A 72,089-nucleotide genomic window follows, 5' to 3' on the forward strand; every position below is an offset into this window, starting at 1 on the left:
ATAACATCAATCTTCAAGTATTGTAAATCCCATAAAATTTGTTCTTGTACTTGCATAGCAGAAATAGAATTGGATTTTCGACTTAACGCATCTGCAACCACATTGGCTTACCGGGATAATAATTAATAACACAATCATAATCTTTAACTAATTCCAATCAACGTCGTTGTCTCATATTCAGTTTTTTTTGCGTGAATAAATATTTCAAACTCTTGTGGTCCGTGTATATTTTACATCGCTCACCATACAGATAATGGCGCCATATTTTCAACGCAAATACCACTGCTGCCAGTTCTAAATCATGTTTAAGATAGTTTTTTTCATATTCTTTCAATTGTCTTGATGCATAAGCAATGATTTCCCATGCTGCATTAGGACTACTCCTGTAAAACCCGTAATTAGACTGCGTATAAGCCATGCATAATTCTAGTATTTTAAATTTAATTGACTTCATTGCATGAGTAATTAAGTGTTTTCTTTGAAGTTAATTATTTTATCCAGTAGCTTAGATTTTTCTCTTTTCAGTTAATTCGGTGAGGCCGGACCGGAGTTGGAGTAAAGAGATAAAATTTAGTAAGAAAACATTTTCCCAAAATTTATTTAAAGATAAATAATGAGTAAATTTATTGTAAAAGAATGTTTAAGGAATTATTTAAATAAGTTGAGATAAGTAGTAAATTGAGTTCAATAATTAATTCCTCAATTCTTTAAAATATTTAATGAGTAGATAATACACTAAAGATTTCAAGTTCAATATTTAAGAAATATTTTCCCCTCCTATTTTATTATAATTTTCGGCCCCTATGATTTGATTTAAAAGTTTATTTGACAACCCATTTAATTAATAGTCTTCCCTATCCATTTTTATTGGGAAATAGTTTTATCACAACAAATCTTCCATGATAATTAATTGAGCAAGATCCCACCCCACCTAGCTAGATAAAAATCGGCCACGCTCCTTTTTTTTTTAAGATTTAATTGTGATTTTTTTTCAACTCATTCTTTATTTATCCCCTTAACTTTTCTAGATGGATTTATCATCCCCAACTTTTAAATCACTACCAAGATTTAATAAACCAATTCTCCCTTGCACCTAGACCTTAAAATCGCCCATATACACCTCTAGTATCCCCAAGAAAAATCTTTGATATCATTCTTTTCCTTATCACTCAAACTAGTAGATAGAAAGAATATTTTTCCTTCCCTTTATCTTGTATCTTCCCATTTAATTTCCTAGACTCCCTCCCACTCCATAATCTGGAAAATTCCAGCCTCCTTCAGCACTGAAAACCGTGAGAGCCTAGGGTAAAAACAAGGAGGAAAAACTAGAAAGAAAACAAGAGAAGCAACTCCGTCTCCTCCGCGCCGAGTCGTCGTATTCTTTCGTTTTTCATTCAAACGAAATCAAAGGCATGTCTTTATTTCTTTCAAACCTCAATCAAGCCATAGTAGTATTTTTAAATACACATCAAACTCATGAATTTGCTGCATGAAAACCGAAATTTGTTCAACCCATTTTCAAAAATAGTGTGTACAGAATTTTCTGTGTTCCCTTGTGCTTCACGTTTTCTGTGGTGTTGATGATTCAGGTGGTTGGCTCGACTCCAGGGGCTCGAGGCTGCATATATACACGTACTAGGGTGTGTCAAGACCATGTTGGTCCATTCGTCCAGTCCCATACATGCTGGAAACTCACATGTGACAGCAACACCCCAAGCAGGCCCCTTCTCCATTCGATTTTTTTGTTTGCTGTCAAAAAGGGTGACGTTCTGCTTGTGGCTGCCCTAGGGGCTATAGCCATGGTTAGAACATCTCCTTGTTATGTCTAAGACGTGACCAAGTCGTCCTTTCAAGGCTTGGTCCATGGTTGCATCGGTTTTTAAACCCAAAGCAAGAACAGCCCCTTCGCCCCTTTTTAATTCTGCATGTGTCCCTCGGTTTTTTGATGGTGTGGTGTGAATCTTGGTTGGCCTATGGCCCTTAGCCATGGTTCATACCCTACCACTGGATGTCTAGATCGTCCCATGGTCAATCAAATGGCCACTGGAACGAGTCTAGACAGCAAGCAAAGCAAAACACCCCTCACGCGCGCAAAGGTGCTCTCGGGTGGAACTTTTCTGATGTTGCTGGAATAATTCGAATTGTGGCTGGCCTAGGGCCCTTAGCCATGGTTCAAATAATTCCTTGGGATGTTGGTAAGAGTCTCTGGTTGGTGGTTCACGCCCCCAATGGCCGGTAGTCTCGAAAACAACACAAGACACGCGATTGCACAGCTGCTGGAATTTGACAGCAACTTGCTGTGATGGTTCGGAGGCTCGTTCGAGTTCTTGGTTGGCTTTTATCCTATGGCCTTGGACTGGATAGTGCCTCATCAAGTTAGGAAGGCCACGTTTTTGGCCGTTTGTGATTCGGATCATTTTTGAAGTCGTATGAGAATTTACGGTGCGATGTGCTAAATTGACTCTCGAAAGAGCATTTCATGTTTTGGCCTCCATTTCACCTAAATTTCGACCCTCATCATTTTAGGAGCATAAATTCATAATTTTAAGCGTATTTTAATCATGACGTTACGTTGGTTCAGTGTTGGTTCGCGTTGGTTCGGAGTCATGATTAAATACGAAGTCGTTAGTAGTAATTGTCGCATTTTCACACTTAATTGCATAGTTTGGTCAAGAAAAATCTATTGCATATTTTTTTTCATGGCATATTTAGGTCGCAGAGAGCCTGGGGACGATCCAATCCAGTTGGTAAAATAGTACAGGATTTTTCATTATGCCATTTAATTATATTACGTGCATAAAAATAGAAAATACTTATTTTTGAGATTTATGCGATATTGCTTGTGGTCAATTCACTATTATGGGAGCATTATTTTACCCGGTCGCCAGTGACCGATCAGTTCAGTTTGGTACCACCCGGTCGCCAGTGACCGGTCAGTTCAGTTCAGTTTGATACTCCCCGGTAGCCAGTTACCGATCAGTTCAGTTCAGTGCAGGAACCACATGCGTAGACCATAATCTCAACCGAAAATTATTATCAGTCATTTCAGTACAGGGCTCCAAGGAGCAAATATTTTTACTATGATATTTAATTCAGTCATGCACGTATTATAATTGCTCAGTACAAGTTATTTTCAGAATGCCTAATGACATGATATTTTATCCATGCAAATTATATTTTACTCGTTACCTACGATATATGCATGCTGAGTCTTTAGGCTCACTAGACTTGATTGGTGTAGGTACCGATGAGGTCAGGGCCGAGGGCGGGGACCAGTGAGCCAGCTTGGGTTGGCAGTAGTGGCACCCGAGGACCTCAGTTCAGCATTTATTATTTTATTCCTCAAACAATTTTTATCAGTTGTTGGATATTCTTAAATTGGTATTTCGCAAACAAATATTTTCTTCCGCTGCCATTTTGACTATCAAACTTTGTTTATCGGTTTAATTATGAATGAGGCATTTTAATTATTTAAAAAGAAAATTTTTAATTTTCCTCAAATTTTCAAGCAAGGATTTTCGGGCCTTCACAGTTGGTATCAGAGCCTATGTTCTTGTAAAGGGTTACACTACTACTGACCACGAGAAGCTCACGAAGTCACGTCTTCGGTCTGTAAGTTTTACTTTTCAGCATTTTATCTAAAACATGAATTATTTTAACAGCATGCTTCCATGAAATAGTTTACGATAAGATTTTCAGTATTTCAGTGTTCATTTAAAATAAATTTTTGAATTATGCATGTTAGTTACGTATGGGTTATGTTTGGAACAGTATGCCTCCTAGACGTCAGGTAGGACGCCCGAGAGGGGGTGGTGTGCACCGTCATGAAAACAGGTTTGATCAGAGACAAGAGAGGCAGACATCTCCTCCTCCTCCTCCTCCACCTCCACCTGACATGAATGCCCAAATGCTAGCTGGGATGACACAGTTCTTCGCACAGTTTGCGGGGAACAATGCCGCAGCCGCAGCCGCAGCAAGGCTGATAGGGCCCGAGGCTGTTTATGAGAGGTTTATGAAGATGCGTCCGAAGGAGTTTTCTGGGACGTCTGACCCCATGATTGCCGAGGGATGGATCAAATCCCTCGAGGTTATCTTCGAGTTCATGGAGCTTGGAGATGCAGACAGAGTCCGATGTGCCACCTACTTATTCAGTGGAGATGCCCGCTTATGGTGGGAAGGAGCAGCAGTAGCCCTGAACTTGGCTACACTTACTTGGATACGCTTTACGGAGGTTTTCTACTCCAAATATTTTTCCGAGGAAGTGCGCACCAGGTTGACCACTGAGTTCATGAGCCTGAGACAGGGTGATATGACGGTTACGGAGTTCATCCGTAAGTTCGAGAGGGGCTGTCATTTTGTGCCCCTGATAGCGAATGATGCCAGAGCCAAGATGATGCATTTCCTGGTGGGTCTACGGCCGATCTTGCGCCGTGATGTTAGGGTGTCTGACCCTACTACTTATGAGATTGCAGTCTCCAAAGCCCTAGCCGCAGAGCAGGATTTGCGGGATATCGAGAGGGATCGCCAGGGCAAGCGCCCAGCCCAGGTACCACACCTCCCTCCTCCTCATCAGCATCAGCAGCAAAACAATAGGCCATTTCATGGGCCGCCTAGAAACAGAGGCCAGCAGCAGCAGCGGGGACGCCCAGCCCCGAAGACTTTTGAGCACCCAGTCTGTCCCAGGTGCTCACGCCGCCATCCTGGAGCATGTATGTCTGGCTCAGGAAAGTGTTTTAAGTGTGGCAGTCCAGACCACATGTTGCTACAGTGCCCTCAGAGGAATCTGCCTACCCAAGGCAGAGTTTTTGCTCTCCATGCCACGGAAACAAACCCGGAGACTATGTTGTTGACAGGTACCTTAAAGCTTTCAATTATTATTTGAATTTCCGTGTTTTGGGAATCGGGATTAAGATTTGAACTTAGAACCGTGATAGGATTGCATGCTCTACTCAGTATTATTTTGGAGATTTAAGTTAGAAGAACTTTGACCTTTGCATGTCTATAAGTTTAGTTCTTGTAGCTATTAGATTCAACTTAGAGTTCCGATCTTTCAGGGAGAATTTTTATATCTGGTTCCGCTACCAAGGCCTTGATATATTCAGGGGCCATTCACTCGTTTATTTCGGAGGTCTTTGCAAACTTTCTCAAGATCAAGACCATTGGGCTAGATATAGCCTTTTCAGTAGTGTTGCCGTCAGGCGAGGAGATGGCAGCTACCAATGTTATCCGAGATATAGACCTTGAGCTGCACGGTAATCTTGTTTATGCGGATCTGATTGTGCTACCGATGCCAGAATTTGACATCATCCTAGGGATGGACTGGCTATTGAGGAACAGAGTGTTGATAGACTTCCAGCGGATATCTGTTCTTGTCCGACGCCTGGAATGGAGCAGTTCTTATTTGAGCCGGACAGGTACTTTCCTTTACCGTGCATTATTCCTTATGTTCAGGCCAGGAAGCTCATGCATAGAGGGTGTCGGGCATTTCTAGCGACCTTTTTATCTGTCCCCGAGGAACCCAGCCAATCAGCCTCAGATGTTCCGATTGTCAGAGATTTCTTAGACGTTTTTCCCGAAGACGTCTCTGGTATGCCACCCGAGAGAGAGGTGGAGTTTTCCATTGAGCTTATGCCAGGTACGGCTCCGATATCCAAAGCGCCGTACCGACTAGCACCGACAGAGATGGCAGAGCTTAAGAAGCAGATTCAGGAACTTCTCGACAAGGAGTTCATTCGCCCGAGCTTTTCACCTTGGGGCACGCCAGTCTTATTTGTAAAGAAGAAGGATGGCTCTATGAGGCTTTGCATTGACTACCGGGAGTTGAACAGGGTTACAGTGAAGAACAAATACCCACTTCCGAAGATTGAGGACATGTTTGACCAGTTGCAGGAAGCTTCAATTTTCTCCAAGATAGATCTACGTTCCGGTTATCACCAGTTGAGGGTGAGAGATGCTGATGTCTCCAAGACTGCTTTTAGGACTCATTATGGCCACTACGAGTTCCTTGTGATGCCGTTCGGTCTGACGAATGCGCCAGCGATCTTCATGGATCTCATGAATCGCGTATTTCAGCCGTATCTCGATCAGTTTGTGATAGTATTCATAGACGACATTCTCGTCTACTCCAAGAATCAGGAGGATCACAGCAGACATCTGACCACAGTGCTCCAGACCTTGCAGAAGCACAAGTTATTCGCAAAGTTCAGTAAGTGCGAATTCTGGTTAGAGAAGGTGGCGTTCTTAGGCCACATCGTTTCTAGCAGTGGTATTGAGGTAGACCCAACGAAAGTTGCAGCAGTCAGAGATTGGGTTGTGCCACAGAATGCATCTGAAATCCGCAGTTTTCTTGGGCTAGCAGGATATTACAGGAAATTCATTCAGGGATTCTCCTACATTGCCGTTCCACTCACATCATTGACAAAGAAGAATGTGAAGTTTGTGTGGAGCGATGAGTGCCAGAAGAGCTTCGATACTTTGAAGCAAGCTCTTATCTCAGCACCAGTTTTGGCCATGCCGTCAGGGTCCGGTGAGTTTGTCCTTTATACCGATGCTTTAAAGCTTGGTCTTGGCGCAGTATTGATGCAGCATGGGAAGGTGATAACATATGCTTCTCGACAGCTGAAAATCCACGAGAAGAATTACCCTACCCATGATCTAGAGTTGGCCGCCGTAGTTTTTGCATTGAAGATTTGGAGGCACTATTTGTATGGAGAGAAGTGCCAGATCTTTACCGACCACAAGAGCCTCAAATATTTCTTTACGCAGAAGGAGCTGAATATGCGTCAGAGGCGTTGGTTGGAGCTTGTGAAAGACTACGACTGTGACATTAGCTACCACCCGGGTAAAGCTAATGTAGTTGCAGATGCATTGAGCAGAAAAGTCGCAGTGATGGCTCATTTGACGATTCAGAAATCTCTTCAGATTGAGATGCAGAAGTTCGATCTAGAGTCATATCCTCAAGGTAGATTTCCCCGTCTATCTACCTTGACGATTCAGTCTTCTCTTATTGACCGTATTCGCAGCAGTCAGCCAGCAGATGAGCAGTGGGCACAGTGGAAGAAGAGAGATGAAGCCAAGGGCAATGTCTTGTATTCAGTCAGCGACGGTATAGTGCGATAAGGAGACAGGATGTGGGTGCCTAACAGTGATACTATCCGAGCAGATATTCTATCAGAGGCCCACATGTCGCCGTACTCTATTCATCCAGGGAGTACGAAGATGTACAAGGATCTGCAGCTATTGTATTGGTGGCCAAGGATGAAGAAGGATATCAGACGATTTGTATCCGAGTGTCTGACTTGCCAGTTAGTGAAGGCCGAGCATCAGAGACCAGTAGGTTTGCTCAAGCCTCTCCCTATTCCCGAGTGGAAGTGGGAGAATGTTACCATGGACTTTGTGACCGGATTGCCGAGGTCAGCCAGAGGATCAAATGCTATCTGGGTGATTGTAGATCGTCTTACCAAATCAGCGCACTTCTTTCCTATTAAGACGACTTTCACCATGGTACAGTATGAGGAGTTGTATATCCGAGAGATAGTCCGACTTCATGGCATTCCAGTATCTATCGTATCTGACAGAGATCCCAGATTCACTTCCTCGTTTTGGAAGAGTTTGCATTCGACTATGGGTACGAAGTTGCTGTTTAGCACAGCTTTCCATCCGCAGACCGATGGGCAGTCAGAGCGAGTTATTCAGATTTTGGAGGATCTTCTCCGTGCTTGCGTCATTGATTTCTCTGGGAGTTGGGAGTCGAACTTGCCATTGGTAGAGTTCACCTATAACAACAGCTTCCAGTCTTCTATTGGTATGGCTCTGTATGAAGCACTGTATGGCCGCAAGTGCAGATCTCCTGTTCATTGGGATGAAGTAGGAGAGAGAGCAGAGTTGGGTCCAGAGATTGTCCAGCAGGCTGCAGATGTAGTAGTCAAGATCCGTGATAGGATGAGGACTGCTCAGAGCCGACAGAAGAGTTATGCCGATCAGCGGAGGAGAGAGTTAGAGTTTGCAGTGGGCGATCATGTTTTGTGAAAGTGGCACCTATGAAGGGTGTCATGAGATTTGGGAAGAAAGGGAAGCTCAGCCCGAGATTTATTGGACCCTTTGAGATCCTTGACAGAGTTGGGACGCTAGCTTATCGTGTTGCTCTTCCGCCGAATCTGGCCGGAGTACACAATGTGTTCCACGTCTCCATGCTGAGAAAGTACATGGCGAACCCTTCGCATGTCCTGAACTTTGAGCCGTTGCAGCTTACTCCAAACCTATCTTATGAGGAGAGGCCAGTGCAGATCCTAGACAGGCAGGAGAAGAAGCTTCGGAACAAGCTGGTTAAGCGAGTCAAAGTCAGATGCTCAACCATTCAGAGGAGGAAGCCATATGGGAGTCTGAGCCGGAGATGAGAGATCGTTACCCCGAGTTATTCGGTGTGTTCTAATTTCGAGGACGAAATTCTTTTTAAGGGGGGGAGAATTGTAGAACCCGTAATTAGACTGCGTATAAGCCATGCATAATTCTAGTATTTTAAATTTATTTGACTTCATTGCATGAGTATTTAAGTGTTTTCTTTGAAGTTAATTATTTTATCCAGTAGCTTAGATTTTTCTCTTTTCAGTTAATTCGATGAGGCCGGACCGGAGTTGGAGTAAAGAGATAAAATTTACTAGTAAGAAAACATTTTCCCAAAATTTATTTAAAGATAAATAATGAGTTAATTTATTGTAAAAGAAGGTTTAAGGAATTATTTAAATAAGTTGAGATAAGTAGTAAATTGAGTTCAATAATTAATTCCTCAATTCTTTAAAATATTTAATGAGTAGATAATACACTAAAGATTTCAAGTTCAATATTTAAGAAATATTTTCCCCTCCTCTTTTATTATAATTTTTGGCCCCTATGATTTGATTTAAAAGTTTATTTGACAACCCATTTAATTAATAGTCTTCCCTATCCATTTTTATTGGGAAATAGTTTTATCACAACAAATCTTCCATGATAATTAATTGAGCAAGATCCCACCCCACCTAGCTAGATAAAAATCGGCCACGCTCCTTTTTTTTTTAAGATTTAATTGTGATTTTTTTTCAACTCATTCTTTATTTATCCCCTTAACTTTTCTAGATGGATTTATCCTCCCCAACTTTTAAATCACTACCAAGATTTAATAAACCAATTCTCCCTTGCACCTAGACCTTAAAATCGCCCATATACACCTCTAGTATCCCCAAGAAAAATCTTTGATATCATTCTTTTCCTTATCACTCAAACTAGTAGATAGAAAGAATATTTTTCCTTCCCTTTATCTTGTATCTTCCCATTTAATTTCCTAGACTCCCTCCCACTCCATAATCTGGAAAATTCCAGCCTCCTTCAGCACTGAAAACCGTGAGAGCCTAGGGTAAAAACAAGGAGGAAAAACTAGAAAGAAAACAAGAGAAGCAACTCCGTCTCCTCCGCGCCGAGTCGTCGTATTCTTTCGTTTTTCATTCAAACGAAATCAAAGGCATGTCTTTATTTCTTTCAAACCTCAATCAAGCCATAGTAGTATTTTTAAATACACATCAAACTCATGAATTTGCTGCATGAAAACCGAAATTTGTTCAACCCATTTTCAAAAATAGTGTGTACAGAATTTTCTGTGTTCCCTTGTGCTTCACGTTTTCTGTGGTGTTGATGATTCAGGTGGTTGGCTCGACTCCAGGGGCTCGAGGCTGCATATATACACGTACTAGGGTGTGTCAAGACCATGTTGGTCCATTCGTCCAGTCCCATACATGCTGGAAACTCACATGTGACAGCAACACCCCAAGCAGGCCCCTTCTCCATTCGATTTTTTTGTTTGCTGTCAAAAAGGGTGACGTTCTGCTTGTGGCTGCCCTAGGGGCTATAGCCATGGTTAGAACATCTCCTTGTTATGTCTAAGACGTGACCAAGTCGTCCTTTCAAGGCTTGGTCCATGGTTGCATCGGTTTTTAAACCCAAAGCAAGAACAGCCCCTTCGCCCCTTTTTAATTCTGCATGTGTCCCTCGGTTTTTTGATGGTGTGGTGTGAATCTTGGTTGGCCTATGGCCCTTAGCCATGGTTCATACCCTACCACTGGATGTCTAGATCGTCCCATGGTCAATCAAATGGCCACTGGAACGAGTCTAGACAGCAAGCAAAGCAAAACACCCCTCACGCGCGCAAAGGTGCTCTCGGGTGGAACTTTTCTGATGTTGCTGGAATAATTCGAATTGTGGCTGGCCTAGGGCCCTTAGCCATGGTTCAAATAATTCCTTGGGATGTTGGTAAGAGTCTCTGGTTGGTGGTTCACGCCCCCAATGGCCGGTAGTCTCGAAAACAACACAAGACACGCGATTGCACAGCTGCTGGAATTTGACAGCAACTTGCTGTGATGGTTCGGAGGCTCGTTCGAGTTCTTGGTTGGCTTTTATCCTATGGCCTTGGACTGGATAGTGCCTCATCAAGTTAGGAAGGCCACGTTTTTGGCCGTTTGTGATTCGGATCATTTTTGAAGTCGTATGAGAATTTACGGTGCGATGTGCTAAATTGACTCTCGAAAGAGCATTTCATGTTTTGGCCTCCATTTCACCTAAATTTCGACCCTCATCATTTTAGGAGCATAAATTCATAATTTTAAGCGTATTTTAATCATGACATTACGTTGGTTCAGTGTTGGTTCGCGTTGGTTCGGAGTCATGATTAAATACGAAGTCGTTAGTAGTAATTGTCGCATTTTCACACTTAATTGCATAGTTTGGTCAAGAAAAATCTATTGCATATTTTTTTTCATGGCATATTTAGGTCGCAGCGAGCCTGGGGATGATCCAATCCAGTTGGTAAAATAGTACAGGATTTTTCATTATGCCATTTAATTATATTACGTACATAAAAATAGAAAATACTTATTTTTGAGATATATGCGATATTGCTTGTGGTCAATTCACTATTATGGGAGCATTATTTTACCCGGTCGCCAGTGACCGATCAGTTCAGTTTGGTACCACCCGGTCGCCAGTGACCGGTCAGTTCAGTTCAGTTTGATACTCCCCGGTAGCCAGTTACCGATCAGTTCAGTTCAGTGCAGGGACCACATGCGTAGACCATAATCTCAACCGAAAATTATTATCAGTCATTTCAGTACAGGGCTCCAAGGAGCAAACATTTTTACTATGATATTTAATTTAGTCATGCACGTATTATAATTGCTCAGTACAAGTTATTTTCAGAATGCCTCATGACATGATATTTTATCCATGCAAATTATATTTTACTCGTTACCTACGATATATGCATGCTGAGTCTTTAGGCTCACTAGACTTGATTGTTGTAGGTACCGATGAGGTCAGAGCCGAGGGCGGGGACCAGTGAGCCAGCTTGGGTCGGCAGTAGTGGCACCCGAGGACCTCAGTTCAGCATTTATTATTTTATTCCTCAAAAAATTTTTATCAGTTGTTGGATATTCTTAAATTGGTATTTCGCAAACAAATATTTTCTTCCGCTGCCATTTTGACTATCAAACTTTGTTTATCGGTTTAATTATGAATGAGGCATTTTAATTATTTAAAAAGAAAATTTTTAATTTTCCTCTAATTTTCAAGCAAAGATTTTCGGGCCTTCACAGTTCCTAAACCTTGTTTCGAAGTATCACTATACACCACAAAATCTCCTGGTCCTTATGGAATAGCAAGGTCCGGTGCTGATGTCAATTTTGTTTTTAACTCTTGGAAACTGCGATCACATGCTTCGTTCCATGCAAATTTCACATTCTTTCGCTTTAAATCAGTCAAAGGCAATGCTATCTTGGAAAATCCTGCTATAAAACGACGGTAATAACCAGCTAACCCAAGAAAACTAAGCATCTCGGTAACAGTAGTTGGTCGTAGCCAATTATTAACACCTTCAATTTTACTTGGATTCATTGATATGTTGTAGAGCCCAAAATCAGTACACGTAAAACTCATGCATTTATTTAAATTGTTAAATCATTTATTTAAATTAAAATGATTTTTAGTGATGCATGATTTTTTAAATTGCATTATTTTAATGTTATGTGATGCACGTTAAAATTTTTTCTCGAGTTTCATGTTTCAGGCGATCATTCGATGCGGGATCGAGAAAAAGAGACCGGTGACGATTTTGACATATTTTTATATGGTATTTTATTTTTAAGTTAAGGTTGAGGCATATTAATTAATTTAATAAGTTTCAGCATTTTAAAGCCTAAAATTATGTAATTAGTGAGTTTAAAATTTTGAAACTTTTAAAGTTGGCTTTGTGCATTTTATTTGTTAAAAAGGAGAATTTTATAAAAAATTAGGGTGTATTTATTTTTAATTGAGGAGCTGTTTAAAATTAGTGTGAGTTAACTTTTGTTAGCATTTTAATTAGTTAAGTTAGCAATAATTTCTCCTTATTAAAAACACACACACTCACACACGCTTACACATTTTTACACGCACCAAAACACACAACACACACCTGCACATTTTATTTTCAGAATTTGAGAGCATAAACCTAGGGTTCCTACACCTAAGAGCAGCCGCCCCCTTCCTCTATAATTTCCAGCAACTTTTCGTGGTTTTATTTCAAGAAAACCGTTCCACAAGCGTCCCGGATCGTCTCTCGCATCCTTCCTGCTTCAGAGTCGTAGTTTCGGTAACGTTAAAGATTTAAAGGCATGTATATTCTGTTTTTCCTGCGTCGATCTACTCATATTATGTGTTGCGATGTTTTATGCAAGAAAATACATGCGTGATGTGTAGAAGTTTGAGAAATCATGTTTGGAACACTTTTGAAACCATTTTTGGGATCTCAAATCTCGTTTTTACTGATCTTTCAAAAACTTCGATTTTTAGGTAGAGATTTTGGGAAAACTCTCAACTTAAGAAATGTAGAACTTTTTGATACCTTCGATTTGATATAAAACCCGAAATATTTGGATAAAAATTGAGTGAGATATGTTCATTTTTGTGAGACTGCTCAAACTGCGTTTTCTGAAAAATTATGTTATTGATGTGTTCTTGAAGTTTTATTGTTGCAGGCTTCGTTGGGGATCGACGGGAGATCCTTGCTGCATTTAGGTATGTTTAGTATGATATTGGGTTGGTATTTGGTATGCCGGTTAGTGTCGATAGGCACTTGAATTCATTAGATGTCGTAGGAAACGATTTGGTGTCAATTTTCGTGATTATGAGATTGTACTGTGTTAGGATGGGCGTCGTGTTTCGGGGTGTTTGTACAGGTTGTATCAATGTAGTAGCATCCTAGACAGGGTCTCAAGGTGTCGGTCCATAGTCCGTGCAACCGAGTTTAGAATGTTAAGAAATACATGTATTGAATTTTTGTGGGTTTTTAGTCAGCTCAGGTTTCCGGACCCGGACACGGACCCTTACACGGGGTCCGTGCCTTTGTTTCCTTTGAAGTGTCAAATTTACGAGCCTGCACGGACCCCCACACGGACCCTAGCACGGGGTCCATGCCTTTCATTCTTTTCGGTGTGTTTTTACAGTATCTACACGGACCCCTACACGGATCTAGGCACGGGGTCCGTGCCTTCTCTTTTCTTCACACGTATTTTACAGTACATACACGGACCCGGAGTCGGACCTGGGCACGGGGTCCGTGTACCTCCTGTTTGGGAATAGTTTTGGTTTCCCTTTGAGATTTGTTTTGGGGTTCGATTTCATGGGTTAGTACGACGATTAAACAAGATCAATTTCCGAGTGATCTAGAAAGTTATAAGCTATTTATTTACTTCGGTAGTGAGCACGAGTACCTACGTCTAAGTTATGAAAGAAGGGTTTGAACTCATGTTAATATGTGTAACAGTGACTCCAAGCGAAATCCAACGTATCCCTCAATGCCAAGTAAGTATGTTCGACGTGCAAATGAGAAAATGTTTTGTTTTTGAGGTATACTAAATGTCATGTGACCAATTTATGAATGGGTTTGGAAGTCGGTGAAAGTGGCCGAGGACCTCTCCACCCCATTAAAGCATGAACGGGTTTAGATCAGTATTGGAAAGCGGTAAAGCATGACCGGTGACTAATCCACTCGTTAAAGCATGAACGGGGATCTCATGTATGTGGTAGCGGATCTTCCCTGTCAGCCCAGTACCGTGGTTTAGTCTGATCAGGCGTATTTATGTATGGGTCACTTGCTTTGAAACATATCTCTACGCAAAATGATGAAGTTTATGAATGTTCAAGTATGTACAAGTATGCAAGCATGTTTAAGAAAAGTCTTATGATGATGGCACGTCATGTTTATGTATGAATGTACAAGTTTCAAGTACGTTACGTTCAAGCTTTAAGTATGCAAGTCCAAGTTTCAAGTACGTACGCTCTTTTTTAAAGTTGCATGTGATTTTATTACGTATTACTCGTTACTTCCAGTTTATACTTGTTGAGTCTTTAGACTTACTAGACTTGATCGATGCAGGTGATGAGACATTTGAGGAGACGAGAGATGTGGACCAGTGAGCTGGCTTGGATTGGGCGGGAGGCTAAACCCAAGGACCGCCAAGTTTTAAGTTTTATGAAATGTTTAAAATTACTCTGATTTATGTTATTGGTTATGAGATTTTAAACAAATATCTTTGACAAATATTACTTTGAGATCTTTTATGCAACTACTTTATGGATGAACATTTTGTTTTATCGAATTTTGAAGGTTCACGATATATTTACGAAAATTTTTATTTTTCCGCAAATTTTAAGTAGTTAAAAGTACGGTACTTTACAGTTGGTATCATAGCGGTGTTCTTGTAAAGGGTTATGCCTACTGCTAGTCGTAAGAAGCTCACGAAGTCACACCTCAAGTCTGTAAGTTTTAAAGTTTTGAATTATGTTATCTATTAAGCATTAAGTCATGATTTCAGCATGTCCATGTTTTAAGTTCGATTTACGTGCATCTTATACTATTGATATCATGTTCATGCATATGGGGTTTACGTGTTGGGTAAATTGTTGGAATAGTATGCCTCCTAGACACATAATTAACTGGGAAGCTAGGGATGAAGATAGAGAGGCTCGAGAGGAGGGGAGAGACGCTCCACCTCCTCCACCTCCAGATATGCAAGCACAGATGCTTGCAGGAATGACTCAGTTCTTCGCACAGTGTGCGGGAAACCAGGCGACGGTGGATGCAGGGGCTAGACCAAGACCAGAGGCGGTATACGAGAGATTCAGGAGGATGAACCCAAAGAATATTTCTGGCACTACTGACCCGATGATAGGGGAAGGATGGATTAAGTCCATCGAGGTGATATTCGAGTTCATGGAACTGCAGGATTCGGACCGGGTTAGGTGCGCCACCTACTTGTTGACTAGAGACGCCAGGCTATGGTGGGAAAGTGCATTAGTGCCCGTTAACTTGCAAACACTGACGTGGAGTGGATTTAAGGAGGTATTCTACTTCAATTACTTCACTGAAGAAGTACAATCCAGACTGACCAGGGAGTTCATGACATTGCGTCCAGGGGATAGCAGCGTAGCTGAGTTCGTCAGAAAGTTTGAGAGGGGGTGTCACTTTGTGCCCCTGATAGCTAATGATGCCCAGGGAAAGTTGAGGCATTTCATGGATGGGTTGCGGCTGATCTTGCACCGTGATGTTTGAGTTGCTGGTCCTACAACTTATGCAGTTGCCGTGTCTAGAGATTTGGCGGCAGAGCAGGATCAGCGAGATATTGAAGTTGACAGGCATGGCAAGAGGCCCTATCAGGCGCCGCAGTAGCAGCAACAGCGATCTCAGTTCAAGAGGCCATTCCAAGGACAGCCAGGGAAGAAGCCTTTTCAGGGACCACAGAAAGGCAAGGGTCCTATGCCACAGCAGAGGGCGCCCCAGAGGCCGGGTGAGCACCCGGTGTGCCCGAAGTGCAACCGCCAGCACCCGGGACAGTGCCTATATGGATCAGGCAAATGCTTTAAATGTGGAGCCAGTGATCACATGCTAAAGGACTGCCCACAGTGGAGGCAGCCAACTCAGGGCAGAGTGTCCCACATGCATGCATAGGAGGCGAACCCAGACACGACACTGTTGACTGGTAACTTATTCAATTTAGTACAGTATTAAATTTTTGCCTTGCATGTTTTGAATTGTATTTGGGATTTTAATGTGCTAATTAATATTTTGGTGACTTGGGATATAGTTTCTTCTATGCTTGAGGTTGAGGTTAGAACTTGGGATATAAGTTTGTGTGTGCTAACGTCTCTCAGGAAATATACTCATATAGAGACTAGCCACGAAGGCCCTGATAGACTCAGGAGCCACCCACTCCTTTATTTCGGATGCATTCGCTAGTCACCTGGACGTCAAGTCTATTGGACTCGACGTGAGCTACTCAATGATAGTCTCATCAGGGGAAGAATTGTCAGATACTAGCGTGGTCAGAGACATCGATCAGGAACTGCAAGGCCACCTAGTGTACGCCGATTTGATTGTGTTGCCGATGCAAGAGTTTGATATCATTTTGGGAATGGATTGGCTAACAAAGAACAGAGTTCTTATCGATTTCCAGAAAAGGTCAGTGTTGGTAAGACCTTTGGGCATGGAGCAGTTTCTCTTCGAGCCAGCTAGATGGAGGAGTTTCCCTAGCATGGTCTCTTGCATGCAAGCGCGGAGACTTATGCACAAGGGTTGTCATTCTTTCTTGGCCAGCATTGTTTCCGTACCTTACGTACCCACTCCGTCTATAACTAATGTACCAGTGGTCAGAGATTTTCGTGACGTCTTTCCAGATGACGTCACAGGCCTTCCACCAGAAAGAGAGGTGGAGTTCGCCATTGATCTTATGCTAGGCACAGTGCCAATCTCCAAGGCACCGTACCGTTTAGCTCCAGCTGAGATGCTAGAACTCAAACAGCAGATTCAGAAGCTTCTGGACAAGGAATTCATCCGCCCTAGTTTCTCACCATGGGGCGCACCAGTACTCTTCGTAAAGAAGAAAGATGGGAGCATGAGGCTGTGTATCAACTACCGAGAATTCAACAAGGTAACGATCAAGAATAAATACCCAATTCCAAGGATCGAGGACTCTTTCGATCAGTTACAGAGAGCTACAGTGTTCTCTAAGATAGATCTTTGATCGGGGTACCACAAGCTGAAGGTGAAGGACGCCGATGTTCATAAGACAGCTTTCAGAACCAGGTATGGGCATTACGAGTTCTTAGAGATGCCATTTGGACTGACAAATGCTCCAACTATTTTCATAGACCTCATGAACCGAGTATTTCAGCCTTACCTTGATCAATTTGTCATATTATTCATTGACGATATTCTAATCTACTCGAAGAGGATGGTTTTGCAGATCCTGCAGAGTCGCAAGTTATTTGCGAAGTTCAGTAAGTATGAATTCTAGTTGGAGAAGGTAGCGTTTTTGGGTCACATAATATCTAGCAGCGGTATTGAGGTGGATCCAGCTAAGGTAGCAGCAGTCAAGGAATGGGTTGAGCCGAAGAATGCTTCAGAGATCCGCAGTTTTCTGGGTTTGGCAGGTTACTACCGTAAGTTTGTTCAGGGGTTTTCGTCAATAGCAGTGCCGCTCACCTCACTGACAAAAAAGAATGCCAAGTTCGTGTGGAGTGAGGAATGTCAGAAGAGCTTTGATACTTTGAAGCAAGCTCTTATTTCAGCGCCAGTGTTAGCCATGCCATCAGGGCAAGGAGATTTTGTATTATACACCGATGCATCTAAGCTCGGGTTAGGCGCAGTGTTGATGCAGCATGGTCGGGTTATAGCTTATGCTTCAAGACAATTGAAGGTGCATGAGAAGAACTATCCGACTCATGATCTTGAGTTAGCTGCCGTTGTCTTTGCTTTGAAGATATAGAGACATTACTTGTACGGCGAGAAATGTCAGATATTCATTGATCATAAGAATCTCAAGTAATTCTTCACGCAGAAAGAGCTGAATATGAGACAGAGACGGTGGTTAGAATTGGTGAAAGACTATGATTGCGAGATTCGCTACCATCCAGGGAAAGCTAACGTCGTGGCAGATGCCTTGAGCCGAAAGGTTGCAGTCATCGCACAGTTGTCAGTACAGAGACCTCTTCAGTCGGAGATTCAGAGGTTTGGGTTAGAGGTTTATCCCAAGGGCAGAGCTCCCAGACTATCTAATCTGACAGTAAAATCCGATTTTCTAGACCGAATCCGTAGGGGACAGCCTTCAGATGAACAGTTACAGAAATGGAGACTGAAGGACAAAGCTAAGGGCAGTGTACTTTACATAGTGTCCGATAGTATTGTGAGATACAGAGGTAGAATGTGGGTGCCTAGTATTGATTCGATCAAAGAGGATATTTTGACAGATGCACATGCATCTCCGTATTCCATTTATCCGGGAGGTACCAAGATGTACAAGGATCTGCAGATTTTGTATTGGTGGCCAAGGATGAAGAGAGACATCCGCCGATTTGTGTCTGAATGTCACACTTGTCAGCAGGTGAAGGCAGAGCATCAGAGGCCGGCAGGAATACTTAAGCCACTCCCTATCCCCGAGTGGAAATAGGAGAATATCACCATTGACTTCGTTGTTGGGTTGCCGAGGTCAGTCAGGGGATCCAATGCTATTTGGGTTATAGTGGATCGACTTACTAAGTCAGCGCACTTCTTGCCAGTGAAGACAACTTTCTTCATGACGCAGTATGCGGAGCTCTATATCATGGAGATAGTACGATTGCACGGAGTCCCAGTTTCTATTGGTCGGACAGGGACCCAAGGTTTACATCATCCTTCTGAAAGAGCCTACATGCAGCCATGGGGACGAAGTTGTTATTCAGTACAACATTTCACCCGCAGATAGATGGCCAATCTGAACGAGTGATTCAGATTTTGGAGGATTTATTGCGAGCCTGTATAATAGATTTCCATGGGACTTGGGAATCCAAGCTACCTCTAGTGGATTTTACCTACAACAATAGTTTCCAAGCATCTATAGGTATGGCTCCCTATGAGGCGTTGTATGGACGGAAGTGCAGATCACCGATTCATTGGGATGAAGTCGGGGAGAGGTCAGAGCTTGGTCTAGAGATTGTTCAGCAGACTGCAGCCGTGGTGGTCAAGATCCGAGACAGGATGAAGATTGCCCAGAGCCGTCAAAAGAGTTATGCTGACAAGAGGAGAAGGGATCTAGAGTTTGCCGTAGGCGATCACGTTTTCGTGAAGATAGCACCCATGAAGGGTGTTATGAGATTTGGGAAAAGAGGCAAACTCAGTCCGAGATTTATTGGACCGTTAGAGATTTTTGACAGAGTTGGGACATTAGCTTATCGTGTAGCCTTACCGCCGAATCTGGCCAGTGTACACAATGTATTCCACGTCTCGATTCTAAGGAAGTACTTAGCGAATCCTTCGCATGTTTTGAGTTATGAGCCGTTGCAGCTTGCTCCAGATCTGTCGTATGAGAAAAGACATGTCCAAATCCTAGACAGACAGGAGCGAAGACTTTGGAACAAGGTGACCAAATTGGTCAAGGTTCAGTGGTTGAACCAATCAATGGTAGAGGCCATTTGGGAGACCGAGTCAGATACGAGGAACCGCTACCCATAACTGTCTGGTAAGATTTAATTTCGAGGACGAAATTTATATAAGTGGGGGAGGAACTGTAGAGCCAAAATCAGTACACGTAAAACTCATGCATTTATTTAAATTGTTAAATCATTTATTTAAATTAAAATGATTTTTAGTGATGCATGATTTATTAAATTGCATTATTTTAATGTTATGTGATGCACGTTAAAATTTTTTCTCGAGTTTCATGTTTCAGGCGATCATTCAATGCGGGATCGAGGAAAAGAGACCGGTGATGATTTTGACATATTTTTATATGGTATTTTATTTTTAAGTTAAGATTGGGGCATATTAATTAATTTAATAAGTTTCAGCATCTTAAAGCCTAAAATTATGTAATTAGTGAGTTTAGAATTTTGAAACTTTTAAAGTTGGCTTTGTGCATTTTATTTGTTAAAAAAGAGAATTTTATAAAAAAATTAGGGTGTATTTATTTTTAATTGAGAAGTTGTTTAAAATTAGTGTGAATTAACTTTTGTTAGCATTTTAATTAGTTAAGTTAGAAATAATTTCTCCTTATTAAAAACACACACACTCACACACGCTTACACATTTTTACACGCACCAAAACACACAACACACACCTGCACATTTTATTTTCAGAATTTGAGAGCATAAACCTAGGATTCCTCCACCTAAGAGCAGCCGCCCCGTCCCTTTATAATTTCCAGCAACTTTTCGTGGTTTTATTTCAAGAAAACCGTTCCACAAGCGTCTCGGATCGTCTCTCGCATCCTTCCCGCTTCGGAGTCGTCGTTTCGGTAACGGTAAAGATTTAAAGGCATGTATATTCTATTTTTCATGCGTCGATCTAGTCATATTATGTGTTGCAATGTTTTATGCAAGAAAATACATGCGTGATGTGTAGAAGTTTGAGAAATCATGTTTGGATCACTTTTGAAACCATTTTTGGGATCTCAAATCTCGTTTTACTGATCTTTCAAAAACTTCGATTTTGCGGTCGAGATTTTGGGAAAACTCTCAACGTAAGAAACGTAAAACTTTTTGATACCTTCGATATGATATAAAATTCGAAATATTGGGATAAAAATTGAGTGAGATATGATCATTTTCGTGAAACTGCTCAAACTGCGTTTTCTGAAAAATTATGTTATTGATGTGTTCTTGAAATTTTATTGTTGCAGGCTTTGTTTAGGATTGACGGGAGATTGTTACTGCATTTAGGTATGTTTAGTATGATGTTGGGTTGGTATTTGGTATGCCGGTTAGTGTCGATAGGCACTTGAATTCATTAGAAGTCGTAGGAAACGATTTGGTGTCAATTTCCTTGATTATGAGATTGTACTGTGTTAGGATGGGGTCTGTGTCCTTCATTCTTTTCGGTGTGTTTTTACAGTATCTATACAGACCCCTACACGGAGCTAGGCTCGAGGTCCGTGCCTTTCTTTTTCTTCACACGCATTTTACAGTAACTACACGGACCCAGAGCCGGACCTGGGCACGGGTTCCATGTACCTCCTGCTTGGGAATAGTTTAGGTTTCCCTTTGAGATTTGTTTTGGGGTTCGATGTCATGGGTTAGTACGACGATTAAATGAGGTCAAGTCCCGAGTGATCTATAATGTTATAAGCTATTTATTTACTTCGGTAGTGAGCACGAGTACCTACGTCTAAGTTATGAAAGATGAGGGTTTGAACTCATGTTAGTATGTGCAGCAGTGACCCCAAGCGAGATCCAACGAATCCCTCAACGTGAAGTAAGTATGTTCGACGTGCAAATGAGAAAATGTTTTATTTTTGAGGTATGCTAAATGTCATGTGACCAATTTATGAATGGATTTGGAAGTCGGTGAACATGGCCGAGAACCTCTCCACCCCATTAAAGCATGAACGGGTTTAGTTGGAAAGCGGTAAAGCATGAATGGGGATCAATCCACCCGTTAAAGCATGAACGGGGATCTCATGTATGTGGCAGCGGATCTTCCCTGTCAGCCCAGTACTGTGGTTTAGTCTGATCAGGCGTATTTATGTATGGGTCACTTGCTTTGAAACATATCTCTACGCAAAATGATGAAGTTTATGAATGTTCAAGTATGTACAAGTATGCAAGCATGTTTAAGAAAAGTCTTATGATGATGGCACGTCTATGTTTATGTATGAATGTACAAGTTTCAAGTACGTTATGTTCAAGCTTTAAGTATGCAAGTCCAAGTTTCAAGTACGTACGCTCTATTTTAAAGTTGCATGTTATTGGTTATGAGATTTTAAACAAATATCTTTGAAAAACTTTACTTTGAGATCTTTTATGCAACTACTTTGGGGATGAACATTTTGTTTTATCGAATTTTGAAGGTTCACGATTCATTTACGAAAATTTTTATTTTTCCACATTTTTATTTTTCCACAAATTTTAAGTAGTTAAAAGTACGGTACTTTACATATGCCTTTTTTTGAAATGATATGACCCAAGAATGCTACTTGTTCAAGCCAAAATTCGCATTTCTTTTACCTTTCAAAGTCTGCAAAAATAATTGCAAATGTTCTCGATGCTCCTCTATAGTTCGTGAGTAGATGAAAATATTATCTATAAATACAATCACGAACTTGTCTAAAAATGGTTTGAAAATTCTATTCTTTAAATCCATAAAATCAGCTGGTGCATTCGTTAGTCCAAATGGAATTACAAGAAATTCATAATGCTCATACCTCATTCGGAAGGCAGTCATTGAGATATCATCTGATTTCACTTTTATTTGATGATAGCCTGATCGTAAATCAATCTTCGAAAAGATAGCGGCTCCTTGTAATTGATCAAACAAATCATCAATTCTTGGAGTGGATATCTATTTTTGATAGTCATTTTGTGCAACTCCCTATAATCAATACATAGACGAAGGGTACCGTCTTTCTTTTTCACAAATAAAACAGGTGCACCCCACGGTGAAAAGCTTGGTCTAATAAACCCTTTATTAAGTAACTCCTGTAATTGTTCTTTTAATTCCTTTATTTTTGTAGGAGCTAATCGATAAGGAGCTTTTGAGATCGGATGAGTTCCTGCCACAATATCAATCACAAATTAGATCTCTCTATCTGGAGGTAAGCCTGTTATATCATTAGGAAATACCTCTGGAAATTCACAAACAACATCTGTGTCTTTTAATTCATGAATAGCTGAGTCAATAGTTAACACAGATGCTAAATATCCTTGACACCCCTTCTGTAGTAATTTACAAGCCTTCATACAAGAGATTATCCGAATAAGTAAGGATATACCTACACTTGCTACTGTGAATGGTTCAGCTCCTATTGGCGCAAATTTGATCATTTTCGTGCCACTGTCAATAGTAACTCTATACTTCGAGAGCCAATCCATTCCTAGTATCACATCAAAATCAGTCATTTTCAGAACTATTAAATCAGCATACGTCTGATGGCCTTGGACATATAATGGAAACCCTCGCACAACTTGATATGTCTGTAATTCTTGCCCGGAAGGTAAAGCTATGGCGAGTTGTGTCTTGGTTGTACTTGCTATAATGCCCAGTCTCTTTACAAACGATTCCGAAATAAAGGACTGCGTGGCTCCTGAATCTAGTAAAACAATAGCAGTGATACCAGAAATCAAGAACATACTGATAATCATCGATGTATCTGCATCCACTTCCTCTTTGGTCTTCGAGAAAAGGCGTCCCTGTACTTTCTCAGAATTTACCGGACAATTTCTGGCGAGATGCCCTGGATTTTTGCAACGATAACAAACATTGGAACCTTGCATACATTCACCACCATGGGGTTTGCCACATTTAGGACAAGGTGGTCTGTCTTGTTCCTTATGTGGAGGGGGACCCTTGCCACGGGGTTCCTCTGGTCGAGTTCCTCTGCTATCGGTCTTTTTACCTTGTCCTGTTCCTTGGCTCTTTTGAAAGTACTGCTGCCTTCGTTGTTGCCTGTCTCTGCGATGTCTTGTTCATCCTGTTCCGCCATAAGTGCTCTTTCCACTATCTCCCCATATGTAACAACTTTTGACATTCGTACATCTCTTTTAATTTCAGAGCGAAGTCCTCGCATGAAGTGTTTCGCCCTTACTTGTGTCATCCTGTGCAATATATGGTACATATTGGACTCCATCCTCGAATTGTTGTATATATTAAATCATTGACATGGTTCCTTGTTTCAGATTAAGAAAATCACTGGCTTTCTTGGCTCGTACATCTTTGCTAAAATATTTGTTGTAAAACATGAATTTAAATGTATTCCACGTCAATGGTATCGCAGGTAATACCACCCTTGCACTCTCCCACCATATCCTTGCATGTTTTGTTAAAAAAAAGATGGTACAAGTTACTTTGTCAGTATCTTCCATATGAAGGTATGAGAAGATGGACTCCAGTGATTTAATCCATTTTTTGCTACTGCCGGGTTAGTGATTCCCATGAATTCAGGAGGATTCAGACGTCGAAAGCGATCATATACATCTGTTTGAATAGGCCCTTGTCTAGGTATCATGGCTTGTGCGTGTGCCTGCTCATGAGTCCGTTGCATCTCAAGTAATTGTTGTATCTGCTCCCCATGGACTTTCTCTTGTTGTTGGAGCAGTTGAGCAAAATCATCTACAGGTCGTGGCGCACTGCCCTCATGACCTTCGACTGCTGAGGCCTTGTCCTTAGATGACTCTCCTTCATGTACCTTGCGTTTAAGTGGCATGGTCTTTTATCTTAACCTACATAGAGATCACGTAGAAACACATAACTTAGCATAAACTATGGGATACAAAGATACTTACTTGCCGAGTTCCCCAGGTATGGATGAAGTGCAGTGTCTTCCCTGTCAAAGAAACGTGGGCTCTGATACCACTCTAAAGTGTCACACCCTTTGATATAGGTGGAATTTACTTGTTTTTCATGTCATGTTTTGTCGCATTCTGTTGCATTTATCGTTTAGATTGCATGCATTTTGTCATATTTTAGAATAAATTATGTTTTATTGTTACTCATGTGTTTAGTTGGAGAAAATGCAGGAGATTCGTGCAAAACTGAAGATCAAAGGGAGAAATTCGAGAGACCTCCGCCCGGGCGCACATTTATGTCCGCCCGGGCGCATCCAAGGCATGAGAAAAAATAATTTTTGCGAGAATCATCCGCCCGGGCGGACACTTATTTCCGCCCGGGCGCGCCAAAGAAAAAAGAAAAATGAAAATTTGCGAAGACCACCCGCCCCGGCAGAAACTTATATCCGCCCGGGCGCGTCAAAGGAAAATTGAAAAGCTGAATCAGCGAAGACCTTCCGCCCGGGCGGAAACCTATGTCCGCCCGGGCGCGATTGTATTTTTGGAAAATATTTTGCGCGATTCCTTGCCCTATTTTCTGGAGGTAGATGATATGGAAGGGGTTGGAGGCACGATTTTACATTCATTCAGACATAACTTCAGAGCCGCCACAAGCTTTGGAGAATTTTTGCGCCAGAAGCTGAAGATTTGAAGATTTTTGGGCGTCGTCTTTGCGATTTTCGTCACGCCTAGTATTTCTGATCTAGTTTCTATTCTTTAAACTTTGTTTTGTTTAGTTTTAATATGAACTCGAGTAGTTAAACTTTTATTATTTGTTGGGATTTAAGGGGATCCTACCCCGAACGATCATTTGAATTAATTTATATTTCGATTGTTGTGTTCTTCTTGATTATACTACTGTTTTATCGTGTTGTTAGAGCGTAGATAACTTTGACAACGTTTTTATATTGCGAGTGAGTTCGAGAGAATAACTTGTGATAGGAACGAGTAGTATAATCCGTGGATCTACAATTTGCATAGATATATGAAATTGGATACGCGCCGATAGTCATAGTCCTAAGGGTCGAAAACTAGGGGATTTCATAAATCGACATGCAATTCACTCTTGATAAATAATTAAAGACATTTAATTACTTCATTGAGTAGAATTAGTTTGGCATAGCTCGAGAGAGTGTGTTCAATTGAATAGGAAATCCTGTCGGAAGTATAAAATCAATATCGAACGAATTAATTAATTAATGAGGGGTAGGTGAACCGATATTCCCAACAAATTCATTTCTCATTGAATTTTTAATCAACCATTTTAGATATTAGATTTCATTAATCAGTTCTTGAATAATTTTATTTGCATGTTTAGTTGATTATAGTAGCTATAAAACAATCATTCAAATTTTCGTTGCTAAAGATTTAATAACTGAAAATAATAATTGTTAAATACAGTCTTCAGTGGAACGATACTCGTACTCACGTACATTATACTATTACTTGACATCGTGCACTTGCGATAAATTTTGAGCATACAAAACCATATTTTTATCAAAGATTTAACAGTGCAAGTTTTGCTCGATCAAGTTTTTGGCGTCGTTGCTATGGACTGTTAATTCACAATTTTATTTTTAGTTATTTTCTTTAGGATTGGTTCATTTTGTTTTAAATTAACACTCCATATTCTGTTACAGATATCTCGTCCAGTGCATGCCAAAGTCACTTGACGTAGAGCTTGAGCATTTCGACCCTGAAACTGAAAGAATTTTCCGCAGGAGAAGACAGCAGCAGAAACTGAAAGAACTGATGGAGAGGCACGAGAACGATCGTGAGGAAGAACATCGTGAAGATAGACATGTTGAGATGCCACGCCGCATACCAATGCTAGAGTATGCCCAGCCTTCTTTGGATGGTGCACGCCCTAGCATTGTGAAGCCTATTGGGCGGGCAAACCACTTCGAAATCAAACCAGGGATAATTCAAATGATTCAGAACACAGTCCAGTTTGGAGGATCTGCAGTAGATGACCCAAACACGCACATCGAAGATTTTCTTGAAATTTGCGACACTTTTAAATTTAATGGAGTTTCTGATGACGCTGTTAGGTTGCGTTTATTTCCTTTCTCTCCACGTGATAAAGCTAAAGCATGGTTGAATTGTTTGCATGTAGGTTCAATCATGACATGGGAGGACATGGCGAAAGAGTTTTTAATTAAATACTTTCCTCCATCTAAAACCATGAAGCTTCGGGCAGACATCACCACCTTTGCTCAATTCGAGCAGGAGTCGTTGTATGAGGCATGGGAGCGCTTCAAAGATTTCTTGTGTAGATGCCCACATCACGAGTTGCCACTTGGCTTAGTTGTTCAAACCTTTTATTATGGTTTACTTACTCCTAATCGTACTATGATAGATGCTGCTGCATGTGGAAACCTATTGAGGAAGACTGCTGAAGAGGGATATGAGCTGTTGGAGGAGATGGCTGCTAGTAGCTATCATCCTCAATCTGAAAGAAACAATCAGCGGAGAAGTGCGGGAGTCCACCAGGTAACTGACCTTTCTGTTATTACTGCACAACTTGATGTTTTGAACAGGAAACTAGATGGCTTGAACATGGGTGGCACAGCTATGCGTCTTCAAGAGATATTCTGTGAAAAGTGTGGAGGTGAACATTATGTTAAGGACTGTCAAGATGGAAATCCCTTTTATGTGCCAGAAGGGGCACCAGTGAATCAAGTGGGAGTCCAAAATCGTCCAAGGAATGATCCGTACTCCAACACATATAATCCTGGATGGAGGCAACATCCCAACTTCTCTTGGGGTGGTCAAAACAGCCAGAATCAACCACAAGGAGGACAACAATATGGGAAACAACCGATGTACAGATCTGACCCTCCTAGAGAAGAAATGTCCAACCTGGAGCAAATGATGTCTAAGTTCATTTCATCCACTGAAACTAGACTTCAAAACCAAGATGCATCGATAAAAGGGCTCGAGAATCAAATTGGAGAGTTGGCCAAGATGATAGCAAATAGAGAGCCGGACACCTTGCCAAGTATCACAGAGACAAATCCAAAAGAGCAAGTGAAGGCCATCGAGTTGAAGAGTGGGAAAGTTTTAGAGTCCAGAGAAAAAGAGAAAACTCAAACATTGGATGAGCATTCTGAAACATCCAAAGGTATGTCTTCTAACTCTACACCAGCACTCACTGCACAACCTAAAATTGTTATACCTCCTCCTTTCCCGGCAGCATTAAAAAAGGCCAAACTGGATGCGCAATTCGGTAAGTTTCTTGAGATATTTAAAAAATTGCATATTAATATTCCTTTTGCCGATGCTTTGATGCAAATGCCGAGTTACGCTAAATTTTTAAAAGACATCTTAGCAAACAAGAGAAAGTTGGAGGATCACATGAAGGCGAATCTTACTGAAAATTGCTCTGCTTTGGTGCAAACCAAAATCCTACCGAAACTTAAGGATCCAGGGAGTTTTTCTATTCCTTGCATGATTGGAGATGTTGTTTTTCATAAGGCGTTATGTGATCTTGATGCAAGTATTAACCTGATGCATTTTTCTGTGTTTAGGAAACTTGGATTGGGAGAACTTAAGCCAACGAGGATGTCTTTACAACTAGCTGACAGATCTGTCAAGTACCCCCGCGGAGTGATTGAGGATGTGCTAGTGAAAGTGGACAAATTTATTTTCCCTGCGGACTTTGTGGTACTTGACATGGAGGAAGACATATAGATGCCTTTGATTCTTGGGAGACCATTCCTTGCGACTGGCAAGGCCCTAGTTGATGTTCAAGAAGGGAAGTTGAGATTGAGAGTGGGCGAGGAAGAAATTACCTTTAACGTCTTTAATGCTCTTAAGCACACATTGCACACTAATGACTGTTTTAGAATTGATGCTATGGATTCACTTGTGTGTAATTTGCTGCAGAACACCATGAAAGACCCATTGGAAGTCACTCTCACAACTGAACTGAAAGAAGATGAATTGGACGAAGAGAAAACCGAAATTGTGGCATACCTCAATGCCAACCAGCCATGGAAGAGGCCAATAAAGATGAGATTAGAGGATTTGGGAGATCGAAGAGACTTGCTCCCTCAGAAATCAAGCCTGGAGGAGCCACCGACGCTTGAGCTAAAACCATTGCCTCCACACCTAAAGTACATATACCTAGGTGAGAATAACACTTTATCTGTCATAATTTCTGCTGCTTTGACAGATGTGATGGAGGACAAATTGTTGGAAGTTTTGAAAGCACACAAGAGTGCTTTTGCGTGGAAGGTGGCAGATATCAAAGGAATCAATCCATCAGTCTGCATGCACAAGATCTTGATGGAAGATAAGTACTCACCTCTTGTGCAACCTCAAAGAAGATTAAATCCAAAGATGCAAGAGGTAGTAAAAGCAGAAACTATCAAACTCCTTGATGCAGGTATTATCTATCCTATATCTGATAGTGCATGGGTAAGTCCTATTCAATGTGTGCCGAAAAAAGGTGGGATTACTGTGATCACAAATGAACAAAATGAATTAATACCCACTAGGACAATTACGGGATGGCGTGTGTGCATTGATTATAGGAAATTAAATGATGCCACCCGTAAAGATCACTTTCCACTGCCCTTCATTGATCAAATGCTTGAGAGGTTAGCGGGTCATGAGTTTTATTGTTTTTTGGATGGGTATTCAGGGTATAACCAAATTATGATTGCGCCTGAGGACCAAGAGAAAAACACTTTCACTTGTCCTTATGGCACTTTTGCTTTTAGACGGATGCCCTTTGTTTTGTGTAATGCCCCTGCCACTTTTCAACGATGCATGACCGCTATATTTCATGACATGATAGAAACCTTTCCTGAAATTTTTATGGATGACTTCTCGATTTTTGGCTCTTCTTTTGATGACTGTTTGCAGAATTTGAAGGTGATATTGATGAGATGTAAGGAGACGAATTTGGTGCTGAATTGGGAAAAATGTCATTTTATGGTACAAAAAGGAATAGTATTGGGGCACAAGATATCAAGGCATGGAATGGAGGTGGATAAGGCAAAAGTTGAAGTTATCAAGAACTTACTACCTCCGGCATCCATTAAGGGAGTTAGAAGTTTTCTAGGCCATGCCGGTTTTTAACGACGTTTTTTCAAAGATTTTTCTAAAATTGCTAAACCTCTATCTTCCTTATTTATGAAAGATGTGCCCTTTGATTTCAATACTGATTGTTTACAGGCATACGAGAATTTGAAGGAGCGCTTGGTGACGGCTCCTGTCTTGGTGGCACCAGATTGGGATCTACCCTTCGAGGTCATGTGCGATGCCAGTGATACTGCGGTGGGAGCTGTGCTTGGACAGCGGCAAAACAAGGTATTTCATACAATTTACTACGCAAGTAAGACCTTAGATGAGGCTCAATTGAATTATGCGACAACTGAAAAGGAATTACTTGCAGTAGTATTTGCGCTTGACAAATTTCATGCATATCTTGTTTTGTCCAAAGTCATTATTTACACAGATCACTCGGCACTGAAATATTTACTCGCTAAAAAAGATGCAAAGCCACGCCTACTTCGATGGATCTTATTGTTGCAAGAATTTGATTTGGAAATAAAAGATAAGAAAGGTGTTGAGAATGTGGTGGCGGATCATTTGTCTAGACTGGAACTTGTTAGTAATGACTGTGTAGATCAGGCTATTAATGATTGGTTTCCTGACGAGCAATTGTTTGAGATGAAACATTGTCCGTGGTATGTAAATTTCGCTAACTTTCTTGTCACAGGCACACCACCACCAAATCTATCATTTCACCAACGAAAGAAATTCTTCTCTGACGTGAAATATTATTTTTGGGAGGAGACGTTTTTGTTTAAGATTTGTGCAGATTCTATCATAAGAAGGTGTGTTGCAGAGGAGGAGTTTGGGCAAATTCTCAATCATTGCCATGACCGTGAGGTAGGTGGCCATTTTGGACCAACCAAGACGGCATCCAAGGTACTTGAATGTGGCTTTTATTGGCCAACCGTCTTTAAGGATGCTCATTCTTATGTGCTTACCTGTGATAAATGCCAGCGGACAGGTAACATCTCCAACCGTCATGAAATGCCTTTGAATAATATCATTGAGTGTGAGGTTTTTGATGTGTGGGGGATAGACTTCATGGGACCGTTCCCCAGTTCGTTCACGAAAAAGTATATTTTTGTGGCGGTTGACTATGTGTCTAAGTGGGTAGAGGCAGAAGCATTTGCCACTAATGATGCTCAAGTGGTCTTGAAATTTTTGAAGAAAAATATTTTTAACAGATTTGGAACACCAAGAGCAATCATTAGTGATGGTGTCACCCATTTTTGCAACAAACTCTTTGAAAAACATTTAAGAAAATATGGTGTCACACATAAGATATCTACTCCCTATCACCCCCAAACGAGTGGTCAAGTGGAAGTGTCCAACCGAGAAATAAAGCGAATCTTAGAGAAAGTGGTAGGTGTTAGTAGGAAAGACTGGTCAGTGAGGTTAGACGATGCTCTTTGGGCATATAGGACAGCTTTTAAAACACCTATAGGCACTACACCATATAGGTTACTATTTGGTAAAGCATGTCATCTACCTGTAGAGTTAGAGCATCGTGCATATTGGGCAACAAAAGCATTAAACTTTAACTTTACTGATGCAGGTGAACGACGTCTCCTTCAACTGGATCAGTTGAGGAGTTCCGGAATCTTGCATATGATCTTGCACTGTCATACAAAGAAAAGACAAAGAAAGCTCATGATAGACGGATCATCGAAAGAGAATTCAAAGAAGACGAAAATGTCCTGCTTTACAACTCCCGGTTGCGACTGTTTCCCGGAAAATTGAAGTCGCGATGGTCTGGTCCATTCGTGATTTCTAAAGTTTACCCATCGGGAGCTGTAGAATTGCACGACGGAAAGGATGGGACATTTACGGTCAATGCCCAGCGACTGAAGCACTACATGGGTGGCACAATTGAGCCGCAACTTGGAATCACCCGGTTCCAAGACAATCCAAACTGAAACTGACCGACAGTCCAGCTCTCGACTATAAATTGAGAACTACCTCTCGTTCCCTTTTCTTGCATTTAATTCGATTTTTAGTTTGTGCACTTATTATTTTATTTAAAAAAAAGAAGAAAGGGAAAGCCGTGAAGCTTCCGCCCGGGCGGACATTTACATCCGCCCGGACGTGTTCTTTTTCAACCAAAATTTAAAAAAAATGTCGTGAAGCTTCCGCCCGGGTGGACATTTACATCCGTCCGGGCGCGTCCCTTTTCAAAAAAAAAATTAAAAAAAAAAAAGCCGAGAGTTATCCGCCCGGGCGGAAACTTATATTCGCCCGGGCGGATCGCGCAGATCTAAAAATCTGCAGCCTTCCTTTCTTCTCCCCATTCGAACCCTACTCCTCCCCCTTCGAATTTTCGCACCTCCTCACTCAAATCTCGCTCACATAGCTAGCCGTGTGTCAATTTTAGGTACAAATCGTGGGTCTCCATCCGCACCAAACATCAAGAATTGATTTTTTCGGTCAAAAATTGAAATTTCCGACCACCTCTACAAACTCCGGCCACCGCTGCGTCATTCCAGCCGCCTCCTCCGAGTTCCGGCAATCATTCTCTCGGCGACACACCCTCCTACTCCGGGCTTATTGTTCTTCAGAAATCGTCTTCAACGATGGCACCTAAAAAAGCTCGTGTAAGTCACGGTGCGTCTTCTTCGTCATCTCATATTTCCCAATTATTTGTGAATCCTGCGGCTAGGGAACGATATGAGCACGCAAAAATACATCGCGCTCTGATTCGGGAGCGAGGTTTCCAGCTTGAGCAGAATATTCTTATTATCAGACAAACTGCGAGTGGAGGATGGGGTAAATTTTGTTCGCAACCGCAAGCCGCAGTGGCACCAGTGGTGCGAGAATTTTACGCCAATGCGGCTGAGCGGAGTGACAGCAAGGCGTTTGTGAGAGGAAAATTGGTGGATTTTAGTTCAACAGAAATTAATAGGGTGCTTGAGACACCGGCGGTGGACGATTCGTTGTATACGGCATGGGCGGCAGAACCCGATTTAGAGTTGATGATGCGCCGCATCTGCTATCCGGGGTCTCCGTGGAAGACACCTGGATCGCACACCTGTTTCGCTGAAAAATATCTGCTAGTCCCGGCTGCAATGTGGTATGCTTTTCTGACCACACGATTGATGCCAGTCGGGCACACGAGTGACGTCCAGTGGAAAGGGCATTGTTGATATATGCACTGATCACACATATGCCGCACAACGCGGGGAAAATCATTCATTCACAGATCCAGCTGAGCATCCATAATCCAAATGTGGCGTTATTTTTTCCCCATGTTATCACCGAACTATGTGCGAGCACTGGGGTGGTTTTACAGGAGGACGATGAGTGGCTGCCACCAACCAAGGCCCTCGATAACGCCAGCTGGCTACAGAAGACCGCAGTACGGTGGAAGGCGTTCCCTCAGTTTGGCCCTATCTAGGACAGTTTGACTTTTGATCCACTGCCAGAGTAGTCTCCACCACCGGCCCCACGACCTAGACGTCGCCTTCTGCATGAGAGGATGGATGAGTTTGCTGCCTTTGCGGACCATCAGTTACAGTGGCAGGCCGTGAGTCAGACGTATAAGACGGCTACTGATGCCATGCTTCGCCTATCCCTGAGCCACAGCGGTGTCGACCCAGCCCTTCTCCCACCACCCATGCCAGCTTTCCCACCGCCATTCCATTTTCATTACGCCGATGCGCCAGAGCCGGACGCTGGCATCGTTCCCTCGGAGGCGCACAAGGAGGAGGATCAGTGAGACGGGAGTCACTTCTATCCCTTCTTTTCTTTATCGCATTTCGTTTCGTTCAGTTTATTTATTTTTGTTTATTTATATTTCTGTTGCATGTTTAGGTCATATTGCATCTGTTTTGTTATGCACTATCTGTCTCTGTTCTATCGTCTGTTGCATTGGGGACAATGCTCGACTTTAGTATTGGGGGGTGGATGGGTGTTGTGTCGTCTTTGTCGTGTTGGTGCTTTGTTCGTATTGTTCGTTGGCATGTAGTTTTAGTTGTTTTGCATATGTTTGTGTGTCAGCCGACAGTGTTTGGAGTAGTACATTGTTGGATGATTAGGAAGTGATGAGACATGCCCTGTCTGTCGTGTATTCGCACACCTTTAGCACATACTATGGTAAAGACATAAAGTTTTATTTAAAACATTGAACTCTCTTTGCACAAATGTTAGAACTAGAAGCATGCATGATAAGATGGTGAAAATTTAAAAACTAAAGTGGGGAACGAAGATGTTTGAAGGTGTAAATTGAACTTGACGACATTCTCTTGAATCGAGGTATCTATCATCATCGTAAAAAAAAAAAGAAAAAGAAAAAGAAAAAGAAAAAGATGGAGATGTAAGGTGTGGGGGAGCCGAATAAAGGAATGAAATCCTATTCCTGGCTAAAGTTGGAGATGTAAGGTGTTGAGGAGCCGAATAAAGGAATGAAATCCTATTCCTGGCTAAAAATGCAAAACACATGGATTTGAATCTGAAATGAAAAGTTCTAATATAGTCCTTTCATTACTGTATTCTTATTCACAGAAAAAAAAGGAGAGGAAAAAAATAATAGTTGCTGATGGATACTGAGTGCAAAGGAATAAAAGAGAGTGATATTTACACTAACAGACTGATTTAAATATCTGACAATGGTTGAGAATGGATCCCTCTATCATTTGTGATGCTAGGACTAACAACACACACACACGTTCAGGCTTTATTTGAAACAATTTCTAGACCAAGGGAAGTGAGAAGAATTGTGCTTTTGTGATGATTGACAAGGGAATATGTTGAGTTTCGCTGAGGCTAGTGATGACTATGAATTCACTGTCGAGCTAATTTATGTCATGTTCCATTCTGTCTTGTCACCTATTTTGCTCGAGGGCGAGCAAATGGTTAGTATTGGGGGGTTGATATAGGTGGATTTTACTTGTTTTTCATGTCATGTTTTGTCGCATTGTGTTGCATTTATCGTTTAGATTGCATGCATTTTGTCATATTTTAGAATAAATTATGTTTTATTGTTACTCATGTGTTTAGTTGGCGAAAATGCAGGAGATTCGTGCAAAACAGAAGATCAAAGGGAGAAATTCGAGAGACCTCCGCCCGGATGCACATTTATGTCCGCCCGGGCGCATCCAAGGCATGAGAAAAAATAATTTTTGCGAGAATCATCCGCCCGAGAGGACACTTATTTCCGCACGAGCGCGCCAAAGAAAAAAGAAAAATGGAAATTTGCGAAGACCACCCGCCCGGGCGGAAACTTATATCCGCCCGGGCGCGTCAAAGGAAAATTGAAAAGCTGAATCAGCGAAGACCTTCCGCCCGGGCGGAAACCTATGTCCGCCCGGGCGCGATTGTATTTTTGGAAATATTTTGCGCGATTCCTTGCCCTATTTTCTGGAGGTAGATGATATGGAAGGGGTTGGAGGCACGATTTTACATTCATTCAGACATAACTTCAGAGCCGCCACAAGCTTTGGAGAATTTTTGCGCCAGAAGCTGAAGATTTGAAGATTTTTGGGCGTCGTCTTTGCGATTTTCGTCACGCCTAGTATTTCTGATCTAGTTTCTATTCTTTAAACTTTGTTTTGTTTAGTTTTAATATGAACTCGAGTAGTTAAACTTTTATTATTTGTTGGGATTTAAGGGGATCCTACCCCGAACGATCATTTGAATTAATTTATATTTCGATTGTTGTGTTCTTCTTGATTATACTACTGTTTTATCGTGTTGTTAGAGCGTAGATAACTTTGACAACGTTTTTATATTGCGAGTGAGTTCGAGAGAATAACTTATGATAGGAACGAGTAGTATAATCCGTGGATCTACAATTTGCATAGATATATGAAATTGGATACGCGCCGATAGTCATAGTCCTAAGGGTCGAAAACTAGGGGATTTCATAAATCGACATGCAATTCACTCTTGATAAATAATTAAAGACATTTAATTACTTCATTGAGTAGAATTAGTTTGGCATAGCTCGAGAGAGTGTGTTCAATTGAATAGGAAATCCTGTCGGAAGTATAAAATCAATATCGAACGAATTAATTAATTAATGAGGGGTAGGTGAACCGATATTCCCAACAAATTCATTTCTCATTGAATTTTTAATCAACCATTTTAGATATTAGATTTCATTAATCAGTTCTTGAATAATTTTATTTGCATGTTTAGTTGATTATAGTAGCTATAAAACAATCATTCAAATTTTCGTTGCTAAAGATTTAATAACTGAAAATAATAATTGTTAAATACAGTCTTCAGTGGAACGATACTCGTACTCACGTACATTATACTATTACTTGACATCGTGCACTTGCGATAAATTTTGAGCATACAAAACCATATTTTTATCAAAGATTTAACAGTGCAAGTTTTGCTCGATCACCCTTACTCTATACTTGACATGAATAATGATACTTATACGTCTAATCAAAATAGAGTTTGAATTATATATATTTATATTATAAAGCAATTTCAAACAAGGGGCATTGATTTTACGGTTTATAAAAATTTTGGCATGATGTCCTTACATTCTTGTAAAATCCAAAAACTCAACTCAAGCAACAACATCACGCGTATAACATTGTGAAACTTGTTTCAAACCCTGACATAACATTCATTATAATACATATGCGGAAGCCATACAATAAGATGTCCAGGTTCTTGTCGAGGTAAGGCATGTCACAAGCATCCATTTGCGAACCGGCATCCTATGTATCTTCATTACCTGATCCTGAAATACATGAGCTATGTGAGTTTATAAAACTCAATAAGTCGGCACTTATACGTATCTATATGCATAGAAAGAACGTACATATCAAGTCGTGATCAACAATGAATCTTTAAACAATGTCATATCATACTCTATATTCATGTTCATGTTTGTACTTGAGCCTCATTAGTTGACATGTACTACTGTTCTTGCTTTATTATATAGCTATTACTGTGTTGTACGTCAGGAAACACCTTTGTCAACCCAACGCCCCATGAATATATATTGGCCAATAGGTTTGGTGGAATTTAAACCTCCCATGATGTCAACAAGCTCTATATCTATAAAAATCACTCCTTTTCCTTTCATGTTCATGACATAGCACACATCTTCAATGTTCATGAGTTTCTTTCATATTTAATACATAACAATGGAATATGGTGCTATGTTTTCATCGATAAACATACTAACAATGTACATATATCAACAAACAATTGGAAGCATTTGAAATTCATTATATTACTCATTTATTACTTCAAGAACATGCCAACTTACAGTCCAAACGTAAGAACACTGGTTTGAGACGATCTTTCTCGTTCCTATACTGTCATATATATCAATAGTTCAGTTACCATGTCTATACTAGGTGAAATTTACTCCTCTACATGTATAACAACCAAAATATATGAAAACTTACACACTTATGAAGTTCTTGTGATGGAGAACTATTTTCTAACTTCAAAATGATGAAGGAAAGGAAGAAAGGAGCTTTGGAGGAAGATTTCGTGGATTGCTTTCGAGTTTTTTGCTGTTAAGAAATGGAGGAATAGTGCAATTTGCTTAGAAAAATCGATGGTTATCCTTTCATATACAAAGCGGCGCTCAGGCGGTCATTTTCTACCGCTCGGGTGCAGAGTATTCTGCCTAAAATCTGAACTTGTAATGCACTGGCGCTCGGGCGGTCATTTTCTACCGCTCGGACACGAAACTCTCTGGAAAAATACTGAATTTTTAGCATATGGGCGCTCGGGCGGTAATATCTTACCGCTCGGACGCCAACCATCCTGCCACTACGCATAGGTTCGTCAAATATCGCTCCAGAAACGTCTCTTCCCTTCATAATCTGAAAAGGTGGTAAACATAAAAGTTGTAGCCCTATGTCTTGGATTCAATCTCCAATTGGTTTCATATCATTTGGATGATGGAGTAAAACGTTATGGTCAATCTACCAAAATGTATCATTTTAGGAATGATGATACACATGACACACTTCGGGGCGCTTTTGGATTGTCTTCCACAATGATTTGGACAAAACTCAAAACATGAAAGTTGTAACCTTAAATCTTAGTTTTCTAATGGTTATGACCTCACATAATTTGGATAATTATTCTAATCATTATGCTAAAACCCATAAAAACTGTCATATTTTCATCTCGTTTCCTACCAACTTCATTACACTACTTCTACCTACACATCATACTATCACTATTTAAACACATATTCATTCTCAATACACCATAGACAATCTAGAAATCATATTCAATCTCAATATAGATACCTCAATCAACATGTAAAACATAATGAGCTAAATAACTACATATTAAATGACATAAACGCCTTACTATCATTTGTACGAGTAACCGGGCATTACAACCATGCACTGCTCACTTGGATTAACTTCAATATTAATAGGAAACTGACCACTGTTTTGATCTTTCAATGCATTTTCCAGTTGCCCAATCTGTGTTTCCAAGGACTTCATCGTGGCACCCATATTGCCCATGTGTGTCACCATACTATCAAGACGAGACTCAGTTCTAGTTATTCTCTTACCAGACTCAGCCACAAATGTTCCTACCAGATCCTCAAATGATGGCTTCCCTTCCCCCTTTTGTGTATTGAACCCCGGCGGAGAATTCAACACATTCTTATTATTTGCATATGAGAAATTCTCATTATTTATTAAACCAGGATTATAATTATTAGGGGGAGGGTTACCTCGACATCTTCCATAGCCACCAAAGCCCATGTTATTTATGTATTGAGCTTCTTCTTGAAGATGAGTTTCTTTAACAACAATCGAAGGACCTACAGTGTATGATGTGGTCACTTTATTGAATGCAGCTATCTATGTAGTCAGTGCATATACTTGCACAATAAATGATGTAATAGGATCCACAACATAAACTCCAACTGTCTTCTCTGCACCAGACCTCTCAGACGGCAACTAGTAGCTTTAATAGTCATCTGCTCAAGCAAGTCATAAGCTTGATCAGGAGCTTTGGTAAAGATTGTGCCACCAGCTACTGCATCCATAGTCCCTTGTGTTGGCCCATTCAAACTATTGTAAAATAATTCAATCTACACTCAATCTTCGAAACCATGATTTGGGCATTTTCTGTGCAGCTCCTTATACCTCTCCCAAGCTTCATACAGTTGCTCAAACTCATTCTGTCTAAAGTTGCTGATATTGATCTTGAGTTGAACAGACTTGACTGGTGGAAAGTATTTTTCCAGAAACTTTGTAGCCAAGTCTTCCCAAGTAGTTATGCTTCCCAGAGTTAAACTTTGCAGCCAACTCCTCGCATTGTATTTGTCCCTGAGAAAAAATGGAAACAAACGAAGTCTAATAATATCTTCAGAAAAACCATTTATATTTACTGTTTCCATAATCTCCAGGAATGTTCTGAGATGCATATGAGGATTTGCAGTGGCTGCTCCCACAAATTGGTTCTGCTGGACCATATTTACCAGTGCACGCTTCAGCTCAAAATTTTTTGCATTTATAGTCCCCAGATCTATCCCAGAATAATGAGTATTGATCACTGGTCTGAAGTGATCTCGGATTCGCACCACCGGAGGAGGTTGATTTGCATTATTCTCTATGTTACCAGCCATTTCTTTAACTTTCTCTCGCCTCACTTTTCTCAATCCTCTAGTTGTTCTTTCGATTTCAGGATCAAATATAACCAAGTCAAGATCTTGTGATATTTCGAATAAACTACACAGGGGAGAACCATATTAGAGAATAAATAAATAATCTAAATTAAAGCTAGACTAATTGGTAGCGATGTTAATATTAAAATTAATTAGAGCAATCCTCGGCAACAACGCCAAAACCTTATTGTTGTATTTGCTACCCGCAAGTGTATGGTGTCAAGTTTTAGTACTCGGTAGAGCACTGATGTCGATCCCACAGGGAGTGTAATTTAGTTATAAATTAATTATCACAATTAAAATAATCAGACTTTATTTAGAAAATTCATTAGACTGTTTTTTTTAATTATAACATAAAATTAAGGAAAGCGCACAATCGTTTTAAACTTAGTGAGAATGAGAATCTAGAGGTACGATTTAATTTGTTCTTCACAATATTAAATTATCATTGACATCAATATTTATAATTTCAAGACGTTTACTACCCAAGAATTCCCGACTATTTCTACTCTTTCCCAAGTAGTGCGTAGAAATCAATTATCTAAAGTCAATTTCAATATCTATATCAAAAATCAAATAGTAAATAATTTCAATTGCAAAATAATTCTTTTAATGGATTTGTTAGAGTTATCGGCCTTCCGAATCCTATAAACACCAATGATATATTTTCTTACGATCCTATTCAAAATCCCCTCTCCCGAGTGAGATCTCAAATAAATATGATGATTCAATTATTGATCACGTAATTGGAAGCAAAAAAATCCAGAATATTTAAATAAACAAGAAGAAATGTGCGTATATAAGCCAATAATTCATAATTAAATATTCGACCAAGCTACGTTGTCCTCTAGATTAAAGATATTAGTTCATAACGGAAAGACGATAAAAAAATTCATGTTTTTAGACATATCCAAAATAACTAAGAGATTGCAGTTAGAGAAGAAAATAACACTCAAATATAAACACGCGACTCCGTCCCTAGATGATGCGGTCTTCTTCTTCGATTTTCTTCTGTTCATGTTATTTTGTGTTGTTCTTGTCTCATTTCTGTCCTTGTAGATCTGTATGTCATGTTCTATGGTCTTTCCTTTTTATACACGCATAGAAGCTAGAAGTGTGTTTCTGCAGGTGCGTGTGAACCGGCACCACTGCACGTAAGCTTCTGGAATTTTTCCTCATCTCCCGAAGCGCCTCTCTTTTTGTGCTGCCAATATGTGCGCTTGGCTCCGCATGATCTGGCATGGCTGCGAAGTGCCCATCTGCGCGCGCGGCTGCTCGCATACTAGTGCTGGTGCGTGCGCTCTTTTGCATTTCTTTTGGTATGATTGAGCTGCATGTACACCATTTTGTCTCTTCCTGTAGTGACTCAAAACAACCCAAAAACGAATAATTCCGTTCGATACTGACATAATTCATGCCTATTAAATGGGTAATATATGTGCAAAGATATACCCTTACAGTGTTCCTTACGTAAGCAGGTTTATACGATTCACCGACTTCAACACACTGTTGTTGAAACCTAGACTTGCTATTCTCTCATCATTAGTATGAAATCAAGCTTGGTTATGCTGGTGTTAAACCTAGTAAGGGTTTGAGTTGTTGTTTCAAGTTTACTCGTGATCTTGCACAATTCCCAATCCTTATTGCTTACGATTATTTCAAGTTTTGCTACAAAACCCTTTAGCTCGATATTTTCTTTTGAGAGAATGATGTTCATTTTATTACTCTTGATTCAATCAGCATACAAACTCTTCATATAGTTTTTGTACATTCTCTAGAGTGACTTCCTCTTCATCTTCCTCCAGATTTTTTTTAATGCTCGAATACCAGCAGTTGTAGCATTAAGGCATACTGATTTTGGAAAGAAGTTCCGACCAGGTGTTGCAATACCCGAGACAACACCTAGTGAATTAAAATGTGACCACATTTTTTTCCCAAAGATGTAGTCAAGGAAGTATGGTTTTCTCCTTCATTGGATTCTTGCTCTTCCTCAGATTCCTCATCACTCAATGAGACATTTGTTCATTTATTTTGCGATGTCTATTCACACATTCATATGCATAATGTCCAAACCTCGTGCGCTCTCTACATTGAACAAAATCAAATTTCATATAATCAAATTTATTCTTGCCTTCAATCATTAGCAGATATTTTTCGTGGGTGGCTAGATGTCTTCAAATTTTTTCAGGAGCAGTGTGAATTGTAAATATAGATAGTTGTTCAATCTTATTTTTATTTCTAATAATTTTCAAATATTTTCCAAACTTCTTCGTGTTTAAAGAGTTAGAGTTTTCACAGAGATCCGACTAATTGATTTCTTGTGTTCATTGAAGAAGATCATCGAAGGAATCGTTACACACTTGGAAAGCAATGGTCTTAAATTTGTCCTTTTGTAAGTGTGTGTTTGTTTCGAAAATATTAAGAGAACCGACCAAGTCTTCCAGAGAGAGTTGAGATGTGTCTTGTGCTTCATCAATTGAACAAATCTTGATATTGAAGTGTAACGCCCCAGATTCGACGACTATCCTCACTGTACCAAGACGAGTCTTTCCAGCGTGCTTATGTCCTCAGTCACACGCACCCTGAGAAACTTCCAAGGAGGTCAATCATCCCAAAATTGGCCCAAGACAAGCACACTTAACTTTGGAGTTCTTATGTGATGAGCTACCGAAAAGAAGATGCACCTTCGTGATATGAGTAGTAAAAATCAAATCTTTTAAGCTCTCTTCAACTGTACAGTCCATTACATTGAACAGTCTCGGAATCCCTCTCATTCCCGTGTGGGTCGGTTCATTCATGTTCCCTCCACCTAGAAGCCTGCCAGGAGCCGCTCATTGTCCGTGCAACTGATGGCACCGGCGATCACCCCCGCCCTCTTCGGCCCCGGGCCTCACATGCCCACCAGCTTCCGCTTGGTTCGTCCCCGAACCGCACCGTACTAAAAGAGGTCGGCTCTGATACCAACTGTAACGCCCCAGATTCGACAACTGTCCTCACTGTACCAAGACGAGTCTTTCCAGCATGCTTATGTCCTCACTCACACGCACCATGGGAAACTTCCCAGGAGGTCTCCCATCCCAAAATTGCCCCAAGTCAAGCACGCTTAACTTTGGAGTTCTTATGTGATGAGCTGCCGAAAAAAAGATGCACCTTCGTGATATGAGCAGTACAAATCAAATCTTTTAAGCCCTCTTCAACTGTACAGTCCATTACATTGAACAATCTCGGAATCCCTCTCATTCCCGTGTGGGTCGGTTCATTCATGTTCCCTCCAACTAGAAGCCTGCTAGGAGCCGCTCATTGTCCGTGCAACTGATGGCACCGGCGATCACCCCCCGCCCTCTTCGGCCCTGGGCCTCACATGAAGCGTTCAAGAAGTGATCATAGGACTTTGCTGACCAGTCGTTCATTTGAATTTGGATCACAAAGTCTAAATGCTTCATTGGCTATCTCTCTCAAATGGCAATCATATTATGTGATTGTTTCAGTATTTCAAATTTTGATGCATGCATCCTCAAATTTTTTCTTCACACACTTTCAGATCCTTCACAATGTTTTTGAAATATTTCTCATGCATCCTTAGCAGAAACGCAGTTGATAATCAAATTGAACATGTTTAGATCGACTTATGAAAAGATGACATTTAGCCTTTCTATTATGGTTCTAAACTTGGATTTCATCAGCTATCCATTTATGAACTTAATATAAATTATTATCTTGACCTTCCAAAGATTGTAGATGGATCAATCCAAGAGAGATGATCGTAGTGCAGTGTTTGTAAGTGTGCATCCATTAATTTTACATGTTAAACAAAAATAACCAGAATCTCACTTTGTAAAGTGGAGGCTCTGATACCAATTGAAAGAATTCTGTTTAACAAGAACGATAAAAAAATTTTGTGTATCAGATATAGATGTAGTCTCAGATGTTGTAACATCTTACGACAAGCAGCCGAATAATAAAACACACAAATAAATAACTTAAATAAAGTAACTCAGAGATATTTATGCATAAGTATAAATACTTGTGCGACATCTCGGGGCAAAATACTCACTAAAAACCGTAAAGTCAGTTTACAAAACAAATACTAGTGATTCTATAAAAAGATAATTTTATCAACAAATTGAGAAAACAAATTGCATCCTAAAACAAATAATCAGACATAAAACGAGACCAATAAATGCAAAACAATGTACCGAAAATTGGAGTAACAAAATGAAATTTTCAATCAACACTTTCACAAATTGTCTCCAGATGTCTCCAACATTCAATGGCAACACAATATAAACAACTACGATCGCCTTTGGAATAGTCTTCAAACTTCTGATCGCTCTTCTCGTATGAGGTGCTTATCTGTTTTATTTTTCGCGTCTCTGCTTTTTTCCTCTCCTCGTGCATCAATCATTCTTCAATATACATAGTCTAGACTTGTGTTGCTTTGATAGAGTTCTTCCAATATATTCCTACATGATAAGAAAAGTAATCTTCCATTAGTAAATAAATTCTTTTAAATATTAAAGATTAAATCTAATCGTAAACTCAATATCTTATGCAATATCTTATCAAAAAGAAAATAATTTAAGAGATAAATTTGTCCCGCTAGACAATACACGTTTCCTTTCAGCCATCTTGGTTATTATCATGTCAATGGCTAAAGCATAAACTGCAGAAATCATGCCTACGAAAGGCAGCGAATTTTCAATCATTGGCCATTGCCTCAGCGCTATGCTCGGATTCAGCTGCTTCGATGAATTGGGAACGAGTTTAGTGTGGGAATTTGGATTCTTGCTGGACTTCGCATTCAGACTATTTAATAATTATAATAATAATGACGGTCCTTAGTAGCTGCTACGTTTCTTTCAGAATTAATTTTGGCCATGGAATTAATATCTCCTCGCCCTCCTCCACGAGTCCACGTTGTATTAATAAAATAAATAAAACAAAAATTTTTGTGTGATTGTGACAGTAATTAATTTTGTAAAACACATCTTTTATTTGGATTATCTATAAAAATTTAATAATTTTTATTGTAAATATGGACATGATTTGCCAGTCTCACGAATAAAGACGGTCTCACTATAGACCTACTCAATAAATAAATCATTTTGGCGATCGAATTAATATTTATTTTCAAATTGTGTTTGCGTGCACGGGCGTATACGTGATATTATCGAGATACAATTATTGTTTCTGCTATAAGAGCGATCGAACAGTGATGTTTAAGTTGTTGTATGATTTGAAAATTTTGAGTTGTACTATTAACGTCAAATGTAACTTTTGATAAAACGACATACGTTCGGATATCATAGATAGATATTATAAACAACTCAATAAAAATATCAAGATTCAATAATAAATCCTCTCAAATTGTCAAGATATTTATATTTTCATTGGGATTATTTTTAAAATATCAAAATTTAATATATATAAAAAAATAGTTGAGAATAAGTGTGCTATTCTTTTCGCAAAATTGTAATGATTGCTATACGTAAAAAATTTTTTGTTTTAAGAATTATACGTCAAAATTTTACGTAAGGCTACAACAAATTAACAAAGTCATCTAAAGATATTTTTAAAAAAAATTCAAACTGAAAAAAATTATAACTAGAAATTATTATAATAAGTTGCATCAAACTTTCTACAACCCCACAAATAATTGAATTTCATTTAAAAAAAGACCCACACAGCTAATAATCTAGTTAGCCCTACCAACAAATTATTACATCATTATTCATGGTTTATATCAAAGTAGTCCATATGTTAATCTACAAAAGTACTCCATATTTTATTTTCTTATAAATAAATTAACAAGACAAATTTTTTAAAATAAATTTAATATTTTTTTTACTGACAGCTTCGTGCAACTTCTTCCAAAATATATATGGTATTCTGTTCAAATGAAATCCTGAAACAATTTTGGAGTGAACCATCTTAGATCGAACAGCCAAGCGATAAAAACGTTGAACTATGTTTGTTGAGCTTTCAATCCGTGCATAGGTGGGTTTCAACACCGTCTCAAAATTATTAATGTCTATAGTACAAAAATTTACATAAAATATATACACAAAATGTTGATCGTTGTCGCTTTGGATGCGAATAATCAAGTTCTACCACTAGTTTTTGTCATCGTGGATGAAAAAACATCTCGTAAAAATAGTTCTCGGAGAATCTAGGCAGCCATATTGTTTGTGGTGCGAATAGCGTGTCTGATTTTTTATAGGCAATAATGGAATTGTAGTCTGCTCCTTTGTACATCGTCGCAATAGAAATGAGACAGTAACAAACAGAAATGACAATTGTTGACCTCAATGGGTGTAAGACTTGCCTTTTAGCCATGTGTAAGACCTCTTAATCCCACAAAAAAATATAATTTGATTGTGCATTTTAATTTGTATTTAATATAGAAATTAAATTTTACAATTAATAAAATGCTATTTGCCAATTGACTAATCAAATGTGAAATGTCATTGTTGTCATTAGATTATTGAATTAAATAAGCATTTGAAGGAGAAATCTGATATTTCACAACTAGAAAACGTTGCTCTATGTACACTTTTTTAAAATATAAATATAATATATATATATATATATATATAGACAACTAGAAAACACTTCCTCTATGTACACTTTTTTTAAAATATAATATATATAAACAATTCATATTTTATATCAACTTGGTACTGGTACATATTTTAAATATTACAAAAATAGTTCATATTTTGTTCTAAAAAATATCCACTTTACAAAGATATTACCAAGATATATTTTGAAATAAATTTCTTATAATTTACACAAAAATAATCAAACTGATAAACAAGTGACACATACCATGAAGGGACAACATGTTTTTTAAGAGAAAATTGTAACTTTGATTTTACAATTTGATTCCTAGCAATTTTGGTTCCTTGTGTTTTTAACTTCAATTTTATTCTGTTATCTTCGTTTTTTCTTTCGTAATTATAGTCATTTTTCTAAATACTGTTAATCTATGTGACACCGACGTGGTACTGATTTGTGATGTGATATAACAATAATTTATATATAAAAAAGAAGTTATAATTGAAAGATATTTAATTAAGATTAATTATAAAATACATTTCCAAAATCGTAAAAAAACAAGTATATAAAATATAAAATTGCAATTTCTTCCTTCAAACAAAAAAAAATTGCAATTTTATTCATAATAAATTTCCTATTTTCATCATACAAGTTATAAAAAAATAATAATAAAAATAAAACACCATATACAACATAAAGATTCTATGCTTCTTCATCTTGCAATAAGGGGAGTTTATGATGGCCTAATGAGTGTCCACTGCTTCCTTCAATATCATCCTTTACCATGTTTTCTTTTGCCTTTCCCCAAACAACAGTATACAACCCAATAACTAGCACAATTGAACCAGCCACACTGCAGCAACATTCAAACGGCCGATTGCTCATATGAACCAACAATTGCTCGTCGAAAATGCATCATACTATGAAGGATGATATGCGACTTAAAACGATGAAAAACTCCATACCTGCCGACATAGAGAACATCTTTAAAGAAGATGAGGCCGATGATCGCAGAAATGACGATCACCAAGGGGTTGAACATAGTAACGAAAAGTGGTCCTGTCCTCCTAAGGCACCAAGACATCAAGTAGAGTCGGAATGATATATTGACGAGTCCCTAAAATGGCAAAACAACCGAATTTATGATAATCAAATAAGAAATAAGCCATCCCATGTCAAAAAGATACAAGATCGGAATTTCCAACGTTATTAGGCCACTCCGTTCGACATGGTCTCTCGACGAAATTCAACAGTGTGACATAATCTTCAATGTTATAGTAATAGTGGTTAATCTCACTTTTGCCACACCCCAGTTTGTGACAAACTAATGAGACTAGAAACCATTGGAAATCAAAGATCATAGGCACGAATCGAATTCAGTATTATGAAGATCCGAATAAAACTTTGAAATTATTTTATTTTGGTATACAGATTTTTCATAGTTCCATATTTGTATATTTATAAATGAACTCTGTGGAATATATCATTTTCTTACCGCATATAATACAGCAACTAAGCCCATCTCAGCTTGTAACTTCCAAGCAGTTAAATCTTTTTCTGCAATCAGAGCAATAACCAAGGATTGTATTGTCACAAAGACGCAGTAAATCGCCACTATGATCATCTCAACCGGGTATATCTTCACAATTGTAGTCTGAACTACAGACCATGCCGCGGTTAAAAAGGCAGCCATTGCAAGTAAAGTTCCTCCAAGAATCCAATTTTGTGGTGATGCCAATAAGTATACCGGAGAGGTTAAGCTTGATGGTTTGTTCAAGATTGCAGCTCCTTTGTATAGCGTCGCAATAGAAGCCCCCGCGATCAAAACAAGAGTTCCCAAGAACTTAAGCATGCCACTTGATTGTGTCAGCTTTAGTTTTTCCATCCTGAAGTTATCAAGATTTGTACCGGTGGTCGAGTCTGAAGTGCGGAAAAGATTGAAATATGATATAATAGACTTGGAGATTACCCGAATATGATGGCGAGTATGTAAGCAAAACCTGGAACCAGATTCAGTAACTCTGATCCCAGTGTGGGGGAGCTATAGTTTATACCAGCATAACTCCCAATATCTGCTAAGCAACTTGACACAGAAAAAAAAAAATCAAGAAAACAACCATATATAAATACGATGTTCTTGGAATTAAAACTGGATCTGTACTCCACCAAAGGTTATAGTTGTTGGTGAAATGAAACTCAAATCCGACGGGAGCATTAATGCTTCGCAACACGAACAATCCAATAAACTAGTTAAGTAATGACTTACCCGCACAGAGCAAGCAACAAAATTCTCCAAAGAACAGCAAACGTAACCGGTGGGATTTTATACCTGCAAATAATCAAATACCCAAATAACCAACAACAATTTCTTGAACACCCACCAAAAACTGAACTAAGAAAAGAGTTTTACCAGTGGAAAATAAACGCCGTGGGGAAGAGAACGACAGTGGCCAAGGCATTGGAATACACGGATATAATGTAGAAACTGGCGTCGTTTGACATAGCCATCTTGCTTATTATCATATTGCCTGATAAAGCAGTCATCGCTGCCACCATGCCAACAAAAGGCAGCAACAATATCGGCCACGCCATGCTGCCTTCTCGGCTTCTGCGTTATCCCGGGTTGGGTTTCTTTCTGGCGCACAAGAATCCTTGCCCGCTGCGTGTGTTGGACTTGGCATGCCAATCTGTATGTCTTGCAACTTGTATTTTATTACATTTAATTAATTTAATTATTATTACTTTATTTGCTGGCATCCTCATTCCTCAGCCATACATGTGTACGGGTCAACACACAAAAAATCAATTTTTATCGATCAAGAACAAGTCACATCGATTTTGAAACCGTTAAAAACATGCTAAACGAGGTTTTTTTTTTTAAAAAAAAAAATTATTTTAATTTTATTTTTTATTTTATATGTATATGATTATTTGAATTTTGTTAAATTATTATATATATATATATATAAATATATATATGATGATACCCCGGGATGTCCCGGGTCATGGATAGGTCCTGGGACTTCCCGGGCCATGGAGCATACCCATGGATGGTGCCCGGGCCAGGATGGAATGCTCTCGGGCCGGCAGCATGACAATATGGATTAACGCCCCGAGTCATAGAACTGCCCGGGACGAGGAGAATACAACTTAGAGAAATCATGAAGTGGGCAATCAGTCAATAGGCCGGGCCATTGGATCACCTGGGACATGACTTCCCCAAGACGTGGAATGCCCGAGCTCTTATATAATTATCCGAGAAGCATTCTACTCGGCCACTTGATATGAGTGAAGCATTTAATGGCGCCGACTTGATAGAGCATGCATAGCCGACCTATCTCTGACAGTAACATTAATGGTTGATAAAATCAAGTGGGCTGGATGTGACTAGTGTAAGATTTGACATGTCAGAATAATATGGTATAATCAGCCACCCTACTATCATTAATGCTCAAACACGAAAAACGAGGTCATCATTGCATCCTCTACTATAAATATCAGGTTCTTTACTTGTATTTACTCTCTATTCAGATATTGAATACGCACATTAAATACTCTCATTTATTGCTCCACACCAATTTCACAGCCATCACTTGGCTACATTGGTTTTATTGCTTGAGTACTCTGCTGACTTAAGCATCGGAGTGGCCACGCCGGACACCCCTCCGGCGCCCATTCACATGGTTATTTTCTTGTTCGCAGATTTCTCGAATCTCTCAGGGAGGAAGTTCAATCCAGACGTCCAACTTATATTTTCTTCAACATTTTGATAGCATACTAGGCAGATTTTCCGACCCGACTCGTCAGTTTCGCCCGGGTTGCATCATTGGCGCTGTCTGTGGGAAAGTGATTTCTAAGGCGTTGATATGGCACCTACTAGAAGAGCCAATCAGGACACTTCTAGAGTTCAAGAAGAGAACAACACTCCTCTTTCCGGTGCAGGTGGCCTCCCACCTAATGTTCCCCAGCCTACCATTCATTTAACTCCCGAGGATTTGAATAAAATTATCACTGAGGCTGTTAAGACAGCCATGGCAAAGAAGGCCACCACTCATCATTCCAGTCATCCCGAGCATCAACGTGAGCAGCCGCAGGAGGAAGAGAGAAGGTAGGAGGAGAGGGAGTCGAGTGCAGGTTCTAAATCTCCCACTGTTGCGGAAGAATTAGAGGAGTTGAGGAAGAAAGTAAAGGTATTGGAGGGACAAGTTGGTTCTAAGGACAATGTTCAAGTTGTAAAGGGTTGCCCGTTCTCAGATATCATTGTTCGGGAACCATTACTCGGGCATTTCAAGTCAGCCAAAATCAAGGATTATGACGAGAGTTCTGATCCCGAAGAGCACCTTGCTCGTTTCGAAAACATGGCCATGTTGCATTGCTATAGGGACCAAATTAAGTGCAAAGTGTTCCTAACCACCTTGGTCGACTCTGCACAAAGATGGTTTGAAGGTTTGGCACCACAAAGCATTCATTGCTTTGAAGATTTCCAAAAGGTATTCTTGCATCAATTTAGCAGCAGCAAGAAGTACAAGAAGACTGCTTTCAGCTTGTTTGAGGTAAAGCAGGGACAAGATGAAACCCTAAGAGCATATATCAAAAGATTCAACCGAGTGGCCCTGGATGTGCCGGCCTGTGCACCCGAGACGAAGACTACTGCGTTCATGCAAGGACTGTGGGAAGGGGATTTTTTCCGATCCTTAACCAAGAAACTGCCCGGGAACTTCGAAGATCTCTTATCCTGGGCAGAGAAATACATTAATATGGAAGAAGCGCAAAACCAGAAGAGAGAGGCTTTGAAGAGGTCAAGAGGAGACCGGGCTGTCAGGCCTGAAGAAAGAGCTCCCAAGAAAAGTGGCCCGTGACATTTCTCTCATGTACCTTTGAGAATTGCCCGGAACCGAGAGATTCAAGAATGCAGCTCGGATGTAGCCCCGCTTCCCAGTCAAGTAGTGAGGACATCAAGGTCAGAGCAGAGAGGGTACTGCGCCGTTCATAAAGAGTGTTCTCACAACACTAATGAATGCCGGACCCTGAGGAAGGAATCCAGTAAGCGCCCTATGCCAGCATCCCATCCCCCTCGAGACAAGTCTAGACAGCCACCTTGGTAGTCTAGACGTCCCGGACCGAATATTCCTCCAAAGTCAACAGACATCCCGAGCGGAAGCAGAAGAGGAGAAGCGAGTTTTCGGGAAGAAAGGGGCAGACCAGCAGAGAGGAAAGACCCTTCTCCAAGCCGAGGATTAATCAAAATGATTTCAGGGGGGTCCATCGATGGTGATTCCAATCGGGCCCGGAAAGCGAGGAGTAGGAGGAAGTGCTTGGAGGTTGATGGAAATAGGAGGGACGAGCCGGTTATTAGCTTTGGCCCAGAAGACCTCAGGGGAGTTAGTCTACCCCACAATGACGCTCTTGTCATCCAGGCCCGAGTGGCTAATTATGATGTGTTGAGGGTATTTGTTGACAATGGCAGTTCTGTCAATGTCATCTTCAAAGAGGCGTTGGCCCAGATGGACTTGCACGAGTATCAATTAGAGGCGATTGAGACTGCCATGTTTGGTTTTGCTGGACATGCTGTGTATCCTGAGGGAGAAATCACCATGCCCCTGACCTTGGGAACTGGAGACTTGAGGAAGACCGTGGTGACTGTTTTTACAGTGGTGAATGCCCCGTCCTCGTACAATATCATATTGGGGAGGCCAGCTATGAATGAGATGAGAGCTGTGGCCTCCACTTATCATCAGACAATCAAATTTCCAGTTCGAGGACGGGTCGGAGAAGTCAAGGGAGACCAACCCTCCTCTCGGAGATGTTATGGAGAGACCGTCCGGGTAGAACAGAAAAGGCAAGGAGGGAAGGGAAGGAGAAGGAATGTCAAGAAGAAGGGGCCAAGGAGAGAGAAGTGCATTTTGTTGCTGAAGAAGAGCAAGAAGTGGTGGAAATTGAGCCAGGAAAACACGTCCGGGTGGCCCGAGACACCAGCACGTTCACCCGGGTAAATCTCTTACAATGTTTAAAAACTAACATAAGTGTTTTCGCCTGGTCTCAACAGGAACTAACCGGGATCTCGTCCCAAGTAGCCGAGCATAAATTGAATATCCTCTCGGGATCCCGGCCCGTGAAGCAAAAGAAGAGGCACTTTGGCCCAAAAAAAAGATAAAGTAATTGAAGAGCAAGTGGGAGAATTGCTGAAAGCCGGGCATATCAAGGAAGTCCGATTCCCTACCTGTCTATCAAATGTGGTCCTCGTCCCAAAGTCCACAGGGAAGTGGAGAATGTGTGTTGATTTCAGGGACCTGAATAAAGCCTGCCCAAAAGACTGTTATCCACTCCCCCGGATTGATCAGCTAGTAGATTCTACTTCTGGATGCGAATTATTAAGCTTTCTGGATGCATATTAGGGGTATCACCAAATCCCCTTAGCTCTGGAAGATCAAGATAAGGCCAGTTTTATCACCTCCGGAGGGACCTTCTGCTATGTTGTTATGCCTTTTGGATTGAAGAATGCAGGGGCTACATACCAACGCCTGATGAATCTTGTCTTTCAAAAGCAAATAGGCTGGAATATTGAGGTGTATGTGGACGACATTTTAATCAAGACCCGGGAAATCTCCCACTTTGTTGATGATCTAGCGGAAACTTTCACCACTTTGAAGCAATACGGAATAAAGCTCAACCCGGGCAAATGTGTGTTCGGGGTCAGGAGCGGTAAATTCTTGGGTTTTTTTGTAACTGACAGGGGAATCGAAGTCAACCCAGAAAAAATCAAAGCAATAATGGACATGCCTTCTCCTCAATCTGTCCGAGATGTGCAAAAGCTAACCGGGAGGATTGCTGCCCTGCGCGCTTCATCTCCCGATCTGCCCATCGGAGTTATCCTTTTTTCGAAATCCTGAGAAAAGCGCAAAAATTTGGTCGGGACGACAAATGCGAACAGGCTTTTCAAGACTTGAAGAAACATCTGGCTGAGTTGCCCATTCTGGCCAAGCCCGAGCCCGGGGAGAAGTTGTGGGTTTATCTCTCCGCCACTGAGTTCGCTGTCAGTTCTGTACTTATCAAGGAGGAAGGGGCCGATCAGAAACCAATATATTATGTCATTCACGTCCTTCGAGGAGCAAAATTAAAATACAGTGAGTTGGAAAAAATAACATTGGCCCTGGTAGTGACCGCTCGGAAGTTAAGGCCTTATTTTCTTTCACATCCCATTGGGTCCTCACCAATTCTCCACTCGGAAGGATCATGACCCATGCCGAGGTCTCTGGAAGAATGGTTAAATGGACTGTGGAACTCGGGGAGTATGACATTGAATACAAACCCCGAGCTGCTATAAAAGCCCAGGCATTGACAGATTTTTTTAATAAAAATGATTCAACTATCAGAAGAAGAGGTCTGGAGGGTGTTTGTTGATGGTGCCTCAAATTTATCAGGATGTGGAGTGGGGGTGGTCCTGGTTTCCCCTTCAGAAGAGAAAATCAAGCTGGCTTTGAGAATTGATTCCAGGGTCACCAATAACGAAGCAGAGTATGAGGCTGTTTTGGCAGGATTGCAGGCTGCTCGGGAAGTCGGTGCTTCCCGGGTCATTATTTATTCTGACTCCCAGTTGGTTACACAGCAGATAAAGGGAACATATGACGCCAAGAATGAAAAAATGCTCAAATATTTAGGGCTCATCACTGCCCGGGCAGCGTCTCTGACCGACTGGAGTATCGAGGGAATTCACCGGGAAGAAAATGCAGAAGCTGACACCTTAGCCAAATTGGCTGCTTCCATGACAGAAATAAGTACCCGGGAAGTTCTCTGTTTTACCCGACTAGTGCTCTCTACTGATGAAGAAGTACCCCCAGTTCACATAAGCTCGTGGATGATCCCTATCATTGAATATATAGTCCATAGCAAGCTCCCAGAAGATCGGGCCCGAGCCGCAAAAATAAAAAAACAAGCACCCAGGTTCGTCTTTTTAAATGATATTTTATATAGGCGATCATATCAAGGCCCATTGCTCAAATGCTTATCTTAGAATGAGGTAGAGTATGTCCTCCGAGAAATACACGAAGGATGCTGTGGTGAACATCTCGGGGGAGCAGCTCTGTCTCGGAAAGCTATCTTGGCCGGATTCTGGTGGCCCCAAATGAATCAGGATGCTGCCCAGCTTGTTCAAAAATGCAAGGTTTGTCAACATCATTCCAATTTTCATCATCGCCCAGCTGCTAATATGAAATCAATCTCAGCATCATGTCCTTTTGATCAATGAGGTTTAGATATTGTGAGTCCCTTTCCCATAGCCCGAGCACAGAAAAAGTTCCTTCTTGTGGCTGTAGATTATTTCTCCAAGTGGGTAGAGGCCGAGCCATTGGCCAAAATTACTGAGGAGGAGGTCATGAAATTTCTTTGGAAAAATATTGTTTGCAGATATGGAATCCCAAGAAAATTGATTTCAAATAATGGGAGACAATTCCAAGGAAAAAAGATCACCTCGTGGTGTCAAGAAATGAAGATTGTTCAATCCTTCACCTCAGTAGCTTACCCCCAAGCTAATGGCCAAACTGAAGTGACTAATAGAATCATTATGCAAGCATTGAAAGCTCGGCTCCATGTAAAGTGTAAGAACTGGGTGGAAGCTCTACCGAGTGTATTATGGGCGTATCGAACTACACCACGATCATCTACCCAAGAAACACCTTACAGTCTTGTCTATGGTTCAGAAGCAGTCCCACCTGTGGAGATTGGGCAACCTTCTACTCGGATAGAATCTTATCCGAACAACAACGATCAGGCCCGGGCCTTTGAACTTGATCTAGTTGAAGAACGGAGAGACCGGGCAGCCATTCGAATGGAGGCTTATCGCAACCGGGTGATAAAGTCCTACAACAAGCATGTTCGATTACGAGATTTTCAGGTTGGAGACTTGGTCATGAAAAAGATCAAGCCAGTAGGTGATGTGGGAAAATTAGAAGCAAGATGGGAAGGACCCTTCAAGATAGTTCGAAGAATCAGCTCGGGTGCCGCTTATTATCTCGAAGATTCTCAAGGACACATTCTTAAGAGGCCATGGAATGCTTTTCATTTAAAGAAGTATTATGTTTAAAAGCACTTGTATCTACTGTTTCTACATCAAATAAAGAAATTGTTCTGGAAAAAATGTCTACTGTCCAGGGACCCGTACCCTGGCCCGGAGGACCCGTACCCCGGTTATATCCAAAGTCCAGGGACCCGTACCCTGGCCCGGGGACCCGCACCCCAGTTATCTACCAAGTCCAGGGACCAGTACCATAGCCCGGGGAACCGCACCCCGATTATCTACCAAGCCCAGGGATCCGTACCCTGGCCCGGGGACCCCCACCCCGGTTATCTATAAAGTCCAGGGACCCGTACCCTGGCCCAGGGACCCGCACCCCGGTTATCTACCAAGCCCAGGGATCCATACCCTGGCCCGGGGATCTGCACCCCGGTTATCTACAAAGACCAAGGACCCGTACCCTGACCCGGGGACCCGCACCCCGGTTATCTACCAAGCCCAGGGATCCGTACCCTGGCCCGAGGATCCGCACCCCGGTTACCTCAAAGTCCAGGGACCTGGGACACTCACCCTAGTTATCTCCTACGTTAAGGGACTTGTATCCTAATTATTCCATCAAGATCGGTTGTTTAAGGGATCATGCCTCCAACTTAAAAATGCTCGATGTAATCTGATTAAAATATAATGGTATTCGAAACAGAGTTTTATGACACTTGGAAATATTCTAAAGCAGTTGTCAAAATATCAGAAAAAAGAGTTTCATTAATACTGAAAATAATGCATAGTGCCCGGAAGCCCGGGATAAAAACAAGCAACAAAACAGTCCTAATATACTTTGGGATCTTCATTCCCCTCTTCTTCCTCATCCTCTGGGAGGGAGGCTGCAGCTTTTTCCAGGTCTGGAAAATCTTCCCGGTCAGAGGGTACTAGGCCTGCCTCTTGGAATTGCTCGAGGCATTTGCTGAAGCCCAGGTCAAAATAGGGGAAGGCCTTATCAGCCACCATCTTTTTGAATTCCCGGGACTTCCGAAATCTCGCCATGTCCTCCTCCCGGGAAATCTTTGCCTGTTCCAAGGCAGCAGTCGCCTCATAAGCCCGGGCACGAGAGGATTCTGCTTCTTCCCTGTCCGTCCGTGCCCCTGCCCGGGCCTCGGCTAGTTCTGCTCGAGCCAGGTCTACCTGCTCTTTCCAGCTGGCCTTCTCCCGGGCCAAGACATGCTCATGAATGTTTACCATCCAGCCCATATCTTCCCGGAGCTTATTATGCATCTCCTGAGCAGCTGTAGCTTGAGTGTTGGCATTCTTAGCTGCACTGGCTACTTGCTCATAGGCAGATATCAGCATTTGCAAACCCTGCAAGTGAAAAGAAAGGTCAGATTGGTAATAATAACAAGAGAAGATAGCAAAGCAAAAACAGGACTTACAGAGAAGGACCGGGAAACCCCTTCATACAACTTCTGATTAGGGTGGAGACCCTTAAGGTGATCCACCTCCACGGGACGAAGAAAACCTCGCACCAGCTTGGTCAGATCCGTGCTCACCTCATCACCAAAAAGGTTCGGCAAGTTTAAGGGAACTCTACCGAGATGAATGAGGCCAGCAAAGGGGCCGGGAAGACTATGATTTTGGGCAGGTACCTCTAGTTCCTCCTCCACAGTAACTACCTCAACCGGCTCCGTCACCGCTTTTCTCTTACGGATATTGAGAGGAGCCGGGTCTTCTTCATTGATTGGAGGGGTCTTCTCTCGGGCCTCCAACTCTGAGTGGGCCCTTTGCTATTCTTCTTGGGTTGCCCGGACTTCTGCCTCCGTCCGAGCTCGGCGTTCTTCTGCCTCTTGAACTCCCGAGTCCTCTCCTCTGCCCGGGCTTTCTTCTGATCGGCCTTTTTCTTGGCAGCTGCCTCTCGAAGACTCGACCTAATCATCTCTTCTTTAGCTGCATTAAAAAAATAATAAAAAAGGAAAAAGAGTCAGACATAAGATGGAAGGGAGAAGTTCTAGAATGAGAAGGGAAATAATTTACCGGACTGTGACTCAGCCTGACCAAATGCATCTATGGCCTGATCCACGGGATCTTCAGGCCGGGGGCTATCCCGTAATGAACCAAATTCCGGCCCCCCCCCCCCCCCCGCCCGATCATTACTGAAGATAAAAAGGACTGGCCTTCTAAGGCAACCCGAGCATAAGTGAAGGGGGGAGAAGCTTAAAATCCCGGGGAAGTTCCGGTTGGTCTAGCATCGAATGCAAAAAGCCTGACGCACAAGTCAAGGGGGTTGGGATGTGCACAAAGAAAAATTTTATTTTCTACCCCTTCAGTGATGAAGGGATGTCGGTTAGGAATCGGTAGTGCATCCGGGCCATAAAAGAAAAGACCTCGTCGTTAAATCGGTGGGAGTAGAAATAATGGAAAATAGAAGAGTTGGCGGTGATGTTTTTCATACGAAATAGAATAAAAGTGGCCGCCATAATCCTAAAGGCGTTAGGGTGAAGATGATTAATCGGGAGCCTAAAAAACCGGGCAACCCCTTCAAAAAAATGATGGATGGGGAATCGAAGACCACTCTTGAGTTGTTCTAAGAAAAATGTTTGAAAACCTGGGGGTGGAGTGTCCGGGTGATCGTTAGGCCCGGGGATTTTGATTTTATAGGTTGAGGGGAAGGAGCCTAAAGACCTAATTTCTTCTAGATTACCCGGGCGAAGGGTAGATGTCACTGATGAGTACCACAAGGGCCCTGCAATCTTGTCTTTCCCCTTGCCCGAGATACCAGTAACTCGGGAATAAGTCGTGGCTTCTGGTTTTTTTGTGATAGATCGGAAAGATGGAAGGGGAATAGCTATGGGGATATGAACTGAGGTCTCAGAGGGAGTCGGGGAGTTAGGCTCCGACCGACCCCTAGCATTCCTACCAGAGGTAGAGGAAGTGGAATTCGACATGACTCGATGATAAAAAGGGAAAGGAGAAGTACTTACGAAGTAAAGACGGTGGAAGAGGACTTGTAGCAAAGATCGCCGGAGTAAGCTGGTGCGACGGAAAGCTCGAGAGGAAAAATTGCAAGAGTTTGGCCACCTATTTGATTTCGAATGTGATTTTTGAAAAACTCTTGTGCTATTATATATAGGAGGAGGAGAATGATCCTCACCGTTGATCTAAAACGAATCGAACGGATCAGATCACCCTCGAAAATTGAGCGGCATGATTAGGCGGGATATTTGAAATGACAGGTGCATAAATCGAGGCGTCATGATCATTTATTTGCTGGGAATATGTACAGATTCCGACAACTTTTCAGTAGAGGACGCGTCATTATTACATCACATTAACTGCCCGGGGAAACCAAACGACAAAATACTATAAGCCCGGGTGGGAGAGAGTCCGACATCTTATCTATAAGCCCAGGTGGGAGAGAGCCCAGCATCTTATCTATAAGTTCGGGTTACGCGAGAGCCCGGCATCTTATCTATGAGCCCGGGTGGTGTGAGAACCCGATATCTTATTTTGAGCCCAAGAGATACGAGTCCCCGGCACTTTATTTTACGCTTAGGAGACATTAGGTCCTGACATCTCAATTTCACTTGTCGGTTATATATTATCCAGTTTTCATTGATTCATTTAAAGAAGATTAAAGAAACAAAGTACGATAATTGAAATTTTATTAAGAAAATATTCAATGCCATGTTATGTCATCCATTATCGAAGCTAGAGAGTCTTGCCACACAGTTATCCAATCAGTTAATTCATGAATGCAAAGATTGGTGAAGGACTCAGCAGTTAAGATCTTATTCAGCTGATGCCATTATTTCCACAGCATCGCATGCAACAGAACTTGATCGGTAGCAAGATCTGCAACCCGATCTACTTAAAACTCTCGCTTGTATTTCCTCGCTACTGCTCTTTGTGCACGAGTAAGAGCCAAACCATTTTGGTGCATGTTGTTGAGATCTTGAATCTTGTACCAGGTAGACATGACCTTTACCCAGATGTACTCTTCAATAGTCCTCTTCATATCCTCCAGAAGAGGACGTATTTCGCTTGTTACTTGAACGTGCGTACTACTGCAAGCAGTGGAATCACTTGAACTCGACATATTGGACTGATATTCACATTTCATTTCTATCGTCTTATTTATAGACAGGCGACATTTAATATCGAGGAAGTCGGAAGGTCTCAAACCAATCAAAATGCCTTCTCATTTATTCAGGAGGGGGGAGCTAATCACAGCCGTTGATCTATGAACACAGGAACGTTCAGGATTAATTTTGAAAGTTGAGCCGAACAGACGAAAGGACGTGCACGAATATCAATGTATCAGATTTATCGGATTCTCGGAATATGAAACGATTTTCGACGATATAAATGCTAAAAGCATGCATCATAATGACACCCCGTGGACTACCCGAGAACCCTAACCGACGAAAAATCTAAGCTCGGGCGATATGAGGCCCCGACATCTTATTATGAGCCCGGGAGATATAAAGCCCCGACACCTTATTCTAAGCCCGGGCGATATGAGGCCCCGGCATCTTATTCTGAGCCCGGGAGATATAAAGCCCCGGCACCTTATTCTAAGCCCGAGATATAAGAGGTCCCAGTATTTCGTTTTGTCGTTTATTCGTTAATCTTCGATTGAAGTCAGTCGGCTTTGTCGGTTATTCAATTCATGATATATGCATCAACTGACGAAATTAAATCCTCGTAGCAAAGTAAAGAACAAAGATACTAGATAAGCATTTTATTTATTTAAGAGCATTTTTGCGGATTATATTGAAATACTCTTCCTCTACAAAAAACGTCCACATGGTCATCCATTTTTTTACTTCCCTAGTAGACGTCTTGAGGAAGCTATCAGAGTCGATGATGGTCGTCAAGATCTTCCTCTCCTTGTAAAGCATCAGCTGATAAACATAGTCACCTTCAAAGAGGTTCACTGTCTCGGCAACGTACAGGCGCTCCCGATATTTCTCCAGCTTTGCCACCAGTCGAGGAGTGGTAGTTTCTCCACATTCATAGAGAAACTGCAGTCCTTGCAGTTTCTCCGAGTAGCAAAGGATTTTTTGGAAGACTTCATCTTCCATTTCAGCTTTTCGTTTTTCAACAGCTGCTTGCATGAACTCCTCCGCCATATCAGGAGTCTTCGAACTACTTGAACCTGCCATTAAACTTCTCGGATAATAATTTGCTAATGCGATTGAAAAATAGGTGGGTTGCAATATATAGGAGGAAGGGGTGGATCACAGCTGTTGATCTTTGAGTGCATGAACGGTCAGGATGGGTATTGGAAGTTGTACCAAGTAGCTGAAAAGACGTGCACATATATCGAAATATCACAACGATCATCCTAGGGAATACGAAACTTCTCAGATAATTTTGAAGTTTAGGGCTTACGTCAGCAATGTCCACGTGTCACACTGCAACCGGCCCGGAAAAGACCAAGCGACAAGGCGATTTTCCTCACCGGGCACGTGAGACCAATCGAGACAGCGAGTGGACTCTAGCCCGACTAATTAAGGAGGGAGTGATGATACCCCGGGATGTCCCGGGTCATGGATAGGTCATGGGACTTCCCGGGCCATGGAGCATACACATGGATGGTGCCCGGGCCAGGATGAAATGCTCTCGGGCCGGCAGCATGACAATATGGATTAACGCCCCTAGTCATAGAACTGCCCGGGACGAGGAGAATACAACTTAGAGAAATCATGAAGTGGGCAATCAGTCAATAGGCCGGGCCATTGGATCACCCGGGACATGACTTCCCCAAGACGTGGAATGCCCGAGCTCTTATATAATTATCCGAGAAGCATTCTACTCGGCCACCTCGATATGAGTGAAGCATTTAATGGCGCCGACTTGATAGAGCATGCACAGCCGACCTATCTCTGATAGTAACATTAATGGTTGATAAAATCAAGTGGGTTGGATGTGACTAGTGTACGATTTGACATGTCAGAATAATAGGGTATAATCAGCCACCCTACTATTATTAATGCTCAAACACGAAAAACGAGGTCATCATTGGATCCTCTACTATAAATATCAGGTTCTTTACTTGCATTTATTCTCTATTCAGATATTAACTCACACATTGAATACTCATTTATTGCTCATTTACTCTTCATTCTTCACACCAATCACACAACCATCACTTGGCTACATTGATTTTATTGCTTGAGTACCCTGCTGACTTAAGCATCGGAGTGGTCACGTCGGACACCCCTCCGGCGCCCATTCACGTGGTTACTTTCTTGTTCGCAGATTTCTCGAATCTCTCAGGGAGGAATTTTAATCCAGACGTCCAACTCATATTTCCTTCAACATTTTGATAGCATACTAGGCAGATTTTCCGACCCGACTCGTCAGTTTCGCCCGAGTTGCATCAATATATATATGATTTTTTGAAACCGTTAAAATGTGTGTCTTAGAATATTTCATGTGCCATTGGCATTTTCATACACAAATAAATGACAAATTTTTCATAGACAATTATTGGATGAATTAATTTTCGTTTCTATTGTGCACACACACATACACCAAAAAAAAAAGTTGGCAAAAACTTGTGTGAGACGATCTCACGAATCGCATTTTATGATACGGATCTCTTATTTGGGTCATCCATGAAAAAGTATTACTTTTTGTGCTAAGAGTATTACTTCTTATTGTGAATATCGGTAGGGTTGACCCATCTCATAGATAAAGATTCGTGAGATCGTCTCACAAGAGACCTACTCAAAAAAGTTTAATTAAAAGACCATTAAAGTATTCTACTTTCCCTTTCGTATCTGTCATCAAATACGTATATACACGCGGTTTGAGGGTTTTGAATAACTATAGTTAACTGAAAACATTTGATTAAATAAATGAAGAACAAACAAAGTATGTTCAAATAATTTGTTAATTGATGTTCTTTGATCTGAGTTCATACATTACCACATAAGTAAACAGTTGAGATATTTGGATAGACAATTTTGATATGTTGCTCACCTACCGTGCTCACATCTATGCCTACCAATAAGATATCACTAATCTATTAGATGTGATGAAGCATATCCAAATTATACATCCAATAAATGAGTGTTACCTCATAAATGGATACATAGATCAGCACGATAAGTGAACATCGTATCAAAATTGTTAAACCAAATATATATGATGCAATAACAAACAAAACCAAAAGTAAGATTAATGTGATGCTGGGATAGATCTCCATATATGCAATTGTAAATAAACCATCCGTCCCAATTATTGCGTATGTAGGCAAATAACCATCAGTCGTACCAATTATTGCGTATATAGGCGAATTTAAAGATATTTGCAAATTGTACACTGTTTTAGTCAAGTTTTCCTGCCACTAAACAACCTGGGACACCAAAAATGGCTACCCTTTGTTCATAGGTTGTTGCATGGACACACTTCTGCTCGAAAAAAACTATAAGCTACGTAGTTAATCATGTTAAATTATTAAATATTTGATTGAAAATTTAAATAAAAACATTCCAGTCATAATCCTAAATTTTTTAGAACGTTCTTGATCTTCCATATATATACGCTCTTTTCTTTGAGAGAATTCTATAATTTTTTCTTTTGAACTATTTTGTTAATGAGCGGGAGAATTATGTCTCTACACATTAAAGACTCACAAACCAATTAGATACATTAAAGCTCAATAATCAAAATTTTAACTGATTACTTTAGTTTTGAGTTTAACTTAATAGACAACCCATAACGCATAATTATTCACAAATAAGTTCATATAAATAAAATTGATTCAACAATCCCTCACTTGGGCCATATGTGTAACCTTATAATTATGTATGTGACAACAACCATATGAGCTCAAAAATATTGTTGTTGGAAACTAAATTCCGGCGTTTGACAAAATATGAACCAACTGATACGCGTGATTATGTTCAGCAACTGGACTTAACAACTGAAATCAGCTGATCTAATAAAGAAAACTGATCAGTTGGAAACCGATCAGTTGATACATTCAGCCGTATGCTTTTAAACTGATCAACCAACTGATACGCGCGATTATATTCAGCAACTGGACTTAACAACTGAAATCAGCTGACCTAATAAAGAAAACCGATCAGTTGGAAACCGGTCAGTTGATACATTCAGCCGTATGCTTTAAAGCTAAGCATCCTTCAACTGAACATGTCTCGGAAAAGAACATTCAACCGACAAAGAGACATAAAAGACTGCAATTGAATATGAAACGCCGCACTTCAATCATACAGCTTAGAACAACTCATTTCGGCTAAAGCAGTTAAGACGCCGCATTACAATAAATGAAGCAAACAATAATGAAGTGGCAATCAACGGATACAAAGATTCAAATATATCTCAAGTTACCGTTATAAGGGAAGCTTATAAATATGACAGAAGAACAACTGAAAAAGGGAGGAGTTCACTCTATTCAAAGCTTGCTGTTACTCTGCCAAAATCTTAGCTCACTCTTACTTGATTTATTCGTAGCAGTCAAGGCTACAATTTGAGCTCACTAGCACTTTGTAATATTCGTTAAATTCGATAGTGCTAAGATCAGTTACGCACTGAGAACATTTTGTAATACTAAGAGTTTCAGTTTTTGGCAGTGGTAAGTCCAAACTGAAGTGGGTCAGTACAAATCTTGTATTCGATCAAAGTCTTTTAGTGGAAATCCTATCCTTGAGATAGAAGAGATGACGTAGGAGTAATTGAAATCTCCGAACATCCAGAAACAATCTTTATGTATTTTATTTTTGTATTCTATCTTTCAGTCAGTTACTTTCCGCAACTACTTTAGTTTAACTGATTGTCATTGACCAACAAGATTCCGAGAATCAGTTTTTCACCGAACTAAACTCAAAATTCGAAAAGATCAGTTTTAATTGTGAGTGTTTATTCAACCCCCCTTTCTAAACACTCTTGATACGTTAATCGATCCTATCAAGTGGTATCAGAGCGGTTGAATCTTGTTCTTGAATAATTTTGATCTATAAACTTGCTAGCATGACTTCATTCAACAAAATTCCTATGTTCTCCAGAGAAGAGTTTGATGATTGGAAAATCAGAATGCAGACTCATTTAGCTGCACAAGATGATGACATGTGGTATGTCATAACTGATGGAACCATGAAGATTCTAAAAACAAATACAGCAGTTGCCATAACAGAAGGGGCACCACAAAGAATAGAAAAGCCCAGAGATGAATGAACAACTGAAGATAAAAGAAAAGCAAATCTTGATAATGCGGCTAAAGACATTCTGTACAAAACGTTGGACAAAGTAACCTTCAGCATAATAAAGATGTGTAAGACAGCCAAAGAAATTTGGGAAAAGCTGATCCAGCTGTGTGAAGGAAATGATCAAACCAAAGAAAATAAACTTTCTTTTGCTGTTCAAATGTTTGATAACATCAAAATGAAAGCAGGAGAATCAATGCACGAATATGATGAAAGAGTAAGCAGTATCGTCAATGAGTTAAATGCACTTGGAAAAGTGTATACCAACAAAGAGATTGCACCGAAGGTAACGATAGGTCTTCCCAAGGAATGGGATGTCAAGACCATGGCAAATGAGGGAGTCCAAAGATCTGAACAAGATTGAACTTCATGATCTGTTTGTTGATTTAAAAGCTTATGAATTTGAGCTGCAGACCAGAGAAGGAGACCCATCTACCCCTGCAGCCACAACTGCTCTAGCTGCTGTCAGAACAGAACCAATCAATTCATTCGAGAAATCTGCTGATCAGTTGAGCAGTGATGCTATGTCATTGTTCATCAAAAAATTTGGAAGGTTCATGAGAAAGAATCAAGGAAACTTCCAGAAGCCATACCAAAGAAACAGCTCCAAAGATGAATCAAATGCCTGCTACAACTGTGACAAATCAGGTCACTTTATTGCTGATTGTCCTAAACCCAAGAAGGACAGTCAAGGCTCAACTGATAGAAGAAATAAATCATATCAGCACAAAAGAAGACCCAAAGAAGATAAGAAGTCCTTCAGAAAGAAACATGAGGTACGCTTAGCTGAAGAAAACAAATCTAAATGGGCAGAAACTGATAGTGAAGAGTTAGAACCAGGAAGCTCATGCAGCTCTAGTGATGATGAGGAAGTCAAGTGCTTAATGACCAATGATGCAGAAGAAGAATCATCTAGCCAACAGGTATTTGATTTCAGATCAACTGATTTCACACGAGAAGAACTCATTCTAACACTACATGACATGGTAAATGAGTATCAAAAGCTTGCATCATCATTTGAAAAAATCAAAGCAAAGCAAACTGATCCAACAGACAATAAAACCAAAACTGATGAATCAGTTGATGGGTTGAGTCTAAAAAGGGAAATTGCTGAGTTAAAAGCAGAAAGAGACAAAAATCAGTCATTAATCCAGAAGTTGATTCTTGAAAACTCAAAATAAACTGAGCTTATTCAGTCTTGGAACAAGTCATCTACTGCACTGAATGAGATGCAGAATTCACAAAAATCAGTTTCTGATAAAACTGGTTTAGGATTCAACACTCAAGGAGAAATGTATCCAAATGATACTCAACCAAAGCTAAAAACAGACAAAGGGAAATACATTCACTTTGTCAAAACAGCAGAGGTACAAGAACAAATTGAGCCTAGTAAACTGATTGAGCAACCTACTGAGAATATGAACAAGGCTAGAAGATATGGGATTGGTTATAGTCAAAAATTCTCAACTGATTCACAAAGTCAGTCATCAAAGAGGTTTCACAAGAACTATTCGAATAGCTATTTCAATTACTATAACTGCAAGCCAGTTCAGAAGAGATATAGACTGAACAATCAGTTGAATAAAGCTAAAACACATATTGTATCATCTGTACACTACACACCAAGCACACAAAAGCCGAGAAAAACCATTTGGAATACAGCTACTGGAAAGTCTGTTAGACTAATCCAAGTGTGGGTTCCTAAGGGACTAATCAGTTCAGGACCCAAATAGATATGGGTACCAAGTTATATTATGTGTGTGATTGCAGGTAACAGGTACAAACAAGAACTCAATATGGTATTTGGACAGTGGATGTTCGCGACATATGACAGGAGATGCAAGTGCGTTATCTCAACTGATCAAATACAGTGGTCCAAATATAAGTTTCGGGGACAATTCCAAAGGTAGAACTGTGGGTAAGGGTAAGCTTATCCATGATAACTTTACTTTTAAAGATGTTCTATTAGTAGAAAACCTGAAGTATAACTTGATTATCATCAGTCAGTTATGCGACAGTGGATTCTCAGTACAATTTGACAAAAACTCATGTTCAGTCAAAACTTCAACTAATGAAATCATACTAACTGGCAAATGTTGTGGAAACACATATAAAGTCAGTTGGAATGATCAAACTTACGCACCAATTTGTTTTATTGCTTCCAAATCATCTAAAAACTGGTTGTGGCATAAGAGACTAAATCATTTAAAATTTAAAACCAGCCTATCTGAGTAAACATGAACTTGTAACTGGTTTGCCCAAAATAGACTTTTCAAAAGAAAAACTTTGGTCAGCATGTCAGTACGGTAAACAAGTACGATCCTCTTTTAAAAACAAGGGCTGTAAATCTTCATCCCGATGCTTAGAACTGTTGCACATGGATCTCTTTGGTCCTATACCAGTCATGAGCTTAGGGGGAATGAAATACACCTTGGTAGTCGTAGATGATTTTTCAAGATTTACTTGGGTTATTTTTCTAAAATCTAAAGACCATACTGCTTCGCAATTAATAAAGCTCTTCAAAAGACTTTTAAATGAAAAATCAATTGGAATTGATCGAATCAGATCTGATCGAGGAACTGAATTCATCAATCAAACTCTTTCAAACTTCCTAGAAAATGCTGGAATTAAGCATGAGCTCTCAGCAGCCAGAACTCCTCAGCAAAATGGTGTAGCTGAGAGAAGAAATCGGACCCTTAAAAAAGCTGCTAGAACGATGCTTGCTGATTCTGGTATTTCTCAAAGATTTTGGGCAGAGGCAGTAAAAACTGCGTGTTACACTCAAAACAGATCAATGATTAATAAAAATCATATGAAAACACCATATGAGATCTGGCATGGAAGAAAAAATATAATTACTTATTTCAAAATATTCGGCTGCAGATGTTTTATTCTTGATAATGGTAAAATTATTTAAAAGCGTTTGATGCTAAATCGGCAGAAGGAATATTTCTTGGATACTCATCAGTTAACATAGCTTATAGAGTCTTCAACAAGAAAACCCTAAATGTTGAAGAATCTGCTCATGTTGATTTCGATGAAACTGAACGAACGGATAAGCCAACTGATCAAGTTGAGCTAGTTGATCGATTTACAGATATCAGTTTGGAAGATGATGACAAAAATGAAAGTCATGGCAATCAAAACATACTTCAAAAACCTGAACCAGAAGTACTGGACCAATCAGATGTGCAGGAAGTCGTTGCTGATGTTCAGTTGATAGAGCATAATGATAACATTCAAATACCAGTTGACGAAGCACCAACTGAGACTGAAAACTGTGTTCAGTTACCAACTGAAGAAATTGCTGATACAACAAATACTGAGTACAGATGGAGAAAATCACATCCACCTGAACTGGTATATAAAAATATGTTCAAATAATTTGTTAATTGATGTTGTTTGATCTGAGTTCATACATTACCGCATAAGTAAACAGTTGAGATATTTGGATAGACAATTTTGATATGTTGCTCACCTACCGTGCTCACATCTATGCCTACCAATAAGATATCACTAATCTATGAGATGTGATGAAGCATATCCAAATTATACATCCAATAAATGAGTGTTACCTCATAAATGGATACATAGATCAGCACGATAAGTGAACATCGTATCAAAATTGTTAAACCAAATATATAAGATGCAATAACAAACAAAACCAAAAGTAAGATTAATGTGATGCTGGGATAGATCTCCATATATGCAATTGCAAATAAACCATCCGTCCCAATTATTGCGTATGTAGGTAAATAACCATCAGTCGTACCAATTATTGCGTATATAGGCGAATTTAAAGATATTTGCAAATTGTACACTGTTTTAGTCAAGTTTTCCTGCCACTAAACAACTTGGGCCACCAAAAATGGCTACCCCTTGTTCATAGGTTGTTGCATGGACACACTTCTGCTCGAAAAAAACTATAAGCTACGTAGTTAATCATGTTAAATTATTAAATATTTGATTGAAAATTTAAATAAAAACATGCCAGTCATAATCCTAAATTTTTTAGAACGTTCTTGATCTTCCATATATATACGCTCTTTTCTTTGAGAGAATTCTATAATTTTTTCTTTTGAACTATTTTGTTAATGAGCGGGAGAATTATGTCTCTACACATTAAAGACTCACAAACCAATTAGATACATTAAAGCTCAATAATCAAAATTTTAACTGATTACTTTAGTTTTGAGTTTAACTTAATAGACAACCCATAACGCATAATTATTCACAAATAAGTTCATATAAATAAAATTGATTCAACAATCCCTCACTTGGGCCATATGTGTAACCTTATAATTATGTATGTGACAACAACCATATGAGCTCAAAAATATTGTTGTTGGAAACTAAATTCCGGCGTTTGACAAAATATGAACCAACTGATACGCGTGATTATATTCAGCAACTGGACTTAACAACTGAAATCAGCTGATCTAATAAAGAAAACTGATCAGTTGGAAACCGATCAGTTGATACATTCAGCCGTATGCTTTTAAACTGATCAACCAACTGATACGCGCGATTATATTCAGCAACTGGACTTAACAACTGAAATCAGCTGACCTAATAAAGAAAACCGATCAGTTGGAAACCGGTCAGTTGATACATTCAGCCGTATGCTTTAAAGCTAAGCATCCTTCAACTGAACATGTCTCGGAAAAGAACATTCAACCGACAAAGAGACATAAAATACTGCAATTGAATATGAAACGCCGCACTTCAATCATACAGCTTAGAACAACGCATTTCGGCTAAAGCAGTTAAGCCGCCGCATTACAATAAATGAAGCAAACAATAATGAAGTGGCAATCAACGGATACAAAGATTCAAATATATTTCAAGTTACCGTTGGAAGGGAAGCTTATAAATATGACAGAAGAACAACTGAAAAAGGGAGGAGTTCACTCTATTCAAAGCTTGCTGTTACTCTGCCAAAATCTTAGCTCACTCTTACTTGATTTATTCGTAGCAGTCAAGGCTGCAATTTGGGCTCACTAGCACTTTGTAATATTCGTTAAATTCGATAGTGCTAAGATCAGTTACGCACTGAGAACATTTTGTAATACTAAGAGTTTCAATTTTTGGCAGTGGTAAGTCCAAACTGAAGTGGGTCAGTACAAATCTTGTATTCGATCAAAGTCTTTTAGTGGAAATCCTATCCTTGAGATAGAAGAGATGACGTAGGAGTAATTGAAATCTCCGAACATCCAGAAACAATCTTTATGTATTTTATTTTTGTATTCTATCTTTCAGTCAGTTACTTTCCGCAACTACTTTAGTTTAACTGATTGTCATTGACCAACAAGATTCCGAGAATCAGTTTTTCACCGAACTAAACTCAAAATTCGAAAAGATCAGTTTTAATTGTGAGTGTTTATTCAACCCCCCTTTCTAAACACTCTTGATACGTTAATCGATCCTATCAAGTGGTATCAGAGCGGTTGAATCTTGTTCTTGAATAATTTTGATCTATAAACTTGCTAGCATGACTTCATTCAACAAAATTCCTATGTTCTCCAGAGAAGAGTTTGATGATTGGAAAATCAGAATGCAGACTCATTTAGCTGCACAAGATGATGACATGTGGTATGTCATAACTGATGGAACCATGGAGATTCTAAAAACAAATACAGCAGTTGCCATAACAGAAGGGGCACCACAAAGAATAGAAAAGCCCAGAGATGAATGAACAACTGAAGATAAAAGAAAAGCAAATCTTGATAATGCGGCTAAAGACATTCTGTACAAAACGTTGGACAAAGTAACCTTCAGCATAATAAAGATGTGTAAGACAGCCAAAGAAATTTGGGAAAAGCTGATCCAGCTGTGTGAAGGAAATGATCAAACCAAAGAAAATAAACTTTCTTTTGCTGTTCAAATGTTTGATAACATCAAAATGAAAGCAGGAGAATCAATGCACGAATATGATGAAAGAGTAAGCAGTATCGTCAATGAGTTAAATGCACTTGGAAAAGTGTATACCAACAAAGAGATTGCACCGAAGGTAACGATAGGTCTTCCCAAGGAATGGGATGTCAAGACCATGGCAAATGAGGGAGTCCAAAGATCTGAACAAGATTGAACTTCATGATCTGTTTGTTGATTTAAAAGCTTATGAATTTGAGCTGCAGACCAGATAAGGAGACCCATCTACCCCTGCAGCCAAAACTGCTCTAGCTGCTGTCAGAACAGAACCAATCAATTCAGTCGAGAAATCTGCTGATCAGTTGAGCAGTGATGCTATGTCATTGTTCATCAAAAAATTTGGAAGGTTCATGAGAAAGAATCAAGGAAACTTCCAGAAGCCATACCAAAGAAACAGCTCCAAAGATGAATCAAATGCCTGCTACAACTGTGACAAATCAGGTCACTTTATTGCTGATTGTCCTAAACCCAAGAAGGACAGTCAAGGCTCAACTGATAGAAGAAATAAATCATATCAGCACAAAAGAAGACCCAAGGAAGATAAGAAGTCCTTCAGAAAGAAACATGAGGTACGCTTAGCTGAAGAAAACAAATCTAAATGGGCAGAAACTGACAGTGAAGAGTCAGAACCAGGAAGCTCATGCAGCTCTAGTGATGATGAGGAAGTCAAGTGCTTAATGACCAATGATGCAGAAGAAGAATCATCTAGCCAACAGGTATTTGATTTCAGATCAACTGATTTCACACGAGAAGAACTCATTCTAACACTACATGACATGGTAAATGAGTATCAAAAGCTTGCATCATCATTTGAAAAAATCAAAGCAAAGCAAACTGATCCAACAGACAATAAAACCAAAACTGATGAATCAGTTGATGGGTTGAGTCTAAAAAGGGAAATTGCTGAGTTAAAAGCAGAAAGAGACAAAAATCAGTCATTAATCCAGAAGTTGATTCTTGAAAACTCAAAATAAACTGAGCTTATTCAGTCTTGGAACAAGTCATCTACTGCACTGAATGAGATGCAGAATTCACAAAAATCAGTTTCTGATAAAACTGGTTTAGGATTCAACACTCAAGGAGAAATGTATCCAAATGATACTCAACCAAAGCTAAAAACAGACAAAGGGAAATACATTCACTTTGTCAAAACAGCAGAGGTACAAGAACAAATTGAGCCTAGTAAACTGATTGAGCAACCTACTGAGAATATGAACAAGGCTAGAAGATATGGGATTGGTTATAGTCAAAAATTCTCAACTGATTCACAAACTCAGTCATCAAAGAGGTTTCACAAGAACTATTCGAATAGCTATTTCAATTACTATAACTGCAAGCCAGTTCAGAAGAGATATAGACTGAACAATCAGTTGAATAAAGCTAAAACACATATTGTATCATCTGTACACTACACACCAAGCACACAAAAGCCGAGAAAAACCATTTGGAATACAGCTACTGGAAAGTCTGTTAGACTAATCCAAGTGTGGGTTCCTAAGGGACTAATCAGTTCAGGACCCAAATAGATATGGGTACCAAGTTATATTATGTGTGTGATTGCAGGTAACAGGTACAAACAAGAACTCAATATGGTATTTGGACAGTGGATGTTCGCGACATATGACAGGAGATGCAAGTGCGTTATCTCAACTGATCAAATACAGTGGTCCAAATATAAGTTTCGGGGACAATTCCAAAGGTAAAACTGTGGGTAAGGGTAAGCTTATCCATGATAACTTTACTTTTAAAGATGTTCTATTAGTAGAAAACCTGAAGTATAACTTGATTATCATCAGTCAGTTATGCGACAGTGGATTCTCAGTACAATTTGACAAAAACTCATGTTCAGTCAAAACTTCAACTAATGAAATCATACTAACTGGCAAATGTTGTGGAAACACATATAAAGTCAGTTGGAATGATCAAACTTACGCACCAGTTTGTTTTATTGCTTCCAAATCATCTAAAAACTGGTTGTGGCATAAGAGACTAAATCATTTAAAATTTAAAACCATTGCCTATCTGAGTAAACATGAACTTGTAACTGGTTTGCCCAAAATAGACTTTTCAAAAGAAAAACTTTGGTCAGCATGTCAGTACGGTAAACAAGTACGATCCTCTTTTAAAAACAAGGGCTGTAAATCTTCATCCCGATGCTTAGAACTGTTGCACATGGATCTCTTTGGTCCTATACCAGTCATGAGCTTAGGGGGAATGAAATACACCTTGGTAGTCGTAGATGATTTTTCAAGATTTACTTGGGTTATTTTTCTAAAATCTAAAGACCATACTGCTTCGCAATTAATAAAGCTCTTCAAAAGACTTTTAAATGAAAAA

General features: G+C 40.2%; 2 protein-coding genes and 2 non-coding genes across 4 annotated transcripts; 2 read left to right on the forward strand and 2 right to left on the reverse strand.

The window, feature by feature from the left end:
• Positions 1-24,289: 24,289 nt before the first annotated feature.
• Positions 24,290-28,045, forward strand: LOC142520346 (uncharacterized). The gene is made up of 5 exons (XM_075623342.1): positions 24,290-24,342; positions 25,993-26,301; positions 26,404-27,034; positions 27,137-27,581; positions 27,783-28,045. The coding sequence occupies exons 1-5, from the start codon at positions 24,290-24,292 to the stop codon at positions 28,043-28,045; spliced, it is 1,701 nt and encodes a 566-aa protein (XP_075479457.1).
• Positions 26,541-26,646, reverse strand: LOC142521532 (small nucleolar RNA R71). The gene has a single exon (XR_012814241.1). It is a non-coding gene; the product is annotated as a small nucleolar RNA R71 (small nucleolar RNA).
• Positions 28,046-38,469: 10,424 nt separating the features above from the next.
• Positions 38,470-38,576, forward strand: LOC142521582 (small nucleolar RNA R71). Its single transcript, XR_012814287.1, has one exon. It is a non-coding gene; the product is annotated as a small nucleolar RNA R71 (small nucleolar RNA).
• Positions 38,577-46,179: 7,603 nt separating this feature from the next.
• Positions 46,180-48,283, reverse strand: LOC142521029 (WAT1-related protein At3g28050-like). The gene is made up of 6 exons (XM_075624213.1): positions 47,998-48,283; positions 47,854-47,916; positions 47,557-47,670; positions 47,083-47,473; positions 46,553-46,704; positions 46,180-46,440 (listed from the first exon to the last, which is right to left on the reverse strand). The coding sequence occupies exons 1-6, from the start codon at positions 48,177-48,179 to the stop codon at positions 46,290-46,292; spliced, it is 1,053 nt and encodes a 350-aa protein (XP_075480328.1). The 5' UTR covers positions 48,180-48,283; the 3' UTR covers positions 46,180-46,289.
• Positions 48,284-72,089: the final 23,806 nt, after the last annotated feature.

The sequence above is a fragment of the Primulina tabacum genome, chromosome 12 (genome assembly GCF_025594145.1).
Source record: "Primulina tabacum isolate GXHZ01 chromosome 12, ASM2559414v2, whole genome shotgun sequence".
In the NCBI taxonomy this organism is placed as follows: domain Eukaryota; kingdom Viridiplantae; phylum Streptophyta; class Magnoliopsida; order Lamiales; family Gesneriaceae; genus Primulina; species Primulina tabacum.

What these genes read in the sequence shown, in the direction of transcription:
- LOC142521029 (XM_075624213.1), bottom strand. Translation starts at nt 48,179, where the DNA reads ATGGCGTGGCCGATATTGTTGCTGCCTTTTGTTGGCATGGTGGCAGCG. An exon ending in ATACTCGCCATCATATTCGG is followed by an intron (nt 47,474 to 47,556) that starts GTAATCTCCAAG and finishes TGATAACTTCAG; the next exon opens with GATGGAAAAACTAAAGCTGA. An exon ending in GATGTTCTCTATGTCGGCAG is followed by an intron (nt 46,441 to 46,552) that starts GTATGGAGTTTT and finishes ATGTTGCTGCAG; the next exon opens with TGTGGCTGGTTCAATTGTGC.
- LOC142520346 (XM_075623342.1), top strand. Translation starts at nt 24,290, where the DNA reads ATGGGATACAAAGATACTTACTTGCCGAGTTCCCCAGGTATGGATGAA. An exon ending in CCAGGTATGGATGAAGTGCA is followed by an intron (nt 24,343 to 25,992) that starts GTGTCTTCCCTG and finishes ATTCTGTTACAG; the next exon opens with ATATCTCGTCCAGTGCATGC. An exon ending in ATGATTCAGAACACAGTCCA is followed by an intron (nt 26,302 to 26,403) that starts GTTTGGAGGATC and finishes TGACGCTGTTAG; the next exon opens with GTTGCGTTTATTTCCTTTCT.